Raw genomic sequence first — 64,572 nt, forward strand, 5'->3', positions numbered from 1 at the left:
CCACGCAAGATTTGGTCTCTAACTGATTTGGTTTGTGCCACGTAGAAGCAATCCCTACTAGCACGACTAAACCCTAAACCCTAAACCCTGAACCCTAAATCCTAAACCCTGTTGGGGACGAAACTTCACACGCCTGTTAGGCTACCCTAGACGTACATCCACGCAAGATTTGGTCTCCAACTGATCTAGTTTGCGCCACGTGGAAGGTATAATGCATACATTTTTGCAAGCACCTTTTCAATGCTTAATGTTTACAATTACGACACACGACATTATTTTTAAAATACATTATGTATTAGATGTGTGAATTGAGATATTTGAAATTCAAAATCATACTCTTAATTTTAAATATGCACATGGGGATGAAACTTCGCACGGCTCTTAGGTTTGGTGTACATTTTTGCAATCCCTAGTAGCATGACTACATGTAAAAAATGGCACACGTACTAACAAAATATGCATGTGGACTTGTCTATTAGAGATTAAACTTTGCACGGCTCTTAGGCTGTTGTAGACGTACATTCACGCAAGATTTGGTCTCCAACTGATTTGGTATGCGCCATGTGAAAGGACAGCTGCATACATTTTTACAATCCCTACTAGCACGACTACGTATGAAAAATGGCGCACGTACTAATGAAATACGCACGTGGACTTATCTGTTGGGGACGAAACTTCACACGCCTCTTAGGCTACCCTAGACATACATCCACGCAAGATTTGGTCACCAACTGATTTGGTATGCGCCATGTGGAAGGACAAATGCATACATTTTTACAATCCCTACTAGCAAGACTAAACCCTAAACCCTAAACCCTAAACCCTAGATCCTAAACCCTCTTGGGGACGAAACTTCACATGCCTCTTAGGCTACCCTAGACGTACATCCATGCAAGATTTGGTCTCCAACTGATTTGGTTTGCGCCATGTAGAAGCAATCCCTACTAGCACGACTAAACCCTGAACCCTAAACCCTAAACCCTAAACCCTAAATCCTAAACCCTGTTGGGGACGAAACTTCACACGCCTCTTAGGCTACCCTAGACGTACATCCATGCAAGATTTGGTCTCCAACTGATTTGGTTTGCGCCACGTTGAAGCAATCCCTACTAGCACGACTAAACCCTAAACCCTAAACCCTAAACCCTGAACCCTAAATCCTAAACCTTGTTGGGGACGAAATTCCACATGCCTCTTAGGCTACCCTAGACATACATCCATGCAAGATTTGGTCTCCAACTGATTTGGTTTGCGCCACATAGAAGTAATCCCTACTAGCACGACTAAACCCTAAACCCTAAACCCTGAACCCTAAATCCTAAAACCTGTTGGGGACGAAACTTCACACGCCTCTTAGGCTACCCTAGACGTACATCCACGCAAGATTTGGTCTCCAACTGATCTGGTTTGCGCCATGTGGAAGGTATAATGCATACATTTTTGCAAGCACCTTTTCAATGCTTAATGTTTACAATTATGACACACGGCATTATTTTTAAAATACATTATGTATTAGATGTGTGAATTGAGATATTTGAAATTCAAAATCATACTCTTAATTTTAAATACGCACATGGGGATGAAACTTCGCACGGCTCTTAGGTTTAGTGTACATTTTTACAATCCCTACTAGCACGACTACGTGTGAAAAATGGCGCACGTACTAACGAAATATGCATGTGGACTTATCTGTTAGAGATTAAACTTTTCCCAGCTCTTAGGTTGCCATAGACGTACATCCATGCAAGATTTGGTCTCCAACTGATTTGGTATGCACCACGTGGAAGGACAGCTGCATACATTTTTACAATCCCTACTAGCACGACTACGTATGAAAAATGGCGCACGTACTAATGAAATACGCACGTGGACTTATCTGTTGGGGACGAAACTTCACACGCCTCTTAGGCTACCCTAGACGTACATCCACGCAAGATTTGGTCTCCAACTGATTTGGTATGCGCCACGTGGAAGGACAAATGAGTACATTTTTATAATCCCTACTAGGACGACTAAACCCTAAACCCTAAACCCTGAACCCTAAATCCTAAACCCTGTTGGGGACGAAACTTCACATGCCTCGTAGGCTAGCCTAGACGTACATCCACGCAAGATTTGGTCTCCAACTGATTTGGTTTGCGCCACGTAGAAGCAATCCCTACTAGCAGACTAAACCCTAAACCCTAAACCCTAAACCCTAAACCCTGTTGGGGACAAAACTTCACACGCCTCTTAGGCTACCCTGGACGTACATCCACGCAAGATTTGGTCTCCAACTGATTTGGTTTGTGCCACGTAGAAGCAATCCCTACTAGCACGACTAAATCCTAAACCCTAAACCCTAAACCATGAACCCTAAATCCTAAACCCTGTTGGGGACGAAACTTCACATGCCTCTTAGGCTACCCTAGACGTACATCCACGCAAGATTTGGTCTCCAACTGATCTGGTTTGCGCCATGTGGAAGGTATAATGCATACATTTTTGCAAGCACCTTTTCAATGCTTAATGTTTACAATTACAACACACGGCATTATTTTTAAAATACATTATGTATTAGATGTGTGAATTGAGATATTTGAAATTCAAAATCATACTCTTAATTTTAAATATGCACATGGGGATGAAACTTCGCACGGCTCTTAGGTTTAGTGTAATAATTGCAAGCATTGATATAAATGATAAAGTTAGAACTTGAACACTTTTTCAATGCTTAATGTTTACAATTACTTCACATGGCATTCTTTTTTAAATACCTTATGTATTAGATGTGTGAATTGAGATATTCGAAATTCAAAATCATACTCCTAATTTTAAATGTTTATGTTACATTTAAACAAACTATAAACTGAGATAAACTGAGATAAACAAAGTGTGAAGAACATCATGAAAGTACGAAAATGCTCATACATCATAAAAGTGGGAACAATATCATGAAAGTACCAAAATGAATCTGTACATCATCATCATCATGTTGCAGAAGTGCATCCCTATACAAGAAACGTGTGAAGCCTAAACAATCAATCTGAATCCGAATCTGATAGCTCTATATATGATCCTCTAGTGGAACGCTGATGTGGCTCCTGTATGACCCGCTACCCAACCGTCCGCTGTGTGCCCTCAGGCAAAGCCGGCTCAGATGGGCCAGCCTCATCACCTACATGAGATGGGCCAGCCTCATCCTGATGAAGAGGAGGGCATGCTGCATGCGCCACTGCTGCCATCTCTGCCTCCCTCGCCTCCTTTGAAATAAAAATAGCTCTAATTTAAAAAAATAACTTTAATCTCTTTTTTTCCAAAGATGATTTTTAAAAACCTAATTTTTACATTTTCACATTTTAAATAAAAATTTAAAATGCATTTGAAATTTGAAATATTTTATAATTATTCCTATGAACTAAAATTTAAACGTTTTTTTTTAAAATAACTTAAATCACTTTTTTTTCAAAGATGATTTTAAAAAACATAATTTTTACATTTTCACATTTTGAATTAAAAATGTCGTAATTCAAAAATTTAAAAAAAACTTTTAAATGCATTTTAAATTTAAAAATATTTTATAATTATTCCTGTGAACTAAAATTTAAATGTTTTTTAATTTAATTAAAAATAGCTCTAATTAAAAAAATAACTTTAATCTCTTTTTTTTCAAAGATGATTTTAAAAAACAGAATTTTTACATTTTCACATTTTGAATAAAAAATGCCTCATTAAACGTTTTTTAAATTTAAAATTTTCACATTTTAAATTATAAATGTCGTAATTTAAAATTTTAAAAAAATTTTACAAATGCATTTCAAATTTATAAATATTTTATAATTATTCCTATGAGCGTTTTTTTATTTAATAAAAATAGCTCTATTAAATTTTTTTTTTTTTTCATTTTCACATTTTAAATAAAAAATGTCGTAATTCATAAATTTTAAAAAAACATTAAAATGCATTTGAAATTTAGAAATTTTTTATAATTTTTCTTATAAACTAAAATTTAATTAAATTTTACCAAAAAGAAAATACTACATTAAAAAAATAGAATTTTTACATTTTCACATTTTGAATAAAAAATGCCTCATTAAACGTTTTTTATTTCACATTTTAAATTATAAATGTCGTAATTTAAAAATTTTAAAAAAATTTACAAATTCATTTCAAATTTATAAATATTTTATAATTATTCCTATGAACGTTTTTTTATTTGATAAAAATAGCTCTATTTAAATTTTTTTTTTTCCATTTTCACATTTTAAATAAAAAATGTCGTTATTCATAAATTTCAAAAAAACGTTAAAATGCATTTGAAATTTAGAAAATTTTTATAATTTTTCTTATAAACTAAAATTTAATTAAATTTTACCAAAAAGAAAATGCTACATAAAAAAAACCCTACCTGGACTCTCCCGCTCCGGCTCCGTCCATCTCCGTCGATGTCCGTTGGTGGCTCTCCGTCGCTCGCGCAATTCTGTCGACGTCCTGCAAATCCGAAATCGATGGATGAGGAGAAGCTCGATTGAGGTATGCGGAATGAGGGGGGTCGCTCTCCTTTTATAAGAAAAATTAGGGTTTAGCTACCTCGATCGAGGTATTCTGCATGCATGCCACGATACCTCGATCGAGGTATTGTGACATGCCCATACATCTCGGTACATCTACCTCGATCGAGGTATGCTGGACATGCCACGATACCTCGATCGAGGTATTGTGACATGCCCATACATCTCGGTACATCCACGTCGATGGAGGTATCGACATGCCACGATACCTCAATCGAGGTATTGTGACATGCCCATACATCTCGGTACATCCACGTCGATGGAGGTATTAACATGCCACGATACCTCGATCGAGGTATGTCGACAGCAGCCGGATGCCAAGTCATCGGTCCACCATACCTCGATCGAGGTATGTCATCTGCCCTGTCGGCTACCCTGTCGGATGGCACATACCTCGATCGAGGTATGCTGGACATGCCACCTTACCTCGATCGAGGTTGAGCTAGATTGCCAGGATACCTCGAACGAGGTAGATGTGGCATGTATAGGTGGCTTGCCAGCAAACCTCGATCGAGGTAGAGGCTCGATCCGGTGAAAAAAACCTAGTACCTCGATCGAGGTATTGGCTTGGCTCGGTTGTCCTCGTGTGTGATTTTCATTGGAGCTAATACCTCGATCGAGGTATTGGAGACCGAAGCAAAACCTTTGTATTTTCACTCGTGCGGGTGTCACACTCACCCGAAAGTGGTCCGGAAGTGGACACCCTTAGCTTGCTACCACCCTACAAGTCTCTAGAAAATTAGGAAATCTTAAAAATAAAGTGTCCATGGGGGGCTCAAAGGCAAGAAGGTTTTTGTCGAATCATGGAATAAAATGATCAAATATGCATTGAAATTATTGGAAAGATTTGTGTGAGTGCAGCACTAATTTGGAAGTTGACCCTCATGTGAGAACCTTGAGAGTACATGTTTTGAAAGCATTGGATAACATGGTAAAGATATTTATAAAGACTTCCAAAAATGATGAGGATGTGTAGCTATATAAAATTGTCATGAAAGAGTTCATTGAAGCCATGATGGATGGCTAGTGTGAATCACACATTACTCATTACATGGTATGTTTAGTCTTCACTTTAAAAAAAAATTTAATTACAATTAAATTTATTTCTTTAGTTTTTACCTCATGTAACTTTCGTATGGATGCAGCAAACTCTTAATGCTCGCGGTCCATGGTTCATTCAAAAATATGGTTCATTGAATGTTTGGAGTGCCCAAGGGATGGAGAAGTCACATTATAGGCCTTGAGATGCTTACTTTGAAAGTACACGGGGTTGTACATAACACTTGGTGAAAAATGGGATTTATAGCAACTTCAACCATCCAAAGCATATTCTATGGGCACCATACTTTTCCATGTGATTCAGCATAAGTAGGAATGATGCGTATACAAACTATCTCTCCCATCGGGTATGTGCGCGTTCAAATAACACACCTCAGAGCGTGTTTTTTGACATGTGACTTCGTAAGAAACGGGGTCTGTAGCGACTTCTACCATCCAAACCATATTGGACGGGCATGATAATTTGCACACGCATCCATGTAGGTGGGATTTCCATGCGTACAAAGTATGGTTCCCATCGGGTATGTGCAAGTTTGAATAACACACCTTAGATACTATTTTTTAACAGTTGTGCATAACACTTGGTGAAAAATGGGGTTTGTGGGGTGACTTAGACTATCCAAAGCATATCCGACAGGCATGATACTTTGCACACACCTCAACATAGATGGTATTTATGTGCATGCAAAATATTGTCCCATCGAGTATGTGCGAGTTCGAATAACACACCCCAGAGTGTATTTTTGATGGCTGTGAATGAAAAATGGAATTTGTGGTGACTTCGACCATCCAAAGCATATCAGGTGGGCACAATAATTTGTATGCAACCCACCATAGGTGGGATTCATGATTTTGCAAATTATCATGCCCATCGGACATGTGCACGTTCGAATGACACACCTCATAGCATGTTTTTTGACGGTGTGCATAACACTTGATGGAAAATGGTGTTTGTGGCGATTTTGACCATCCAAAGCATATCCGATGCGCATGATACTTTTCATGTGCCTTATAATAGGTGGTAGTGATGTGCATGCCAAGGATCGTGCCCATCAGGTATGTGTGCATTCGAATGACACATCTCATATACTATTTTTTCATGGTTGTGCATAACACTTGGTGAAAAAAGGGTTTGTGGCAGCTTTGGCCATCCAATGGGCATGATACTTTGCACAAACCTCAACTTAGGTGGTATTGATGTGTAGGAAAAGTATCATGCCCATTGGATAATTGCACGTTTGAATAACACCTCTCAAATACTATCATTTGATGGTTGTGCACAACACTTGGTGAAAAATGGGGTTTGTGGTGACTTAGACCATCCAAAGCATATGTGATGGGGGCATGATACTTTTAATGCACCTGAAAATAGGTTGTATTGATGTGTGTGAAAAGCATTATTCCCATCGGTTATGTGCGCGTTCAAACAACACACCTCAGAGCATGTTTTTTTACAAGTTTAGATAACACTTGGGGAGAAACGGGATTGGTAACGACTTCAACCATCCAAATCATATCAGATGGGCATGATACTTTGCACGCACCTCAATGTAGGTGGGATTGATTTGATAGAAAATTAAAATTGCTATAGGGTATGTGTGCATTCGAACAACACACCTCATAGTGTATTTTTTACAGTTGTGCACAACATTTGATGAAAAACGGGATTTGTGGCGGCTTTGACCATCCAAATCTTATCTGTTGGGCATAATACTTTGCACACACCTCAACATAGGTGGAATTCATATGTATGCAAAGAATGTTTCCCATCGGGTATGTGCACGTTCGGATAACACACCTCAGAGTGTGTGTTTTGATGGTTGTGCTTGAAACTTTGTGAAAAATGGGATTTGTGGTGACTTCGACCATTCAAAGAATATCCGATGGGCATGATAATTTTCATTCATTCAAAAATAGGTGGTATTCATGCCTATGTGAAGTATCATTCCCATCAAGTATGTGTGCATTCGAATAACACACCTCATATACTATTTTTTGATAGTTGTGGATAACACTTGGTGAAAAACAGTGTTTGTCGTGATTTTGACGATCCAAAGAATATCTGATGGGAACGCTACCTTGTGCAAACCTCAAAATGGGTTGTATTGAAACGTGTGAGAAGAATTGATCCCATCGAGTATGTGCATGTTCGGATAACACACCTCAAAGTGTGTTTATTGACCAATGTGCATAACACTTGGAGAGAAAATGAGATTTGTGGCAACTTTGACCATCCAAAGCATATCGTATGGTCATGATACTTTGTATGCATCTAAATATACTCTCAATTTATGTGACATTGATGTGCATGCAAAATATCATTCCCATCGGCTATGTGTGCATTCCAATAACACACCTAAGAGACTATTTTTTGACGGTTGACGTGAAAAATAGGATTTGTCGTGACTTCAACCATCCAAATCATATCCGATGGGCATGATAATTTGCACATATACCAGTGTAGGTGTTATTCATGTGTGTGCAAAGTATCGTGCCCATCGGGTATGTTTGCATTGGAATAACACACCTCAGAGCATGTTTCTTAATGGTGTGCATAACACTTGGTGGAAAACGGGGTTTATGGCGACTTCAACCATCCAAGGCATATCCAATGTGCAAGACAATTTGTACATACCTTAAAATAGGTGGTTTTTATTTGCGTGCAAATTAAACTGTCCATCCGGTGTGGGCACATTCGAATAACATACCCGAGATACTATTTTTTTACGGTTGTGCATAACACTTGGTGAGAAATGGAGTTTGTGGCAACTTCAATCATCCAAAGCATATCTAATGGGCATGATAATGTGGATATGTTTTAAAATAGGTGGGATTCATGTGCATGAAAATTATCATGCTCATTGGGTATGTGCACATTCATATAACACACCTCAGAGCATGTTTTTCATAGTTGTACATAACACCTGGTGAAAAATGGGATTTTTGGCGACTTCAACCATCCAAAGCATATATGATGGGCACGTACCTTTGCATGCATCCTAACATAGACTGGGATTCACATGTGTGCAAAGTATCACTCCTATTGGTTATGTGCGTGTTCGGATAACACACCCCAGATACTCTTTTTTTATGGTTATGCATAACACTTGGTGAAAAATGGGATTTGTGGTTACTTTGACCATCCAAATCATATACGATGGTCACGATACGTTGCACGAGTCTCAAAACAGGTGGTATTGATGCACATGCAAAATATCATGCTGATCGAGTGTGTGTGTGTGTGTTCAAATAACACACCTCAGAGTGTAGTTTTTTACCATTGTGCATAAATCTTGGTTAAAATAGGATTTGTGGCGACTTCGATCATCCAAAGAATATCTGATGGGCACACTACCTTTCACATATCCCAACATAGATGGTATTCATGGGTGTGCGAAGTATCATTCCCATTGGGGTATGCGCACATTCGAATAACACACCTCAGAGTGTGTTTTTTGATGGTGTGCATAACACTTGGTGGCAAATGGGATTAATGGTGACTTCGACCATCCAAAGCATATCTGATGCACATGATACTTTGTGCTAACCTTAATATAGGTGGTACTAATGTGTGTGCAAATTATCATTCCCATCGGATATGTATGCATTCGAATGACATGCCTCATATACTGTTTTTTTACCGCTGTGCATAACACTTGGTGAAGAATGGGGATTGTGGCGACTTCGACCACCCAAAGAATATCCAATGTGCATGATACTTTGCACGTGCTTCAATATAGGTGGGATGGATGCATGTTAAAATTATAATTCCCATCAAGTATGTGCGCATTCAAATAATGGATCTCACATATGTTTTTTGATCGGTGTGCATAATACTTGATGCAAAATAGGCTTTATGGCAATTACGATGATCCAAAGCATATCTGATGGACACGATACTTTCCACTTGCCTCAACATAGGTTAGATTGATGCACATGAAAAGTATCATAACCATCGGGTGTGTGTCCGTCCGAATAATAGACCTCAAAGCGCATTTTTGACGGTTTTGCATAACACGATGAAAAACGGGATTTATGGTGACTTCGACCATCCAAAGCATATCCGATTCACATGACACTTTGCGCACACACCAATGTAGGTGGGATTCGCGAGTGTGCAAAGTATGCTTCCATCGAGTATGTGTGCATTCGAATAACACACCTAAGATACTATTTTTAAATGGTGGTTGTGTATAACACTTGGTGAAAAACGAGGTTCGTGGTGACTTCAACTATTCAGAGCATATCCAATGGGCATGATACTTTTCACACACCTCAAAATACGTGGTATTGACACATGTACAGAGTATCATTCCCATCAGGTATGTGCACATTTGAAGAACACACCTCAAATACTATTGTTTGACGGTTGTACATAACACTTGGTGCAAAATAGGATTTGTGGCAACTTCGACCATCCAAAGCATATCTTCAACATGTTCGAATAACACACCTCACATATGTTTTTTGATGGGTGTGCATAACACATGGTGCAAAATGGGGTTTATGGCAATGTCAAACATCCAAAGCATATCCAATGTGCACGACACTCTGCATGCACCTTAGATACTATTTTTCTATGGTTATGCATAACACTTCAGACATCTAAAGCATATCCGATGGGCACAATACTTTTCGCATGCCCCAATATAAGTGGGATTAATGCATGTGCAAAGCTAATTCCCATCGGGTATGTGCGCATTCAAATAACACACCTCAGATACTATTTCTTAACTATTGTGGATAACACTTGGTTAAAAAAAGGAATTTCTAGCAACATTGACCATCCTGAGCATATCCTGATGGGCATGATACTTTTCACATGCTACAACATAGGTGCGATTAATGTGTGTATGAAGTATAGTTTCCATCCGGTATGTGTGCATTTGAATAACACACCTCAGAGTGTGTTTCTTGACGGTTATGCGTAACACTTGGTGAGAAATGGGATTTGTGAAAACTTCGACCATATGAAGCGTCTATGCTGGGCATGATAATTTTCACACACCTCAATGTAGATGAGATTCATGTGTGTGCAAAGTATTGTGCCGATTGTATGTGTGTGCACTCGAATAATATGCTTCAGAGTGTGTTTTTTCATGGTGTGCAATTGGTGGAAAATGGGATTTATGGTGACTTTGACCATCCAAAGCATATCCAATGCACACGATACTCTGCATGGTCCATAACATAGGAGGGATTAATGTGCATGCAAAGTATCATTCCCATTGGGTATGTGCGTGTTCGAATAACACACCTTAGATACTATTTTTTAACGGTTGTGCATAACAGTTGGTGGCAAACGGTATTTGTGGCGACTTCGATCATCCAAAGCACATCCAATGGGCATGATACTTTAAATCTATCTCAATATAGGTGGGATTCATGCATGTGCAAAGTATCCTACCCATAGAGTATGTGCGCCTTCAAATAACACATCTCAAAGCGTGTTTTTTGACGATTTTGCATAACAGCTGGTTCAAAACCAAATTTGTGGCGACTTCGATCATACAAAGCATATCCATATGCAAGATACCTTGCATACCCATTAACATAGGTGGGGATCACACATTTGCAAAGTATAGTTCCCATCGGGTATGTGCACGTTCGAATAACGTACCTCAGATACTATTTTTGATAGTTGTGCATAACACTTAGTGAAAAATGGGGTTTGTGGCGACTTCGACCATCCAAAGCATATCCTTTGGGTACAATACTTTTCACACGCTCCAACATAGGTCAGAGTCGCACATGTGCATATTATCGTTCCCATGAGAGATTTGTGTGCTTGAATAACACACCTCAAATACTAATTTCTGATGGTTGTGCATAACACTTGATGAAAAATGGGGTTTGTGGTGACTTTGACACTCCAAATCATATCCAATGGGCATGATACTTTGCACACACCTCAAAACAAGTTGGATTGACACATGTGCAAACTATCATTCCTATCAAGTATGTACAAATTCAAATAACACACCACAAAGAGTGTTTTTGGATGGGTGTGCAAAACAATTGGGGAGAAATGGAGTTTTGGCTACTTTGCCCATTTGAAGCATATCAGATGGGCATAGTACTTTGCACACACCTTAATGTAGGTGGGATTGCATTGTGTGCACATTATCATTTCCATTGGGTATGTGTGCATTCGAATCACACCCCTCAGATTCTATTTTTTGACAATTGTGCTGCATAACACTTGGTGAAAAATGGGCTTTGTGGTGACTTCGACTATGGTGACTTCAACTATACAAAGCATATCCAATGGGCACGATGTGTATATCCCAATTGCACACACATGAATCCCAACTTAAGCATATCAGATGGGCACAATACTTTGCACACACGAAGTGTATATCCCAACTGCACACACATGAATCCCAATTAAAGCATATCGGATGGGCACAATACTTTGGACACACCTCAATGTAGGTGGTATTAAACTGTGTGCAAAATATGATTCCCATTGGGTATGTGCGCATTCAAATAACATACCTCAGATACTATTTTTTAACGGTTGTGCATAACACTTGCTAAAAAATGGGGTTTGTGGCAACTTTAATCATTCAAAGCATATCCAATGGGCACGAAGTGTATATCCCAACTATACATAACTCAAAATAGTTGGAATTTATGCAGATACAAAGTATCATGCCAATCAGGTATGTGTGTGTTTGAATAACACACCTTAGAGCATATTTTTTACGGTTGTGCATAACACTTGGTGAAAAATAGGATTTGTGGCAATTGCCACCATACGAAGTCTATTTGTTGGAAAGAGTACTTTGCATGCACCCCAATGTAGGTGGTATTCATGCGTGTGCAAAGTAGCATGCCCATCCCATATGTGCGCATTCGAACAACACACCTCAAAGCATGTTTTTTGATGGTGTGCATCACACTTGGTGGAAAACGACGACTTCAACTATCGAAAGCATATTTGATGTGCACACTATTTTGCATTAACCTTAACATACACTAGATTGACATACCTACAAACTATCGTGCTCATCAGGTATGTGCATGTTCACCTCAAATACTATTTTTTGACAATTTTGCATAACACTTGGTGAGAAAAACGGAGTTTGTGGTGATGTTGACCATGCAAAGCATATATGATGGGAACCATAATTTTCACTTTCCTCAAAATAGTGGTATTCAAGTGTGTGCAAAGTATCGTGGCCATCGTGCATGTGCACATTCAAATAACACATCTTAGAGCGTGTTTTTGATGGTTGTACATAACACTTGGTAAAAAATAGGATTTGTTGCGACTTCGACCATCGAAAGCATATCTGATGGGAATGATGCTTTTCATGCACCTCAATGTAGGTGGGATTGACCCATGTGCAAATTATCATGCCATCAATATGTGTGCGTTCCATAACACAGATACTATTTTTTGAATGTATTGCATAACACTTGGTGAAAAATAGGGTTTTTGGCCACTTTGACCATCCAAAGCATATCTGAAGGGCATGATACTTTGTACGTTCTTCAATGTAGGTGGGATTGACACACGTACAAAGTATCATTCTCATCAAGTATGTGCATGTTTGAATAACACACCTCTAATATGTTTTTGAACGTGTGTGCGTAACACTTGGTGCAAAATCGTTCTTCAATGTACGTTCTGCAATGTAGGTGGGATTAACAAACGTACAAAGTATCGTTATCATCAAGTATGTGTGCATTTGAATAACACGCCTCCAATCCGTTATCGAACCTATGTGCATGACACTTGGTGCAAAATTAGGTTTCGACCATTTGATGCATATCCACCAATGGAAATGATACTTTTGAGATGCTGCAATTTAGGTTGGATTCATCATGCATGTGGACCCATCAGAAGTTGTCCATGCATATGATGCTACTAGCATTAGTAGGAAATGTTACTTAGTTGTATATTTAATATCTTTGTAAATGTAATTCGAGGTCAAGATGTTAAGAATGCTTTGTTTGTTGAGACCACTACATCTTAGAAATGCGCAAGGAAAAACACAAATTCAGTATACCGCCCAAGATTTCTTGTCCCTCCCTCCCTCTCCTCTCCCTTCCTCTCCTCTCCTCTCCTTTTTTTGTCCCTTCCTCCCTCTCTCTCATCTCCTTTCCTCTCTTCTCCTCTCCTTTTTTGTGCATCCCTCCCTTGCCTCTCCTTTCGTCTCCTCTCCTCTCCTTTCTTGTCCCTCCCTCCCTTCTCCATCACTTTCCTTTTTTGTCTGTCCCTCCCTCTCTGTTGTTAGTAGTTACTTGTCCCTCCTTCCCTCTTCTCTATCTCAATATGTTTTGTCCTCCACTTGGGTCCTATTCCAAGTAACATTTTGACTCATCCCTCCATCTTTCTCTTTCTCAATTTGCATCATGGCCGCCACTATAATGTTGTGCTCTCGAACTAGATCCTCTTTGTTGTCTCTCTAGACAATGGGAAAGCCATTGTGAGTAATTCATACTTGCAAAAATTAGTAGGAGCAGAAGCCACATTCACAACATTGGTGGCGGTGCAAGGCAATGGGCCAAATCAATGCACGGTGAAGGTAACCCTATACCGTGATGTGGAAGGTAGGGATTCTTACATTCTTGAAGAGAGTATTTCATTGTAGTAGTACAAGGTAATGTCCATGTGCCTCCGTACGTTGTTCTCTATTCTCCCTTTCATCTTAAGTAGATCATTTCAACATTCTAGTAAGGTACATTGTTGAATGTATCTGAGATTGCTTACTCTATAAAATGCAGGCCATCACATAGTGAAAAGGATGCATATGGGAGTGCCCATGAGTTCACAATAGGCATTAATAGTGGGACTTTGTCTCCAAAAAAGCAAGCATCTGCTTCGAAGGAAGATCCAGCTTTCAAGGCTGCTTGCAACTTCTCAAAGCCTAACACATCTTGTTGCAACAATGTTTGGGTGTCAAGGATGTTATGTAATGGTTGCCTATGGAGATGATGACAGGTTCATTGCAATGTTCCTTCCAAGTTGAACACAGTAAGATTCCAATCTTCAAGCACTAGTGCTAGGGGTTCCCTTGGTGCAAACGAGGAATTCACAACCCATTGGGCACTCCCATGGAGCCAATCAATCTTAATGGCCCTGAACATAGTCTAATGGAGAGATCGCAAAGGAGCCTAACAATTATTTTGTTGGCCACGAAGCAATCAAACACATTGACAAGGCTCTTGCAATAATCACATCGGATAAAAAGAGTTGTGGAGCTTCCAATGATGTACAATGGAGACATCGTCTTTGAGTTTCCACCAACATTTGGAAAGTTGGCCCAATGGATGCCAATGGAGCACAAGTATGATGGGCACCTTTGGACAAAAGCACACACAAGCAATACAAAATTTGTAGGGGTTGTGTGCATAATCTATTGTCTGGGTGTTCTTGAGTGCCAAAGGTTGATGTGCCCATGTTACAAGGCATCAGGGAGGCATAATCGGGCATACTTCAAGAAGGTAGGGAGCGGTATTTCCTTTTCCATTGGGAGCAAAGCTTACAACTACACATCGTCAAGTACGTGAGGCAAATAGATCAACAAGAGCACAAAGAAATTTGTGAGAGGTAGAGGACAACCACCACAAAGGAAGAAGAATTATTGCAAAGACACTTGATTAGACAATGGTGGAGGGTAGGTCCAGTGCGAGACAGTGACATCCTTGCAATGGACTCATGGTTGAGCTGGTGGGAAGTGTGGGTAGCACAGGAAAACAATATGAAAGCAGTAAGCAATCATCTTGTGCGCATCCATATGGGAGGGATTTTCCTTAGGAGCGAGGATAAGGTGAACACCCCACATACAAACATGGCAAAGTCAAAGCACGGAAGTTGGCTAGCAAGGGAGGGATTTCGAAGTCATATATCTTTATATGACACCTCCGTCTCAGACATGGAAAATGCAGTGCTCCAAAATGGAAAGCAATATGCTTACAGTAGAGGAAAACATATTGGAGAAGGACCTTCCTTGGAGGATTTCAACAGGAGGTGAGAGGCATGTGAGGCACCAACACCTGCACAGGTAGCACGAACACTGCAACATGCTGTGTCTAGAACTCCAATGTTTAGAGTTCCATCCATGCTAGAGGGGGATAGGGAGATGACACGACGTAAACAGAAACCAAATGTTGTTAGAGAAATTCCCTACCACATGCTCATAGAGAGAAAATTTTCTTACCGCAGGCTCAGATAGAGGGAGGAATTCACATGCTCATCATAGAGAGATGAATCATCCACAGACCAAAGTTTGTTGTGCACACTATCAGTCAAAGAATAAAGGGCTGCGCCAAGCAAATACAATTAGAAGGGGAGGTGGATCCTACACAAGGGACAATGATTATGCACAAGACATTTTGGGCACTAAGGAGGACCCAGATGAGAAGCCATGTGAAGTGCATGGGTGGGTGGATGGGAAGAGATGCAACACATGTATTGGGAGCTCATCAAATAATGTAGTTGCACCTTCCTTCTATGCAACAAGGGCACACCCCAATGAAATTCATGCACAGTTCATGTGGTTTGTAGCAGCGATTTGACACACTTAGGAGTTCAGATCGGAGCATTAGCCCCATACACTCAAAATGGCTGGTTGCAAGTGGAACGAACATCACACAGCTAGAGGCTAACCTATTGATGGTTGGAGGATTCACATTGGAGACATCAAATAATGGTGGGGCACAGGCCTCTACTCTTTTTTTTTTTTTCCGAAAAAACAGTTCTAATTATATTACTTCGAGAACAAGATACAAGAGGTCAGCTTATAGCTGACGGGCTGCGTTCACAAACCGGACGCAGCCCAAAAGGTAGCGTAATAAATCATACTCTCAAGGAGGAATATGCTGAGTGTGAATGAACAGCCATCGGGGTGGTGAGTAGTGCCACCGAAGGCCCTGCGTAGTCTGCTCGAAGAAGAGGCTCTGTGAATCCCAAGCCTGGAGGAAGCGTCTCCGCTTCTCCTGACCAGCCCGGGAGTCTCCCTGAATCTGGTCCCACTGGCCTCTGAGGGTATGAATAATCTCACTCCAAATCTCCGCCATGATCTGGGCAGTCGATAAGGAGGTGCCACCGAGGATCTGCGCGCAGCGCGAGGTCCAGATGTGCCATCCTGTAATGCTGCTGATAATCTCCCAGACTGGCTGCCTCTCCCGAACTCCTGTATCAGCCTCTGCTAGGTGCTGTGGGATACCCTCGAGCGGCCCCCACGTCCCCTGTGTGATAAGGAAAGTGGGGTCCTGCTGGCATGCCTCGAACAAGTGATGAAGACCAGGTGCGGTGCTGCACCAACAGAACGCGCCCCAAGTGATCACTCCTAGCTCTGGTGCTGCACGAGTAAGAAGCCCGAAAGTCCCCCTCCACACTTCCTGGGCGCGCATGCAGCTCCACAGGCAGTGTTTTGGTGACTCCTCATCCGCCTGGCAAATCTGACAGCAACCGTCCTGGCCTATCTGCCTCAACCAGCTCCCCACTGGAAGACCTTTGTGGGTAAGAAGCCACAGGAAGTATGAGATCTTCCGCGGCCTCCAGCTCTCCCACAAGGCCTTCCAGAAAGCCTGCAAAAAGAACCTGGAAATACCCTGTGCGTACCAGCTAGGACGCTGGGTGGGGGGGCGGCTCTGCATCCTCCCGAGAACTCGCCTGCCCAGAGTCGTGCTGTAAGCGAAGAAGGAAGTCTGCCCCTGTCCTGTCACAATCTCTGGCCACCACCACTCTCCTGGGTCCCACTCAAGCTCTGACAAGGCCCGCCCCTCCCAGAGCCAAAGACGCCAAAGCTGCAACTGGTCCTGCTCGATACTAGGGTCGGTATGCCAGACCTTCCCCAGAAGGCCTACGACCCTAACCCTCTGCCACGGTAGTAGGGGGTCAATGAGCGCATCCTCTCTCCTGAGTCGTCCGTCCCCTGAAACCGCGAAGAAGGCGATAGAGGAGTCGTCCAAACGTCCTGCGACCACCAGTGGGATGCCACGGGGGGTGAACTGTCCCAGCCAATGGGTGTCTCCAGGCATGAGGACCTGAGGCTCAGGTGGAGCCAACCAAGCGGCTGGGATCGCACCGTCGATCTCCGTGCGTCTCGCCTGGACTCCGCGTGCACCTCCCGCTGCGTCTGCCAGATCGGCCATCTCCAGATGTCTGTACGTATCCCTCCAAACTCGAAGGGACCGGGCTGGCCCCCTCATCCAGCCGTCCCACCTGATATGTGATCTCTCCCCCAACTGAAGGCCCTCGGCGTCCCTGACCTGCCCATTCCAGACGAGCGGCTGGCGATCGATCTCCTCCTGACAGCTGGGCTGGGACTGAATGAGACTGAGACGGAGCCGCCTCCAAACCATGAGGAGGCTACGAACGAGTGGGGAGCGGGGCTGAGTGAGCGGGGCGGAAGTGAAGATCCACCTGAAGGACGGTAGCCACTCTCCACCTCGGCGCGGGACACAAGAGCCGACTCCCTGCTGAAGTAACATCTTCCACGTCTGCCCCCCTGGGGTCAAACCGCGGATGATAAGCTTGCCTAACAAGGCCTGACTCTGAAGCTCTGGATCAATGACCCCCAGACCCCCCTCCGCCTGCGGAAGAATGACTGTCTGCCAAGCAACCCTGGCTCTGGTATCTCTCTGCCCATCCTCCCCAGACCAAAGAAAGTTCCGAACCAACCTCCTGAGCTGTGCCACGCTGGATCTCGAGAAGCACCAACAGGAAGCCACATACCAAGCCGTGGCTAGAAGGACCTGGTTAACTACTAAAGCACGACCTGCAAGGGACAGCTTAGCAGTGCTCCAGAAAGCCAGCTTCCGTCGGATGGAATCTAGCACCGGGAGAAACTGCTGAGCTGGCGTAATGTCTAGGCCAACCTGGAAGCCAAGGTATCTAGCTGTCTGTCCACGTGGAATCCATCTGAAGCCCAGGAATCGCCCCCACTGAGAACACGCCCCCGGGTCTGTGAGAAAACCAACTGATTTGTTCCAGTTGATTTTCGCACCAGCGGCCGAGCAGAAAACCTCCAGGGCCATCCGCACCCTCTCTAGCATCCTCTCATCGTCCTGGACATAAAGGGCTGTATCATCTGCGTACTCTGAGTCCAGAAGCTCCGTGTCCTCCCGGAGTGGAAGGCGAACACCCCTGAGCCCTGTGGACCTCGCCCGAAGGTAGTAAGTCATGGCCTCGGCGAAGAAGAGAAACAGATAAGGAGCCAGGGGACAGCCCTGACGTACTGATCTCTCCAAGCTGAAACGCTCACCCATCCTGCCTCCAATGATGACTCTGCTAGACGCTGTCCTGTACAAAGCTGAGATACCCTGAATCCAGCCTGCCGGGAAACCTAGCCGCTCCAGAGTCCCCTCCAAAAAGGACCAATCCACGCGATCGTAGGCCTTCTCGAAGTCGAGAATTAAAATGGCAAGGTGTGAACCGCTGTACTGAGCCCACTCCGCCGCCTCTGAAAAGGTGAAGACATTATCCAGGATACTGCGATCCTGGACAAAGCCTGTCTGAGTGTCATGGACAAGGTCTGGGAGTAGAGATCGAACTCTGGCACTGATCATCTTGGCGAGGATTTTGTAGGCAGTGGTAAGGAGAGTGATCGGACGCCACTGGCGGATCTCCTGTCTATCTCCTCCCTTCGGGATGAGGCAAATCAGTCCCGAGGAGAGGCTCTCTGGCATCTGACCGCTGCTGAAAATCCCCTGCAGAGCTGCAAGGAGGGGCTGATGGATCTGGTCCCAGAAGGAGGTGAAGAAAGCTCGGGATAGCCCATCCTCACCTGGGCATTTCTGCCCATCAATAGCCATCAAGGCCTCCAACATCTCATCCGCGGTGAACGGCGCCAACAACGTCGCCTGCATGCTGGGCTGGACCAGGGATGGAATGTGCCTCCACACCTCCTCACGGTCACGACTAGCACGAGGGGCAAGTGGCTCCTGCTGGAAGAGGGTCCTGTAGAAGTCAGTGGCCAACCCCAGGACCTCCCCCGGGTCCGTAGCAATGTGACCATCCGCTGTCCTGAGACTCCGTAGCTGATCACCTGCAGCTCTCTGGCCGTGTGTCCTGAAGAACTCCCTGCACATCCGGTCACCCTTCCGGGCCCAGAAGGAGAGAGAGGCGTGATAGGAGAACTCGGAGCGACGCTGGAGGGTCTCCTCCAAGAGGGCTCTGGCTCGAAGGGCCTGGATCCGAAGCTCCTCCGAGCCCGGGGAAGACTGCTGAAGTCGCTGAATGGAGGCAAGGTCCCTCCGAAGAGCTCTCTCTCTGCCCCACCAATCCTGTCGAACCTGTAGGGCTGCGAGCTGGCAGATCTGGCTGGACTCCTGCAGAGCCTGCGCGACCGAGTCTACCAGATCCATGCCCTCCCCCCAGTCTCTGTCCCAAAGACTGCAAATGCTGCTACGGACGTCCACCCTCGAGAAGATGGAATCGGGAATCCTGCATGATCGGGGGGGGAGAGTCTGGGCTGCCGAATCTAATGAGAGGAGCACAGGCGCATGGTCGGATAGTGTCGTCCCTGGAACAATACCCGCCTGGCCACCTCTGCTGATGGCCCAATCACTGACATAAAACCTATCAAGCCGCTCCAGGAGTCTGCCTCCTTCCCTGCGGAAGCCCCAAGAGAAGTCCAGGCTCCCGTGCCAACGCCGGAAGGACGGGTCTCTCCAACTGTCCCTCCCTCCTGTCGCGAAGATGAAAGAGTCCCAAGCTGACTGCTCTGCCTGAGCCATACCTGTGAACTCCGGATCTCTACCCTGCTGGTCCTCCAAGGTCTCCAGGTTGTTGAAGTCTCCTCCAACAATCCAGGAATCCATGTCTGGAAGAATCCCTGTAAGTGTCCTCCAGAAAGTGGCTCTGCATCTGAGGTCTGTGGGAGCATAAATGTTGAGGATTCCTATCTTGGATCCCTCCAAATTCAGGCCTACCCAAAGGGCTCGGCCTGGGATCAACGTGCCGTGACCGAAAACTGACTGAGCTAACTGCTCGCACACGGAGGTACAGACCCCCCCGCTCCTCCCCTGTGCGCCGATCGAAGGCTCCCAATAAGTGTAGGAGCGTCCAGGGAGAACCTTCCCGCAGCTACAGGCAAGAGCCGCAGAAAGCTTGTGCTCCTGGAGCAGCAGTACATCCAATCGACCAATCACTGCAGGCTGAAGTTCCTGACGCAAAATGAGCTTCCTGGGACCACGGGTACTCGAAGAGTGAAACCCGTTCACATTCCAGGATACGAGGTGTAGGCTCATGGAGAGGGATGGGGGGCTGCGAACAGCTGTCTGCTCGCAGAAGAAGTCGAAGAAGAATCAGACAGATCGGAGTGGAGGCGCTGCCGCTTGTGAGAAGGTTTGGAGGGGGAGACGGGGTCGTCCTGCCCGTTCTTCAAAACCTTCAGCAAAGGCGAGAGGCCTCTAGTGCCATGAACAAATGCTTTCTCGAGCCAGCTCGAGATCTCTGAAGCAGTCATCCCGTAGAAGGTTCGGAGTTTCTGTTGGGACCAAGCTCTGACATCCTGGGGAAGAGGCCATGCCAGGGGGGGTCTGAGGATCACGATCAATCGGAAACGTTTGGCAGCGCAACGCCACCGCAAGCGCACATCGCCCTCGGACCACTGAGTCTCGAGGAGCTGCCCACCGGACGGGCCTATCCAGGAGCAAATCTGGGCGTGTGTCTGCTCTCTGAGAGCCTCCCACACCGAGTCGTCTGTCCAGGTCTCGGTGCCATCGCTGAGGAACGTGAAGGCGAAGCTAGGGCCATCCCTGGGAGCCAAGGCACCAATCCTCCCATCCGCCCCTTTACGGAGCATGAAGATACTAATGTCGAGACAAGCCGGGAAGGTCCCAAGGTCGGCCACATCCAGGTAGTCCCAGGGGCCAGATCTGTAAAAGTCTCGAGGGAGCTCTCTCTCCTGGAGCTGAGACCCAGCTGAGTCTGCCACTGAGGGGCTAGCGGGAAGGGAAACCTGCTCCACTGGTGGTACAGACACCGGGTGTCCTGCAAGCGGGGGAGGAGGGGGAGGAGGCTGCGGGATAGGCGACTCGGGCTCCACGGAGGCGACTGGCGGAGAAGGTGGAGGAGGTGGAGCGGAGGCTGCACTCGGCTGGGAAGGCGACGGTGCAGCTAACTCTGTAGGAGGGGCGAGGGGAGCAGGGGGGGGAGGGGGATGGGGATGCATCTGGAACTGGGGCTGAGAGGGAGGGGGAGGGGGAGAGGACTGAGGAAAAGGAGGCGGGGGCTGAAACTGCGGGGCGGGCGAAGGGGGGGGAAACTGGGGAAACCGGGGAGAAGGCGGGGGGGTGGGAGAGAGGAGGATCTGAGGCTGTGGAGGGCGGGCTGCCGTCGAAGAAGAGGCTCTCCCAGGTCCCTGGGGCATCTGCCTGTCAGGCCTGTGGAGTGCTGCTGCAGGAATGGTGACCTCTGCCTCCTTGCCTTTATCCGAAATCTTCTTATTCTTTCCTCTTTTCCTTCGAACCTCGGTCCTACCGCCCACTACCTCTGGCCCAGGCTCCGACTGCCTCGGCTCCTCCTGACGTGGCTGTCCGGGGGGGGGAGGTGGGGGCGGAGGGGGCGGGGGCGGGGAGGGTCGAGACGAGCTGGCAAAGCGTGGACAAGCAGCCGCCAAGTGCCCAAAGCCATGGCACCGCAGGCACTGACCTGGCTGTCCGGTGACTATCATGCTCTGGGTGATACTGCCGGCACCTGTAACGATCTCGATCACTGCAGGGAGAGTCGCAGGATCCGCCACAGCCACACGGACTCGGGGAGCTCCTGCCGTGGTCACCGCGTCGGCAAAGGTGTCGTGCATAACCCAGCCAAAATGGGAGCCCAAGTCCCTGACAATCGGCCGCAGCTCAGTAGCAAGCCCTGGAAAAACGAGTGTCACTGGGTGGCGAGGTATACGGAACCGAGTGTCGAAATCCGCTGCGCTGAAACCACGGTACCACGGGACTATCATGATGATCTTCCCATCCACCGATGTGGGGGAACCGGCAACCAGATTGCTCGCAGCTTTCTCACTGGAGAGTTTGAGCCAGAAGATGCCCCTTCCCATAAGGGCCACCTCCTCGATATGGCCATCCTCTAGCAAGAGAGTGGACTGGAGCCAGTCCCTGATGGTAGACCTGGAGGGGGAGTGTCCAATGACTCTACCGTAAACAGAGGTACGAGCAAAGTCACTGGCTACCTCCTGAACACGAGATGATTGTTGCTCTGTCAGGATAACGCGGTAGGCATCTGGAGAGGGAGGGTCCGACTGGGCCTCCGGATCCGGGCTGGGGGCCGCCATACCGCCAAGACTAACTGCAAGCTTCCGATGAAGAAAAACAGGCTGCCACCCAAGAAGAGATGAAGCGGCGGTGGAGCCTGGGGGTGAGGCGGGATGGAGCGGAGGGGGCGGCTGGAGCGGAGGGGGCGGCTGGAGCGGCGTCGAGGCGAGGATGGAGCGGAGACGGGCGAGGCGAGGCGAGGTGGGATGGAGCGGAGGGGGCGAGGCGAGGCGGGATGGAGCGGAGGCGGGCGAGGATGGAGCGGAGGCGGGCGAGGCGAGGTGGGATGGAGCGGAGGCGGGCGAGGCGAGGCGAGGCGAGGCGGGCTGGAGCGGAGGCGGGCGAGGCGGGGCGGGATGGAGCGGAGGGGGCGGCTGGAGCGGCGGCGAGGGGGGGGGGGGTTGGAGCGGGGGCGAGGGGCGGGTTGGAGCGAGGGGGCGGGATGGAGCGGAGGTAAGGGGCGGGGATGGAGCGAGGGGGCGGCCTGGAGCGAGGGGCGGCTGGAGCGGAGGTGAGGCGAGGGGTAGCGGGGTGCCGGCGGGGGGGGGAGGAGAGGGGACGGGGGTCGAGGGCGGACGGGAGGGGTGGAGGTGGACGCGGCGAGGGGGGGGGGGGGAGCGAAGGGGAGGTAGGGGCTAACGGCGAGGGGGGGAGGGGAAGCTCGCAGGAGCGCGAGTCACCCATACACAATTACTCCAGTCCCCCAGGCCTCTACTCTTGAAGCACATGTAAACAACATTCATATGGCCTCCACTTCCAACAACAATAATGACCGCGAGGGACGTTGAGCAAAATATAAAAGTGGTATATCACAAGCAGCACATGAGCACATTCTTTGTGTGTTATCCTTACGAGGCAAGTCTTCACCGAGAGAGTGGTTGAGGAGACAAAGCACGAGGTGTTTCAAATTGAGTCTGTGGATGACTCATCCCATGCAATGGAATATGACATGCACATATTTACATGGCCTATGTGTACATGCTCAGACTTTCAAAAACGACTACAAGCCCAAAAACCATACCTACCATGCAAGCATATATGCTTTGTGTTTTAAGAGTGATGGGTCTCTAGCAAATGAGCACATGTTCATCCATTAGCCTATGCTCTTAATGACAGAGATGGCTGTGGCACTATCTTGTGTGAGGACTTACCCATGACTATGTGTGAATGAAAATGCAAAATCAAAATGTGATCAAGGAGAGTCTTTGGGTTGTGAAGGTGTGACTTGAAATTTAGGCAAGACTCCATAGTCTAATATCTCAAAAAATTATAAGTTCTTTGAAGTTTCAATTTCTTCTACTCAAGAGTCGTTCATGTATGTAGGTTTCTTATTGTGCTGCTTTCTTTAGTGATATGGTTATTTGATGCAAGACTCCATAATCCAATCTCAAAAAATCTCAAGTTTCAATCTCAAAGAGGACGAGAGACTAAGAGAATACCATAGTGCAATAACATTGACGAGGTATAGTAATAATTTCTTTCCATGGGATGAGAGAGAGAGAGAGAGAATATCATAGTGCAATAAAAATGAAAAGAAAAACTAATAATCTATTTCAATGGAAATGTTACACACACACCTATTTCGTGTGTGTGTGTGTGAGAGAGAGAGAGAGAGAGAGAGGAGAGAGAGGGAGAGTCATTATGATAGCACAATAACAATGACAATAAATCGTAATAATTTTACACACAAACACAGAGACACAGAGAGAGAGAGAGAGAGAGAGAGAGAGAGAGAGAGAGAGAGAGAGAGAATGTCATAGCGCAATAAAAATGAAAAGAAAAACTAATAATCTACTTCAATGGGAATGTTACACACACACACACACACACACATCTATTTCATGTGTGTGTGTGTGTGTGTGTGTGTGTGTGTGTGTGTGTACGTGCGCATGAGAGAGAGAGAGAGAGAGAGAGAGTCTCATTATGATAGTGCAATAACAATGACGATAAAATGTAATAATTTTATTCAATGGGATTGGCACACGCACACACAATGTCATAGTGCAAAAAAAATAAAAAGAAAAGCTAATAATCTATTTCAATGGAAATGTTACACACATCTATTTCATGTGTGTGTGTGTGTGTGTGTGTGTGTGTGTGTGTGTGTGTGTGTGTGAGAGAGAGAGAGAGAGAGAGAGATTATGATATGCAATAACAATGACAATAAAATGTAATAATTTTATTCAATGGGAATGTGTGTGCATGTGTGTATGAGAGAGAGAGAGAGAGAGAGAGAGGTATGGAGGAGATGAGAGAGGAGAGAGGAGAGAGTGTGCGTTCACCAAAAGATCCCGCCCCTTAGAATGGTGCTAAAACAGGAATTCAAAGTCGCATAAACACAAGCATGTTGCATAATAGACAATTCAGATTCAAGTTATGTATATCTTGATATGACAATTGAGTTCATACATCTTGATATGACAATTGATTTCAAGTACTCGTAAGCACTGCCTTAGGTCATGCGAGATGCAAACGATTGTCAAGATGAATGGATGATTAATTTGCAACACCTATGATGGAAGCTCATGAGTAGACCCATTGGAAAGTTTGAATGCTATAATGCAACCTCTTGCAAATGCAAAGCCATTTGCAAACTGTGTGAGAAAGAGAGAGATGAGTGTGTGTGAGAGAGAGTTAAAATCAAAGGGCGCCACTTCGCAAGAAATGGTGGGGGATACTTTTTTAACAGAAGTGTTAGTATAGCGCTGCTTGAAAGGTAGTGCTAAAACTTGTAGAACAGACAAGATAGAAGACAAATAAACATTATTCTGTATTCAGATCTGTTGCAAAAAAGGACAAAGCCCATACATATAGCTAAAAGAGTCAGTTCTTGAAACACCATCTTGAAACTGTCAATCAAGAGTTGGGACTGTTCAAATTCTGCCAGTGACTGATTCTATATTCCAAATTTTGAATTACAAAATATGGAGTTTAGGCTGACGCCTAAAACCTAGCACATCCCATGGGCAACTTTGACAAAGGAGAAAAAGCTAGGGACAATATACAAAATCAAAGCATCAAATAAAGGAACTTATGGCATCATAAGTTGTGTTCCAGCAGAAACATTTTGTTGATTCTGATCTATCACCTCATGCTGAGGTTCAACTACACAATCATTTGCTTGAGTTGGAATACCAGCCGCAGATGGATTCAGATCTAACAAAGGCACAGATTCATCTGTTTGAATGTTTTCACAATTCTGCTACAGTTCCTGCAAGGTTCTCTCAATAATCACTGTTCATTATTGTTTGCTGAGCCACATGTTCATCATTCTAGTAAGAAGCAAGAGCTTGTTTGAATTGTAATAATTCAGTCTGAAGGGATTCAACCTTTAGCATTAAACTTATTTCACTTTTATGTTTAACATAAGTCTCAAATGGCCGGCTCACAACATGTAATTTGTTTTTTATGTTTAGATGTCTCAAATGGTCAGCTGGCCACAACCTGTAATCTGTTTTTCATGTTAGATTGAGCTACTATCCATGCTAGACCAGCTCTTCCTACAATTTTTGCTTGGTGATAAAGATACTGTCAAACACCATATCCATCATTTGTTATGACTTCAGAAGGGCAGTCAATTGCTCTGTCAGCAACATTGTTTCTGTTTGGAGGGCTATATTTTTCTTAGCAATAATATCCAGATTATTAAAAAAATTAATTTTCATCTCATGCAACCATAATTGGATCAAGCCAAAATAATTGAACTTTGTTTTTAGCTAGGTTCAGCTCAGCTACTCGTTAATTCTGTAGCTCTGCTTGCTTGGCCATTTTGTATTCTAACTGTTTCACTTTGTTATTGCAGCTGGTCCATTTTCTGCTGCTACTGCTACACATCTTTCCGTGTGATTTCTGTCTGTGTAGGCTCTGCTGCACAAAACTATATAATGTCCTAAGACATCAGTGCTTCCCTATTGTCACGTCACCATGTATGATGTCATTCATTGATAACTTTGTTGGGAGGGATGAAGGAGACTGGCTTTACAAATCCTGTAAAAGCTATAGGAGTGAGTGGTAGTGCACCCCTCATCTGAAGTTTAGTGATCTTTTTAGCACTGTCTTGAAGAGGGCAGGGTTTTAGCAGACCTTTTTAAGTCCTTCTGTGAATATCCAACTCATATTTGATTTTTAGACGAATGCTATTTCGTTCCTCCACGAGTCAATATTCTCCTCGGGAGTGACAAGTCTGAGTTCCGTGAGAGCTTGCATGGAAAGGTATGGCCTTCCTAATCTGTTACTCTCCCTCGTCGCATTTCTTCTCCTCCTGCTGCTGATCCTTGTGTGGTCGTGTTGCTCTTGGAGACTCATCAAAAAGCAGCTTCACAGCTTCTGCCTGGGCTTGGCATCCCTCAATTGCAACACCCTAACAGAAGGGTGCTGGCATGCAGCTTGATTAGATCATAAAAAATTCATTTCATCTACACTCACTTTAAACAAATAATACTTTAGGACCTCCAACTTGTGCCCATGCATGTAACCTTCCAAGCAATGAGCTACAGCATTTATTTCGGAACTCTTGCCATCCTGTAAAGCATTTCCATAAAATAAGGCTGCTCCTATACAACTTCATTCAACAGGAACATCCATTACAAATATTCCCTTTAGTATAGGCACAGCTTGCGCAGCTTGTGTTCAATACTAAGCCTTCATGCATTTAAACCTTTTAAAGGTGGCCAACACAACGCTGCAAAGCTCTAGGCGCAAACCAGACTACCTGGTACAAAAGCTTACTAACACACAATTTGTTGGCTTTACGTCCATTGACTCTCCCAGTCTGCCCTGTCTATTGTACACATGGGCTGTGAAAAACATATGAACGTTTTCTTGTTCACTATACAATTTGGAATACTGGCTTTTATTTGAGGTTAAAAGTTTCAATAATGGCTTCAAAAGTTTGCAGATACAGCATATCCTCCTCACATGGGCATTTATCTCCTTCTTCAAGCGCTAGATGAAACCATCGTCTCTGATAAATTCTCGTCTTACTAACACGATGCCAATGTCATGTCCTGCCTTTAACGCGATATTAAAAATCCAAACAAGAAAATATTATTTTGTGATAAAAACGTAAAACAAACCGTGAAAAGGATCGCAATGGAAAGCCTCTTTTGTTACTGAAAGTGTACAAATTTGACAGCTGTGCCGGTCCCTTTTTGATTGAGGAAGTTCATGTTTAAAACCCCAAATTGCTTTTTCGTTTTAAAAAAACCCCAAATTGCTCTGCTCAGAGACAATCAGTCAATCCTCATCCCTGCCAGCAAACCTCCTGCTTGCTCTCCTCGCTCTCCAGCGTGCCCACAGCCACCGTATCAACAAAAACCCTCCCAAAGCATACACCTACAAGTAAGACTCCCAAGAAACTTCAAGAGTTGCACGTACTAAGTGGAAAACATAGATTTTTCTAAAAGCCTCCAGTTGAGGGCAGGAGAAGACACAAGATTCATTGCATACATAGAATAAAAAAGTCCAAGTCTGAAGAGCGGAAAACAAAGAGAAAAAGTGATGACCTGCCAAAGGTTTTTGACGCCCTGCTCGTCAGGCTCCTCGGCTGTAAGCGAGACTGCGGCATGGTGGGTCGAAGAGCGAGGGAATTGTACTCGGGATGGCGTTTCGATGGTGTCTCCCGTTCCTCCATCGCTCTTGCTAGAATCACTCTCTGTAGCAGCCATACCTTCAAAAACCCTAAACCATGGCCTACGATAAGAAGAAGAGAAGAATGTTTTCAATGTTCGGATGAACTCAACAACAAGAGTTACTGGCCAATAGCGTTTACACCAAGCGGCTAAAACTTGTGGGTATGTATGTGCCGGTCCTAAGTTCAAGCCCCAGGGGCAGCTCAGGATTTTATCTTGGTCATCCTGTATGGGGGCGCTATTGGCACTTTCAATTTCAGTACAACGCAAAATTTTTATTTTAAAAAACAAGAGTTACTTGACAAGAGCATTTAGACCAAGCGGCTAAAACCTGTGGGTGTGTATGTGCCAGTCTTGAGTTTAAGCCCTACGAGCAGCTAGCTTGGTCACCCCGTACGAGGGTGCTCTTGGCACTTTCAATTTCACTACAACGCAAAAGGCAAAAGGGTTCAGATCGGCCATAAATGCAACGTGAGGAATCCCAACGTTCTGGGTTCCACACTTGATAATTGCACGACCGCAAACCTTTTGACTCGTGGAAGGATGTTGGCTGGTGCTTGGGTAGGGATGGTGTTGGACAAACCTCCGCACCACCTGACATCTCTTCTCTCCTCACACAAATCGCGACAAGTCATACGACACACCTTCTACATCCTTGGCCGCTGCTCGATGTAGAGAACCCACCCATAGCTTATGAATCCATCATGATACTAAAGGCCATATGACAACAGTATCGTAGTTTTGTCCAAGGTGGCATGTGGTCCCCCCAATTCCCCAAAAACCAGCGAGCTCTTGTGGTCATGGGAAATCGGTTTTTCCCATAAAAACCCTTTTCCTACCATGTCATTAGGGCTTAAGGTTTGTGGTTGAATAGACAAACGATGAAATTGCAAGGCCCATTAAATTTTGGTCATTTGCTAGTAGGGGAAGTCCCATGGTCAAGTTTCCTTAGAGCTTGCCACTTCTCTCCCAAGAAAGCTCGATTGTGGGATTTTCTCGGCGATCAAGGTCCGACAAGAGCCAAGTGGGACATGCGGCAGTAAGCAATTGATAATTGGACGTTGAGGTTAGATTTGGTAAGCGGATAAAATGTGGAGCTAATAGTTGGGATGTAAGGCAAAATAGGAGTTTGTTGCTATTATTAGAGAAGCTCCCCACGTTTGCCACAGTGAGGCTATCACAGCCCTACTAATAGCCAACTTGAAGTGCCCCACAGTATTGCTACATCGTCTTTTTTCTAAGCTCTTCTAGCTGCCACCATGAATGGATCTTCTTGGATAATCCAATGGCCATGATCTTTTTGTTCAGGTGTCAAATTCCCCTTTATGGTGCTAAAATCATCAATAAAGGGGGGAAATGCTAGTTGATCCTTCTCCTCTCCTTCTCTCCACCAATGAGGAGCAAGTTTCTTCCCTTGAAATATTCAATGTGAGAGCCTCCTCATTGTCCTAGAGCCTAAACAAAGGATTAAACCCATGCTTACATGCCTAGTCCAAGAGGCCCTTTTTGAGTCCAAATATCCCCTAATGTGATTCATTGTTGCTCTAGTAGCAACAACTTTGCTTTGGCAACTTGTCTTTATTATTGGCCCCCACCTTGGCATGTTCTTGTGCTTGTGCTCTTTTGGTGGGGATGGACTTAATTGATGATGTCGTTCACTGGCGTTCACTATAAATGCCCCTCCTCCTCCTTCTTTGGGGTCATCCTATCATTGGGGATTTAGTTTAGCAAGTTCTATTAGTCTTGTTAATAGTTGCAAGAGCTCTTCAAACTCTACCTATAGTTCAAATCATTGGTGCCTTACCTCCTATAAAGATGGTGGTCCCTTTGCTTCTGAGTCTTGCCTAGACTTTGATCAACTTGCATCTCAATACTAGGACCTTGCCCAAGGTGAGGTCAAATTGAGCTTTGAGGATTTTGGACTCGGGACATCAGTTCTATATTTTCCTTTTTAATCTGGTTACTATTTGTTATTGATGTTTTGGCTCTGTGTTTTTGGTGTTGATGGCGTCTTGTTGCTTCTTAAGCTCATTCTTTAATGCCTTGAACTTCTCTTCAACTATTGGATCTCATTCCTCCACTACCCATGCCATCTCTAGCTCCCATTTCTTTTGATCCTCTTGAAATTCTCCAGGACCTAGCAATGAATGTTAAGGGCATATTGCCAACAACTTGATGTGTGGAAATTCTTTGTGGTGGATCCGTGCACTGAGGGTGCCCCAACCTTCAGCCATCTAGACACACCATGGACCTTGTCCCTTAAAATGGATTCATAGTATTGATATCCCTCTCACTCATGGATTTATATGCCTTGATATTTAGACTACCACTTTGTATGTGGAATTAGTCCTTGCATATTTTTGCCACGTGTCGCTACTAGATAAGGTTCCATTTAGCCCTGTCCTTGTTAACCAAATGTATTATCATCCTAGATTAGGTTTGGAATATGTAAGTTAAAACACACCCCGAGATGTGAAAGGATACCTTTGAAGTGATGTACCTTTTTGTAACTAACTTTTATCAAATTTTGAAAGAAGGATGTGAATGTTGAATTATTGTTGATTTAGTGTCCAATCTCTATTTTCCATTGATGTTCTATTATTTCCTAGTGTCATTTTGAGTTTTGAAATGAGAGAGAAGAACTGAATATGTGTTAAGTGCATGCTTGAGTGATCCGTGAGAGTGGTTTGAGAGAAGAGCATGAACGATTGAGACTTGCATTGCACCCTACCCAAATTTTACAAAGCAAAGTTAGTCTAAACAGAATGTCAAAGTCTTGAATGCCAATAACAATTGGTGATCCTATGGGTCTGAGGGCTCAATTCAAGTTCGATGATCATGGAATCCAAGCACATGCATAGAATAAAAATGACATGAGTGGCTTTTGCTAATTGCATGGGCTTTTGGAGTCTTAGAACAAAGGAAGTTGTGAGATGGAGACAACTATCATGTCGTCTTCTCACTTTAGTGTCATTATAATCAAAAGAAAGCACTATTGATTCCAGTTCAGATTCAAATAACCCCAATCTGGCGAATCTGGAAAGAGGCGGGTTTTGACGGTTTTGAACATTTGGAAACTCAGGTATGGTTTTAGATCACTTTGGTCTAGAGCCTAAAATTAAAAGGAATTACGATTGCAGAAGGCAGCATGTCTAAGTGCAGTGATGGGGAAGACTCCATAGCCCAAAGAACATGCTTACAAGTATAAAGCAACTACAACAACAAAATGGTGAAAGAATAGTTAGTGTTAGGATTGAACCCGATGATCCACCCCTGGGGTGCCAACTCAATATGTAATATGTTACTACCCTTGTCCAAAATCTAGGGTATGGGGGGACAAGGTCCATATATAATATGCATGGATTTCCTTAAAATTTTCCAAATATGCAAGGGAAAAATATGAAAATTTCATGTCACCCCTCCCACAAAATATAAGGTATATACCCTGACAAATATACAAGATTTTAAGATTTGTGCATATTTTTCATAATATGTGAGGCCCAAGGGGGGGGTCTTTTGGATGAGGGGGGTAAAACAAAAAATACACTAAAATATGAAAACCTATTTCCTTTTTAATTGATGTAACTTTTTCATGTATTACCCAAATTTCAAGGTCTAAATACATATTTAAAGCTCTTTTAGTGTAGAATACAACCATGTTAATTTGAATAATTTCCACTTATGGCATATTGTTAAATTCATCTCATACTCAAGATTTTTATAGGTTTTCTTATGAAAGGGAGTTGGCGCCCCAAGGATCCACCAAGGGTGGAAGAAGCATTTCAAACGATGTCCTATGATGAATCAAAATTGGAAATCCCAAAAGATCAATTAAGACAAAATTTGAAGATAATTTCCATTGGCAAAATGAGCATATTGTATCTAAGAAAGATCAGTCACAGATTGTCATTTGACCCCTCTCAAATAACAAAGGAGTACTAAGGAATACCACTAGACCTGCGAGGCCTGGAAGGTCCAGTAAACATGACTACAGATTGAACCTGATGATCCCCCAAGGGTGGAAGAAGCATTTCAAATGATCTCCTTGGATGACTCAAAAGCAAAAAGCCCAAAAGGTCAATTAAGAGGAAATTTGAAGATCGTTTCCATTGGCAAAATGAGAATATAAGAAGGATCAGTCACCAATTGTCATTTGACCCCTTTCAAATAACAAAGGAGTACGAAGGAATACCACTAGACCTACCAATCCTAGAAGATCTGGTCAACGTGATTATAGAGGATTTTGAGGAGGAAGCATAGAAATCAGATGAAAGAGCCATTGAAAAATAAGAAAATTTGGATGAAAGATCAGACAAAGAAGAAGAAAATTCAAAAAGTTCTGATGAAGAAGAGAAAAAACCAAAAATTCGAATAGAGAATCCAAATAGGAAGAAGATGGGTCAGCTTTTCATACCATGCCTAACAACCCACCACCACCACCACTACCACCTCCACCATTGCCACCACTAGTGCCACCACCTACATCACCAATGGTAGCACACCCATAGGTGGTGAGTTTAAAATGCAAGTATTTGGAATTCCATGGCAAAGACAAGGAAGATCCAGATGCACATGTGGCCCAACTTGAGACTCATTGGCAAGCCAACAGCATGGTAATCAAGATTAGGTTGGTAAAATTTTGGAGTGGCACATTTGAATCTTTAGCCTTTGCAGGCACTTAAATTGTGCCACTTCAAAAATTTACCAACTTGATCTTGATTATGAGGGTGGTGAATTAATCTGCCTAGTTCAAGATGACTGTGATGATATGCCTCAATAGATCTATGAGCACAAGTAATGGTTCTCCTTGTTCTATCCTTACATGATGACCCTAAGATACATGCATCAATGCCAAAAGAAAATCAAATCAAGTTGCTATTTAATGGCCCATATAACGGATTAAACATCATTAGAAAAGATAGGTGGGCAAGATTTCTAACCACACAAGTTGTAACATGAGCCACCTTAAATGTCATGTACCCCATGTCTAGCTAATTCTTTAGAAGCTTGATCACTAGTTTGACATGCACATGCAATTTATGCACTCTGATGTGTGTTTTTGGACTCTCATGCATGGCTTTTGGAAAGAAACAAGAAAAAATGTGTGCCCAACCATGCAAATGAGATCCAATGGGCATATTAATTTGTTTGCCTTAAAGCGGATGAGATTAGGGTCATCAAAATACTATGCCCATTAGAGACACACGCATATTATATATGCACCTGGATGCATGTTTTTTTTGCACTCAAGAAATAAGGAAAAATGTGTGCCTAATCACAAAAATGAGATCTGATGGGAGCTTTTCAAGGATGTTAAAGTGGATGAGATAAAGACCCATGCAAAGTATTGGTCTTGTTAAATTACACGATGCAGCGGAATAGAAACTGAACAAAGAATAAAGAGTACACAGCAAACTGGAGAGGAACAAACTTTTCCTTCAATACTGATATAGTACAGATGATGGCTCCATCCACCCGTGCGCTCCCACAGTGGAGCTTAGATGGCAATCTAGACAAAGACTAGGTGAAGAGCTACTAGCTGAAAGATCTCTACTGGAAGATCTGATCTGGTACAATGGACTGGGGAGGTCACCTCTTTATAGCTATGAGGGCGGTAGTCGGATCAACATAGTCGGTGGAACCGACCAATCAACCTAGTCGGTGAAGCCGACCAGTCAACCTAGTCGGTGGAACCGACTAGTCGTCCATGGAATATTCAAGGAATATTCCCTATACCATCGTCGCGGCGGCTCTCGCCCCCAAACCCCCACGAGGGGGGTCGTTGGCCCCCCTAGGACCCCCCAGGCCTCAGCAAGAATAAGGGGCTCCCACACAATCACCTTTCTACCATCAACGATCTCATTGATAGACCTCATCTGACATGCAAGTCAGGATCCATCCAGTGTCCCGAGCTCACACATGCTTCTCCTCATATGGGGGCCTTAGAACTTGAGCACCTTGGACCATCAAGGCATGTGCAACATGGAAATTCTGAGATCAAAACAAAGTATGTCGGGCCCTTGGAAATTGAACCAGGTGTACAAACATGAAACACATGTACCTCCTCTCTAACAACCTCCCCTTTCTCTGTAAGTGCCTTGTCAATCCTTTGAATAAACTCTTTATTTATTTTACTTCTCCATGACACGATCTTACCATCACGTCGAGGAAGAACATGGCTTGGTGTGTGGGTTTTTTCCAAGCGAGACGTGGGTCCCATGTTACTGACTACATCATCTACCTCAAACACAAGCCCTGCCTTCATGAGGTCCTCCCTCTCTTCCATAGTAATAGATGTCCTGCTTGCAACCTTCCAAACATCTAGCGCATTCCCACTAGGAACACCTTGAATGGACATATCCACCTTCCAAGTGTGGGTCACAGAAGTGTTGCAAAAACAAGCAAACTGCTCGGTCGCTCCATTAGGATGCTGCCTTCTTCCCTTGAAGCATGGAGCTGGCACACCATGACTTGCACTTTTTCCAAGTGCATTAATCATTGGTCCACATTGTTGGCGAGTTTCTTGCAGGTATCCAAAGCACATGACAACACTGTGTGGCTTAGTTCTCCTAATTTCCCAATTGGCATCATGCATCTCTGTCTCGTTACAAACCTCCTTCTTGGAAGGACTCACAAACTCAAGTTGTCATTTTTTTCCAACCACTCTCCTTGTTGTGATTGTAATGTATTCGGGCCGATGACTATCAAGTGCATCTATCACAGATGAACATGTGGAACTCCTCTTTCTTTGCACACTCATAGGCTCTGTCATTAGTTTAATCATGTCGGGGGAGTGTATCCCAACCTCCTTAAGCAATGTGTGTGTTAAATCAACAAGCTTATTCCTATCCCCCTTACTAGATCCACTCCCATCAACAATGCACTTTCAGAGGGTTTCCAAATTTGGTCCTATTCCTAGATGTTTGCCAGACATGAAAGCATTGTAATGAACACATTGAAGCATGCTCATAGCCAAGTCTGCTACACAAGCTTCATACGACAAGATATGTTTTGCATAGCCAAGTGCTGCTCTCATGCTTGAGTGTTTTGTCTCTGAAAGATTTATAGTTTGAACAAAAGGTGAATGTTCATCTTGTTACAAGAACATTCCCCCCCACTGGGAGACTCTAACATCCCACCAAGCTAACTATGTTTGTAGTGTTGGCAACTCCCCCTCTTTGACATGTACTGGAGACCAAAATAATGACAATTGTCTCTTGTAGTGGTCAGCAGAAGTTGTGGTTGTTGCTGCCCTCCATTTCCGACACAATAGTTTATTATCTTTATGAAACTGAGGCTTTATGCACCTTTTTGTATGCTCAATTATGATCATCTCCAAGTGGAAACCACATGTCCTTTCTTTACCCTCCATCACATTCTCGGGGCCCCCATTGTACACTATGCAGACAACAAGCCAATTTGCACCTGCACCATCTGCCATGAAGCCCCGAAATTCAGGTGGTTCAAATCCACTTTTCTCCATCTGGTTGTTCAAAAGCTTCCAGAATTGAACTTGTGCATTTGTATCTTGTACCTTAAATTCACATATTGCTATTGTCCAAAGTTCTCTTATGTAGGGGTCATATACATGAGCTCTCATTGTCGACCATCCTTTTACTCGATGGATATGGTCAAAGTGAACCCATTGTGACCCAAGGCTCCCCCTTGGGCGCATGCAATTCACCAAGTCCATGCCAAATCTTGGACCTATGGTGGACATTTTAAAAATATGTGGCTACATATCATCTTGTAATTATCTAGGAAATAGAATGCTTTGCACATATGGTACTTGCATCTCCATTTTAGATCCATTATTGAATCCAATCCACTATCTCCTCCTCGAGCTTTAGTTCTTGCACTCTACACCACTCTTTGAAGCCGCCTCCTCTGTGTCATTGGTGTGATGGTATCCAAAACCTCTTGAAACTGATTGTCATCAAGTATTTCAACATCAACCCCATCCCTTGCAAGCAACGTATCCATCATCACATATTTTGTCACCACTGACACCTCTTTGTTTTTGCAAGAAGCATTTGTATTCATCATGGCATGCCTCAAAACAAGATCTTCTACCTCAATTTCTTTTGCACGGTTTCTGCCCTTCTTTATAGGATGGTCATGTAAACCAACATGTATTGCACACCTAGTTGTTCTTTCTCTTTCATGTGGGATGCAGTAATATATGGAAGCATTACATTCATAAACACACTCTGGGATTGCCAAGCAGTGCTTGCACAAAATGGACACCAATGCAGGACCAATAGGAGGTCTCCTAAGCTTTCCCCTCCACTGTGTATCATTCAACACTCCCATACATTCAAGATAAGGGCAATCAACATTAAAGCATCTTAGGTATCTAGAACATCTACTCATTCTAACAACACCATGGAAAAAGTCTTGTGAGCAAGTGGAATATTTTGTCCAAACATGCCCATCTACATTTTGTTCCATGCCAGTCATTGGTGAACCATTGGGACATGGAGGAAGTTCAAAGACAATGTACCCATCATAAGTTTGTGGCATTTCTGTAACCTTTTCAATATGAAGTGCAAATGTAAGTGCAACGTGCAATGAGCTATGAAAAGGCATCCTCTCAGTCAAGGAGAGAACACTAGTCACCTCTGTAGTTTCAAAATTAGTATGAGTACCTTTCCTTGTAATAACCTCCACTCAAAAGCTTGAATGTTGCTGCCCATTGATCTAGAAACCCTTTTCACTGTCCTCCAAGTCCATGACTAGAAGAACTATTGCAATCTCATCCACTCCCATTTCATGATGCAAACTAATCTCTTCGGCCTCAATGTGAAAGTGCTCTTTGAAGTCTGCCAGTGAGATCTCCAATATGGGAGTGTCATAATGGATGGATAATGTTGCAGCCTCTCCATATCGAATGTCCATGGATGAAGGCATGTCTGTGGGGTGGGAGCTGAGGACCAATGATTGCCTTTACGAGAAAGATGAATAGCGGGCGACTAGCAAGGACCTAAGGATGAGAAATGTTACCAAGTATGGGAAGCCACAATGCAGAGATTAGATAGCTTGCAATATTCAAAAGAGATGTTTAATGTATTCGAGATAACTGGACAGCCAAGGAGAGTTGTTCAAACTCTTGGAAGTGGCAATGCAAGTTGTGGTCGATGTTGAGATATGGTGCCATGAGCACATAGATTAAAGGGCTAAGGTATGATATAGGAAAGAATTAAAGTAGCCACCCTAGGATGTGGACTACATGATGTGGAGATGTGGATTGAGGATATCCACAAGGAGAGATATGGATGAGAGGATCCCACATGGTTGACTATTCAAAGGGCACTCTCTATATAAGAGGCCTGTCATGTATTGTTGAGAACACACATTGCAAGAGATATAGATTTGCTATCTCCCTCTCATGTCTTATTTAGTGTGCTTTGAGCCTCCTTAGTTCTTTCGCTGATCTTGTGTGCACTAGGCTTAGTGGCGATCACATGTTGGCCTTTTAACATGGTATCAGAGCATAGGTTGTCCACTAAGTTTAGGTAGTTTAGTATGTGTTTTCATGCTTTGAGTGTAGAGAAGATTATGGCACACTCATGTTATTAGAGCTTATGCCCTTGCTGCTGTCTAGGAAGAAACGAGTTGATGATGCATAGAAGGAAAAGCCTGCTGCAGTGAAGAAGATAGGAAGAGAGACTAGTGCTGCAACAAGCGGATGCAAAGCTGTGCAAATGACTCGCTTGGCTACAGACTCTTTGTTTGTTGTTTATGGTTCAGCCTCCAAGGAACTCTATAGATGAGTTTCAAGCTCGGCCTACAAAGGCGACTCTCAAGAGCAACAAGCACGTTTGGCTATCTATATCAAGCTCTTGCATCGCCAACGGAGAGCTGCAAGCTGGAGCCAGAATATCCAAATTTTGCGTGTTGCTGCATGTTGTTAATCCATGCTCATGTTTTGTTCTAAAACTCAGAATTTGTTCTCCACGGATAGCACGTGCACTCAACACAGCAACAATGAGCAGCCTACACTACAGAACAGACAACCAACAACTTCGACGAAGGCCAATGCGCAATGAACCATCCAAAGCCTATAGACCAGCGACCTCTCCAACGGCAAAGCATCCTTGAAGGCAAGAAAGCTCATCAGCCTCTGCACGGTATCAAGCCTTCCTCCTCAACAACGCGACAACTCTCAAGCTCCCACAGCGACCCTTCTCCATTAGCAAGCTTCACGGGCTGCTCCAAATGACAAGCAGCAACTCGGAGCTCTTCTACGACTCCACGGATCTCTCCATCCATAACAACTCAGCGTCCTAGCTCCAAGCGCATCCAGTAGCCCCGAACCTTCAAGGCGGCTTCTATAAGCCTCCAAGGGCAAGAAGCAACGATTCGACCCCAACGCATCTGCTCCAAGCCCATATTATCCCCATTGCGATGCCCGCGACAAACCGCCAGTAGCAGGAAGGAAACGGCGAGCCGCAGTAGTAGGAGGCACCATAGCCGTAGTGACAAGGTAGCCGAGCAATCCAACAGGCCAGCCACCTTCGAACCATTGACAATGCCCCGCTCCAAAACGGTGACACTCCAAGACGAGGAGAAAGAGTCAGAAAAGAGCCACACATCATTCCCGTCTCGGTGTCTCGCATCGACATCGCCATAGGTCTCCTAAGGTTCTCAAAAATTGCCACGTGGTAGATAATAACTAACCAGGGTTAGTTAGAAATACCCCTGGTTGAGTTGGTGGTCACACTAGAGTTAGTTCACCCTTGGTCAAATGGGCAACCATGGTTAAGTCAGAGTTAGGGTTAGTTAAGCCACATCAACATGCACAGTCAGCAGTGCCTTCTAAGCACACAGCCTCTTGTTAAGCATAGTATGGAATTCAGCATGTGAATCCCTGTGCCACATCATCAAGGCCCCCTCTTCTTCACAAAACCTTCAACAAGGCGTAACTTGCAATCCAGAAAGAATTCGGACATGCTCTAAAAAGGAAAAGTGATCCCTTTTCGAGCTCTACGCACCTATCAGATCAGAATCATTGTATGGAATTAGACATTGCCAATATTGAAAGAAATCAATTGGTAAGACCTTTGCAACAATTGGAAAAGCAAAGCATGAATGCAAACATCGATGAAAAAAAAAAAAAAGCAAGCCGAAAGCACAAGTGTACGAGATGACCATAGCTCAAAACATGGCATCCACACATAAAGCATTAAGGCACATAGAAGAACAAATCATCATGCATGAAGCTACACCAAGCAAAGAAGCAAATGCCATCGTCATCAAGCCATGAGCCAAAAGGTGACATCAATGGAATGTATTGAGAAATAAAAACCTTGCCAACCTTGCCTATGTTTTGTAAATCAAGCCTGACCACCTGAGAGTAGCTATGAAAGCACCCAGGGGAGGTATTGATATGTAAAAACCACACTTTACCACCTTAAGTAGCAATGCATGCACTAAGGGGAGGTGATGGAATGTAACTCACATCTGACCACCTTGTAGTAGCCAAAGGATCATGGCACCAAGGGGAGGTGTTGAGATATGGTGCCATGAGCACATAGATTAAAGGGCTAAGGTATGGTATAGGAAAGAATTAAAGTAGCCACCCTAGGATGTGGACTACATGATGTGGAGATGTGGATTGAGGATATCCACAAGGAGAGATGTGGATGAGAGGATCCCACATGGTTGACTATTCAAAGGGCACTCTCTATATAAGAGGCTTGTCATGTATTGTTGAGAACACACATTGCAAGAGATATAGATTTGCTATCTCCCTCTCATGTTTTATTTAGTGTGCTTTGAGCCTCCTTAGTTTTTTCGCTGAGATCTTGTGTGCACTAGGCTTAGTGGCGACCACATGTTGGCCTTTTAACAGTCAAAGAGGAGAGGAGAGGAGCTCATGGAATGCAGGCAGTAGTAGAAGACGAGGTCTGATGCAATGGAGGTGGCAGTACATTAAGAGAGCTCAGGGAATGGAGGTGATAGTACAAAATGATATGGTAAGGGAATGGAGGTGGAAGAGTTAGTTGGCTTTCTACTGAATCATTGGTCGCGGTAGTAGGCTGTTCATAGGCAGAGTCATTAATTAATTATTGTTTTCCTTAATTTCATTTTTTTTCCTTAAAGAAATGATCATCCTTCCAAAGTATGACATTGAATGTAAGGATAGGCAAACCCAATGCTATCATAAACTGGCAATCTAAGAATGTGACACTACTGGTAGGCCAAGAACGTGTCTGCAAATGAGTGTTATTGTCATAACTCCCTTTCCTATAAACAATGCTTCTATAAAATTTAGGCAACATGTATATGTAATGATCCTTGACGTCCCTTAACCGCGCATGATGCCCCTAAACCTTGACAACTTCCACTCTTCATGACGGCCCCTCCATTCATGATTTTTAATTTTCAACAGTGGAGAGACAACCAGCGGAAGAGATAGGAGCTAAAAAAACCTACAAAATTGGCGATGGCACTGATACGTCTACAAAGGGTGATGGCATTGTATGGAGTTCGATAGGCTCTTGTTATTCCCTCAAAAAGTGGCAAAGGATCCATACAAAGCAAAATATGCAAACCTATGCAAAATATGCGAACCATATGCTTGAAAGGATCCATACAAAGGATCCATACCATAGTCAAAATATGTGAACCTATGCTTGAAAGCTCAAACGTCTATCTCTTAACGAAATGTATTTGTGCAAACTCTTCTTCTTCACAAAAACAGTGCCTCCATCTACAATGCCTCCTTCTGTGAGATCTACAATGCCTCCTGCATGACGGCTCCTATTGGTTGAACTCCTCCTCGTGCTTGACAGCTTGACGAACTCCTCCTCCTGCTTGACGGCTTGGTCATTTCTTCTTGGTTGGCTATCCTCCTTCTGGTCAAACTCCTTGAGGAACGTTTCTTCTTTATTGTGTCGACGGGTAAGTAAAACCTATATTCTTTGCTTCTATAACTCATTCAGGAACGTTTCACTTGCCCATAAGCCTCTTGTTTCAAAGGCTTATAGGCTAGAAATAGGCAGCGCATTAACGTGATGCCTATTTCTAGCCTACAAGCCTTTGAAACAAGAGGCTTATGGGAAGAAGATGATTTTAGCTTGCATTTAAACATTTCTTTCTACTGAGTTTCTTTCCAAACGAACTTCTCTTATGGTAGCTTGAATGTAAACCTTGAGCTGCATCCATAGGCTTAGTTGCTGCTCTAAACATTACATTGTTCAAACAAGGGGAAGAACAAACGTTTTTGCTCTGAATTTCTCCATGAGTGTCATATCTACAAACAAAGGCTCACTATCCTTGTCCACCATATTCCACCTCCTCCTATTTGAAGTTACTAACAATTGTAATGCGGCCTCTCAAGTTTCCAAATAATGTGGCCTCCTTTTGCACTTCTTCTGGGCGAACCACGAAGTCCCATACATCCTTTTGACAATGCCACAAGGCTCTTATTTCTAAGCCTTGTGGGCATGAAAGAGGCAGTGTGTTAATGTGATGCCTCTTTCATGCCCACAAAGCTCAAAAACAAGAGTCTGAAGGGTTTGGCAAAAGGAGATAGAAGTCAAGATGTTTTCTGGTCAAGTTCACTGCCTCAAGGCTTGCATAAGAATAAAGCAATTAAGTACAATCATAAGTAGAGATTAGCCAAAAATATAGATCGACATATGCATGTGTTCAAGCGTGAAGGGGATAAGTCAATACTGATTTTACAATTGGGTTTTGTAGAAGTGATGTTTTGTTAGAGGCTAGCACAATGAAGCTAAGTCTATATCCCCAAAGGCTTCTAGCTCATAGTTAAAAACTGTAGCCTGGATATTGGAAGGTTGGGTGTTCTTGCCTTTTGAGGAACACCATGGTAATTGGGTAATGATTCTCACACGAAAATTTGGAGGATACTTATCTTCTATTCGTGTGGACCCATAAGAGGATGCTAGTAACATGAAACGGTAGGTGTGTCCAGTAAATGGTGTATGGGTGGGAAAACAATAAGGAATGGCTCATGTGTCGGCTAACACTTGGTCTCTATGTCTTGGGAGTTTGCTTGTAGGGACTGATGGGAGGTGAGAATGGTCTTTTTCACTTTGGAGAATAAATCCCAAGCTATTATTAGTTAAATAGAATACTTATGATCACCTTTCAATAAAAGCATCATTAAAGAAAGTATGTGAGCATTGTAAATGTGTGTGCATGTGGTCCTCAATTGCTTCAATATGAAGATTCCTTTAGGAAGTGTTAACTTTTGTGTTGAGCTATCATCATATGCCATGGGATAGCATATAGCCTAGGTTTTGTTAGGGCATTAGTTCTTTTGGTACCTATGGTACCATAAGCCAAGAAAGGTTCATGCCCATAAGCGTCATGTCTTTTAGGCTTATAAGCATATAATAGGTAGTGCGTTAACACGCTGCATGTTTCATGCCAACAAGCACAAAAAACATGAGGCTTATTGGCATTACCTATCATGCTAATAAGCCTCATGTTCTTTGGGCTTGTTTGCATGAAATAGGCAGCGCGTTAACACACTGCCTATTTCATGCAAACAAGCCCAAAGAAAATGAGGCTTATTGGCATGATAGGTAATGCCAATAAGCCTGTTAACGCGCTGCCTATTTCTTGCAAACAAGCCCAAAGAACATGAGGCTTATGGGCATGAACCCTTGCTCCTCTATTGGGATCTTCAAGTTGAATCCATGCTCTATTGATGACCAATTTTCTCTTTGTGAATCTACTCTAGATAGTGAAACAAAACTCCATACTTTCAATGAATGGTGTACAGTGCTTTTGGAATGGCCTTGTTTGCTAAGAGCTGTTCGTGCATGTGTTTTTGATATTTTCTTAGATCATTTATGGCAAATTTTGCAACTAGAGGATGGGAATTGGGATCTTCTAAAGTAGGGTTGCCTATTTTGGATTGATAGACCTGCTTTTCAAACTCCTTTTTCCCATTTTCATAGCTTCCTATACTCCATTTTAAGCTCGTGTTTTAGAGGCATGAATGAATGAAATAGGCAGTGTGTTAACACGCTACCTATTTCATGCATTCATTCCTGTAAAACAAGAGCCTAATGGGAGAGCATTGAGAGCATGAAATATTGGTCTGCCAAACCAAAATGTTGTACTGCCAATTCTATCATGACCATATATTTGCTATTCTCTTTGCTTTCTTTACAACTATGTTTGAGAATGTCTCTGTTGGCCCATGTCAATCAAGTTAGCACTGAACTGTTGTTTCAATTCTTGTTACTCCAGATGTCAATGTTTTCTTTGATGCTTCAAATTGTTGCTTGAAATATTCAACACTTTTTAATGTGATCTACCTCCTTCAACAATACATGCAATTTGTGATACATATGGAGGTCATTTCATTCACTTCTTTTGTATTCTTTTGGAAGTGCAATTGTTTTTTAGACAGGACCCATAGATGGGAGTTTTAGTTTGGATGTATAACATGGTTGCTCATATAGGTTTGCTTTCACAAAGTGGATTGGTATTTATTTTCTAATTTCTTCTCCAACAGAAAACTATAGTTTTGGCATTTCAAGATGATAGGAAGAAGGGGAAGAAAGAGTCAGGAAGGTAAGCAAAAAAATGCAACAAGAGGAAAGAAGACAACTCCCCTTGCTGAGACTTCAATAGGTGGGACTAGAGAACAAGTGAATAATGTCACTGAAGAACAAGTGAATATTGTTGGCACATCATCTCCTCCAAGGGAAGAAGAAGGAAAAGATGGGGTGGAGATGGAGGAAACAGAGGTGCAGGTGGAGTATGGAGGTGATGTTATTGGGAGATGCCAAATAGTCGATTCTGATCAGTGTCCATGAATCCCTCTTTGTAGATTGATCCCATATGCAAGGGTTAGAGGGCTTCGTGATGATGTTTCATCTCTGAAGAGTACTTTCCAGGTGGAGGGTTACCTTCCCGAAAAAGGATCCTTTATTGTTTCAATATGCAAGAGTGGTGGAGAAGAGCAGTTAGTAACTCATGAGATTAGAGAGAGTTGGGATAAGACCTGGAGGGAGTGGATGCTGAGTTTGAGAAGGAACTTCTTGTAGGTAATGCATTCAGGTTGATGTATGGGAAGATGTTCTTTGTGTGGGAGGGAAATCACAAGACCACAACATGGATGAATGTTATCAAGGAAATTTTTCCCACTAACAAGAAGAGGCATATCAAAGTTATACGTACAATTATTGATCCAAGAAGAATAAGTGAGATTTCTCTATTGGCGGGATCATAGAAAATGAATTCGTAAGTATTTTTTTGTCAAGCATATCATTTTGTGTATTCACATAGTACATTGTCTCCCATAATATCTTTTCAAACATATGACTTGAGTTTGAATTTGTCCTTTCAGCATGAATGAGCATGCCATGATAAAGCCAAGTCTTAGGGACATACTCATAAATGCTCACAACATTTGTGAGTGTGATCCCAGTGTATTATTGAAATCTTTGTCCCCTGCAGAAGTAAAATCTATAGAGCATCGGAGGGCTCAAGAAAGTAAGGGGAAGAAACCATGGTTTCCACTAATGAGGGGATATCTTGCAAGACTTGTATTTCAGGTATGGTTATTCTCTTCTTTGGTGTTTCATTCACTTTCATTTCTTTGGTTGCTCTAACACTCCAAGCTTGTGTAGGTTAATATAGTACAGATCTAAAGAAGGCACTTGATAAGATATCCACAACAAATTACCTGTGGAACAAAGGAATGAGGCAAAGGCAAAGCATAGGGTGCAGATACAAAAAAGAGTAGCTGATAGGGTGGGAAAGGTTACATTTGTTTTTTAACACTTAGAAATATTTATTTCCAACTTTTATGACTGGAATGCAATGCTGCAATATTAGTGCATTCATTCTAAAGTTCTTTTCATGTTTGGAATGCTTGCATAGGTGCTTAACTGTATAGATCTAGGTTTGGGTGAGAGATGGTTAGATAAGATGTTTGGCCTATGGTTTGAAGGAGCAGATTCGTGTGTGATATTGGAAAAATTGTAGCTCATTGCAAAGTCTCTAGGAAAGAAGACAATTTTCCTTTCCTTGTTGGAGGCTACTAAACCTACACGAGAAATGTATTTCATGCCAGTTGGAGATTTGGAATACAAGAACGTGAGTTATAGTTATACATTTTCTTGATTTATTGAGAGTGCTTCGAAGGTAGAAGAGGAACAAATTTCTATTGTGAAAGTAATTATTCTCTAAATTCATGAACAGATGGATTAGTAGAGAGATTTTCTTGGAGAGAGTTGAAATAATGGCCATCAAAGTAATTTCTGACTTGAGCAATGTCACCACCATAGGAGTCCCATTGGAGACCCCAAAGGATTATACTATACAACAGTATATGGAAGACATTAAACTAGAAGGGAGAAAACACATGTTCATGGCATTGAGATCAAAAGAGGTGAAGAATGATGCTAAGAGTGGAAATAAGGGAGAAGGACTTTCTAAACTCAACATGGCTGCACGTAGGGTTGTTTTTAGGTATGCTACTCTCTTGTGATTATGTGTACTTCTGATTTGTTTCTTGGGTTGTTTGCTTCATTGTGAACTTGTTGGTTATCAATTTGATATATCTTTATGCAACTTTGTGAATGTATTTTTTGCATGTTGGTTGAAAGGTCTTGCATATTTGGTAAAAGAGAAGAAGATACCTGAAATTTGAATTTGTGCAAGAATTGGCTAGAAGTTGGACACAATGCATGTGTTTATCCACCTACCATGCATAGTCTCTCTCAGTGGGAACTAGAAAACTGTCCTTGGTGGATTGACTTTCCTAAAGGACAAGTACTAGTGAGGGAGAGGGATTTGTTCAAAACATATGGTTTAGGAAAAGGCAAAGAAGAAGTTGTCGATAAAGGAGAGGAAAGATCCAGGAGGCTGAGAAAAGACAAAGAGAAACAAGAACCATCGAAAAAGAAAGGTAAGGAGAAAAAATGCATGTTAATTCTTTTTGTTCATTGAATGGATTTGGTATTGTTTGGTTTTGTGAATATTTTTTGTTTGTTTAGATACGGAGCCACTTAGCCCCTCCAAACATGATAGAGATGACATAGAGGTTGCAGGTGATCAACTAGCTTTCTCGTATGTATGTTTTTGTTGCTTGAAATAAAGGCTTGAATGTGGCTGAAATAGTTTTTTGTCTCAGGCACAAAGTCTTCTGAAAAGGTTGTACATAAATATGTGTTTCACAAACCACAATCTCCTGATGTTACGTTTGTCAATGGTATCACTCCCTTATATGCATGCATGGTTGTATGGTTGGTGATTATATAACCATGGGAATGGACTTTACATAGGGAAAGAAAAATGACAGATATGCTATCCTCCATGACTTTTTTGTGACCTTGGTTAGTCCAGACAGGGATCACTTGAGGATGGGTAAGAAGGTAAAGTGGGCTGCAGATTTTATTTTGCTTGATCTTCCCAATGGATGCCCACTAGAGGACAGAGGTCCCACCCCAGTGTGGAATGTTTTGTTAGAGGAGCATGTTCGTCATGGGCTAGCAGTTGTAGCCACATCTTTGTCTGACAATGGCTGGTTGGCATGCATATGTCCTATGGCAGGTAAGATGTATAGCTTAACTTGAATGGTATGTAATCTTTTTTATTTCAATTGGCTCAAGATTTTGGCTTCTTTTACTATAGGTCATTGTGTGTCTTGGATGGAGAGATTTTCTTATGTTCAAGGATTAGAAGTTGTTAGACGTATCATCATACATGATAAACTTCCATATGGATATTGGAAAGAATGGGGTAGAACTCATAAGGTAAGCAATACGTTCAATCTTTACAGTCCTTTCAAACTGATTTTTTCATGTGTCTTGCTATATATTATACAAATAGTATGTTATAAACTTGAAATAAGTGTTTTCATTTGAGTTATGTTTGGTTTGTTTTAAATCATGCTGTGTTTCAATGCTATCATGCTTCCAAGACTAATCTTTAATTTTGTATTGTTGATTTGTAGATGCATGTATCGTTGTTGGCTCTACTTTGTAGAGCCAAGAAGAATCCACATGTGTTTTGGGAAGAGAGTGCAACTTTGTTTCATATGCTTTTCATTGATCCTCTGGATGACATGTGAATGCACTATGTACCTGTAGCTGAGAGGACAACCTTGCCAATGTCCTCTCAAGTGGTCCGAGGTGGGCTAGAGAGGAGTAGCTTTTTAATTGGGTGCCTTTTATCTATGTTGTGTGTTCCTGGTGGACTTGTATTGGAGATGGGTTGTGGCACATCTCCTCTAATGCGTGCATGCTAGTGGTAGGCCTTGCTTCTCTTTTGATTCTAAGAGCAGTATTGTGGCTAACATTGTTGAGCCACTTGCAGCGGATCATTCTGGGAAAAGGGTGAGGTTAGAGCATGATGGAGATGGACAGGATGATAGAGTGGACCCTATTCCAAATCCTTTTGATGAGTAGTATGTAGCTGACCTCACTTCTTTTTTGACAAACAATTTGGATTTTTCATATGGATAACTTTTATGCTCTATTTATGTGCATGTATAATCTGATGACATTCATGGGTACCTTCAAATATTAAAACTCCAATTTGTGATATGTTTCTTAGTGTTAATCAAATGTTTTGCAAAAACATCATTTATTTGTTGTAATAATCAAGCACTTTTTTCAATAGAAGTTCATCTTGTGAGTGCCATGAATGACTTTTCCATTTTGACTTACTATGGTTTGAAATGTATTTTTGGTTGTAGTACATTGCCATGCTATGCAGAAGAAATGGCAAGGCTCATGGCAGGCAATCAGAGATGTGATAAGAGGCCTCCAGATAGGCAAAAACTGCATAACTTCTTAGTTGATGATGAATGTGAGGAAGAGTAGAAAATTGTTGAGAAAAACTTTTTGTTTATAGTCTGCAGATAACCATTTGGTTGAGAAAAGCTATTTCTTAATATTCAAATTTCAAGAGGTACTGTTATTGTTCTCTATATGATGCAAAAGATGGCTCGCAAATCACACTTGACTTTTAATTAAGATATTGGTGGTGTATTTTTTAAGCATTCGATTGAATCATATTGAATGTCATGATATATTTATGGAAGTGATACAATCCCATGCTATGAAGTGTTTAGGCAATTTGTTCATCACACTTATTTTTTAAGTGATACCTATCTTAGTAAGTGTTGAGAAAAACTTTTTGTTTGTAGTTTGCAGATAACCATTTGGTTGAGAAAATCTATTTCTTAATATTCAAATTTCAAGAGGTACTGTTATTGTTCTCTGTATGATGCAAAAGATGGCTTGCAAATCACACCTGAGTTTTAATTAAGATATTGGTGGAGTATTTTTTAAGCATTCAATTGCTTCATGGTTTAGTAACAATTTCAGTAAGAAGAATCATATTGAATGTCATGATATATTTATGGAAGTGATACAATCCCATGCTATGAAGTGTTTAGGCAATTTGTTCATCACACTTATTTTTTAAGTGATACTTATCTTAGTAAGTGAAAAATATCATGCAATGCGGAGTATTGTAATCGTAGTTGTTCGTATCAAAAGGGTCATTTGAAATGCGAAATAATGTTGGGTTCAATAATGGAATCCCTTGTTTTAGAGAAGAAGATTGGTTTCTGTCAAGCACATGTACTATCATTGCATAATGTGAGTATAGTGTCAATTGGAAGTTATGGTAGGCTAAAATCCGCAATTGAAGTGTGGTTAGCATAGTAAAGTACGTTCTTATGAATGATGCAAAACCATGCTATGAAATTTGCAATTTTACTGTAGTAAACATAGGAAGGTAAGTTTTATCTTTGAGATACTTCCCAATTAGGGGTTTCCACAAAGCTATGTTTAGAGTACTTTCAAAGGAAATTGTGCAAAAGCTCGCTCGCTTTTTTCAGCCCGCTCACTTTTTCTCGCTCGCTCTATCGACTGCCTCCCCCTTGGGGGGTCATCTCAACTACGCGGTAAGGACCCATACCTCGGTACTTAAGCTTACATTTGGTGTTGCGGACACTATACCAGAGTGCTAAGTCTCCTTCTGCTAGGTCCTTGTTCTTGAGGTTGCGGTCCGAACCATTTCTTATGTCAGCTCTTTTCTACTCGGAGAGCGTAGGCTACTCGCAACCTTGTCTGTTCTAGCTTTTTGAGGCCGACTAGCCATTTGGCTAGTGCATTTTCCATGAGGCTTTCCCTTACGGTGGCAAGACCGAGGCTAGGCACTACATACTCCATTGGCATAATGACCTCTACCTCAAAGGCTAACTTGAAGGGGGTACAATGTGTTGCCACCTTGTAGGAGGTCCTGTAAGCCCATAACGTTGCTATGAGCTTATGTGCCCAATTAGTATGACTGGCTTCTATCGTACATGTGATAATCTTGTAGCAAGTTTTGTTGGAGCTTTTGGCCAAGCCATTTGCTCTACTAAGTTGCATTAATTCGCTCGAATTTTTTTCCCGAATCGAAAAATGCGAGAAATCGCGATTTTCCCGAATTAAAATGAATCCAACGATTTTTCCTAATTTATTCATATGAATAAACGAGGTTATTCGTATGAATAAACGTATTATAAATATGAAACAATTGTTATTTTTGGTATTTGTACGAATACATCTAGCTATATTCTTGAGCCACCTGCTTGCCTGCCTGCCACCTCTTGGTTGCCTACCTGCTACCTCTTGCTTACTTCCATACCTACCAACTCTCGTCATAGGTACCTTACTGCTCCTTACTTTTATTATAGTCTTTCATTAGTTATCAATGTTTCTCTCTCTCTTGTTTTATTTAAGACTGGCACTCATCTCTCTTAGGAGAGTTGTGTGTTGCAGTCTTTTTAAATTGTTTAGGGAGGTAGCAAGCTAAGGGTGTCCACTTCCGGACCACTTTCGGGTGAGCGTGACACCCGCTCGAGTGAAAATACAAAGGTTTTGCTTCGGTCTCCAATACCTCGATCGAGGTATAAGCTCCAATGAAAATCACACACGAGCACAACCGAGCCTAGCCAATACCTCGATCGAGGTACGTAGCTTTTTCACCGGACCGAGCCTCTACCTCGATCGAGGCTTGCTGGCAAGCCAGCTATACATGCCACATCTACCTCGTTCAAGGTATCGTGGCAATCCAGCTCAACCTCGATCGAGGTCAGGTGGCATGTCCAGCAAACCTGGATCGAGGTATGTGCCATCCGACAGGGCGGATGACATACCTCGATCGAGGTATGCTGGACACATGACTTGGCATCCCGCTTCTGCCAACACACCACGATCGAGGTATCGTGGCATGTCAAAACCTCCATCGACGTGGATGTACCGAGATGTATGGGCATGTCACAATACCTCGATCGAGGTATCGTGGCATGGTAATACCTCGATCGAGGTAGATGTACAGAGATGTATGGGCATGTCCAGAATACCTCGATCGAGGTATCGTGGCATGCCAACGAGATGTATGGGCATCTGAAGAATACCTCGATCGAGGTATCGTGGCATGCCAATACCTCGATCGAGGTAGATGTGCCGAGATGTATGGGCATGTAAAGAATACCTCGATCGAGGTAGCTAAACCCTAATTTTTCTTATAAAAGGAGAGCGACCCCCCTCATTCTGCATACCTCGATCGAGCTCTGCCTCATCCACTGATTTCGGATTTGCCGGACTTCGACGGAAAAGCGCGAGCGACGGAGAGCCACGAACGGACATCGATGGAGATGGACGGAGCAGGAGCGGGAGAGTCCAGGTAGGGTTTTTTTTAATGTAGCATTTTCTTTTATGTAGCATTTTCTTTTATGTAGAATTTGATTAAATTTTAGTTTATAAGAAAAATTATAAAATGCATTTTAATGTTTTTCTGAAATTTATGAATTACGAGATTTTTTATTTAAAATGTGAAAATTAATTTTTTTTTTAAATAGAGCTTTTTTTAGTAAATAAAAAAACGTTCATATTATTAATTATAAAATATTTATAAATTTGAAATGTATTTGTAAAATTTTTTTTTTAATTTTTAAATTACGATATTTATAATTTAAAATGTGAAAATTTTAATTTTAAAAAACGTAATTTAAAATTTTAGTTTATAAGAAAAATTATAAAATGCATTTTAATGTTTTTCTTAAATTTATGAATTACGAGATTTTTTATTTAAAATGTGAAAATTATTATTTTTTTTTAATAGAGCTTTTTTTAGTAAATAAAAAAAGTTCATATTAATAATTATAAAATATTTATAAATTTGAAATGCATTTGTAAATTTTTTTTTTAAATTTTTAAATTACGACATTTATAATTTAAAATGTGAAAATTTTAAATTTAAAAAACGTTTAATGAGGCATTTTTTATTAAAAATGTGAAAATGTTAAATATTTCTATTTTTTTTATGTAGCATTTTCTTTTTGGTAGAATTTAATTAAATTTTAGGTTAAAAGAGAAATAATAAAAAATTTCTAAATTTGAAATGCAATATAATGTTTTTTTGAAATTTATGAATTACGACATTTTTTATTTAAAATGTGAAAATGAAATTTTATTTTCAAAATAGAGCTTTTTTAGTAAATAAAAAAACGTTCATATTAATAATTATAAAATATTTATAAATTTGAAATGCATTTGTAAATTTTTTTAAAATTTTTGAATTAGGACATTTATAATTTAAAATGTGAAAATTTTAAATTTAAAAAACGTTTAATGAGGCATTTTTTATTCAAAATGTGAAGATGTTCTATATTTCTGTTTTTTTTATGTAGCATTTTCTTTTTGGTAGAATTTAATTAAATTTTAGTTTATAAGGAAAATTATAAAAAATTTCTAAATTTATAATGCATTTTAATGTTTTTTTGAAATTTATAAATTACGACATTTTTTATTTAAAATGTGAAAATGAGATTTTTTTTTTTAATAGAGCTATTTTTATTAAATAAAAAAAAGTTCATAGGAATAATTATAAAGTATTTATAAATTTGAAATGCATTTGTAAAATTTTTTTTTATTTTTGAATTACGACATTTAAAATTTAAAATTAATAAGACTCGCTCGACTTATCAAATTAATAAGACATTTTGTATAAGACTCGCTCGACTTATCGAATTAATACACAAACATAAACCTACTAGTCAACTATTGGAGTTGGACATTAAAGATTGACTAGTGACATGGTTGGTGACCAAAGCTTGAAGTTGACTAGACACTTTGGGACAAGCAAGTCCTTTAGAAGGAAACTAGGTTTAAGCTTGGGTAATCATCCCTAATATATTGGGAAATTACTAATGATAAATCATCCTTTAACTATTTGGCAATTAGTAAGGATCGATTCTACTAGGAAATATGTTGAAGGCATGTGTCCCCTATTAGTCAATAGATTGATTAGACTAAGCATGCATGATAAGGCTATAGCTTGGAAATGCCTAGATAGTGGCTTAGTCCAAATCTTCAATATCCCTTAAGAAGACATGAAATAGTGGCTTAGACCTTAAGAAGACATGGAATAGTTTGCAAATGTCTAATTCTTCTAAGTTATGCATAGACTCTAGCATAACTGAAAAAAGAATATTACAAGATTGAGAATATTTGGATGGGTCTTCAAGAACTCGAATATTATGGTCTGTGCCTATAAACTATTTGAGATTCTTATGCTATCACTATGGCATGCTTTAGATCTAGCACTTTGATCATGTTTGTTGTCTAGTTCCATAATTCATCTACTTCTCTTATATGTATAAGAAGAAAGAAATACGCCATAGAGAAACTGAAAGTTTAACTAGAATACCTAACATTCATTGCACATGGGACTCTAGTGGATCTATATTCATTCCACATTCATGCTAATATATGCAAGTGTTTTGATCAACTATAGACCTAAGTTCAAATAGAGCCTGTTAATGACTGAATCTCCCCTAATCATCCCTTAATGATCATAGATAAGAGACTTAAGAGAGAGAGAACTCCATAACCTTCAAGAGTCGACATTTGAAGCATCCCATTCCATGTTGTTTGCTACATGGCAGCTCGCCATGTGGCACACATACATCCCTTTTTGCACCGTAGGGAAACCTATGACTAATGTTAACAACATTTATCTTGTCTTTTACAAATGACTAAGATGTTTTCCCAAAAAGACTTTGTATCAATAATCACGTGAACCACCTCATAACCAAAATAGTGCGGATGCTACATATCTCCTTTCCCTCGTTGAAACTATGTCACACATGGAATGTCAACCACATGCTCAAGGAATTATATGCTAGTTTCATTGTAAGCAAGGGTGGTCTCTTTCTTGCTAGTCCAACCATAGGCAACGGTGACGCTTATTACTTGAGCTCAACCAAAATTAACATTAGTTATCGTATGCAACCCTTCCCATTGCATAGGGACATCCAAGGATTTAATTTTCAAAGTTTTTGAATCCTCTTCTAGGGATCTTGTGCCCTTTGTTGTTGCTACGTATGTGGATGATCTCATTCCAAAACTATTTTTACAACTAGAAGTCGAGTGAGTCTTATACAAAATGTCTTGAACCAAGTGATGATCTATAGGAATGGCCACTAATTGAGGTGGATTGCCCAACCAAAATAGATAATATTGAAAAGGCTTAATTATTTTCTCAAAGTTCTCGCTTTAAAAGGTCTGTAGTATGAACCCGCTCTCTTTTTTAATGTGTAGTCCAAGAAATACTAGATGCGCCTTGCTTGTGTATCATTCAAAGTAATGTATTAGGTATCCTTCTATCTCCTCCATATCTATTGCAAACCCAAGGCAGTAAAGCATTCAAAGAAGGTCTTATTAACCAAACCTCTCCACTATCTATCCTTAGTATAGGGGCCATTAGTGGACAATGTGGTCCTTACACCACATGTGGAAAAGTTTCATATTGGATAAAAAGTGAAAAAAGGGAAACATATAAGGAGAAAATATTTGAGACATCTAAGTTTTAAAATGCAACGACTAGAGTGAAAAAATTCTAATCAAAATTAAGAATTATTAATAATATTGATTAATATTGAGCCACACATTTGGCCCATCTACCGGTAGGTGCATAGGATCTACCTCATCAAGGAGTACGTACAAATAGTTTTCATTACGTAAATAGATTATAAGTCATATTGAATAGAATATTATTTTCATTACCCAAATAGAATATTAATTTCCATGTGTTTTTTTTGTGCATGCGCCAGCCAGCGCACAGGTTCTAGCACCACTATTCGTATGTAGATAGAGATGCTGAGAGCTGAGATGAGGGCACTGCAGGATGCCAGGGCACCCCCTCACTTGGTTGCGAGCCTGGATTCAGTTATTGAGGCTCTGAGTCGATTGGAGACAGTTGAGGACGTTGTGGATAGCTTTCAGGCACAGGCCGAGGCGGAGATCACTGGTGGTGGCTTGGATTGGAGAGCCATTCGACAGTTGTTTGAGCGGGAGTCACATCACAGGGAGGCCTTGGATGACATGTTTTGGGATGGTCACACCGAGGGCCAGCGACCACGATCAGGGCTCCCCTTGCATATTTTACGGTGTAGGCACCCCATCATAGCAGCACACATTTATCCGAGATATCTTGCTGCGAATGGTGGTCGATTGCCTCACAACCGCCAGATAGCCAGGTCGTTTGCCATGCAGCTTTACACTGAGTTTGTCCTTGGTCATCGGGTGGACTACCTCAGTACCCGTCCAGGATCAGGAGTGGGACGTGGTAGGATGGGGCGTCAGGAGCGTCAGATTGTAGGTGTTCGGCATCGACGCGAGGGACCAAAGTTGCACACCATCCCTGCACCGGCATTGCGAGCGGTGGGAGGACAGATTAGGGGGGATGTTCATTCAGTGGCATCATCCTTGTAGCACATGGTCTCTGCCCTATTGAGATCTATTGCGATTCCACCTCCCCCACCTTGATCATCGATGGAGCATCCCACATCTACACCACCTCCCACATCTACGGCACCTCAGCACGAGTTGGAGGCTCGAGACAAACGGATTGCAGAGTTGGAGGCCGTGTTGGCCGAGTCTAGGGACGAGGTTAGTTATTTTGATTATGTTAGTTTATTTTTTTGTAGTGTATTTTGAACTGAAGTTTTTTGGTTAATTCTCACCATGTACGCGACATGTTTGCATTGCAGGCACATCTATTGCATCAGGAGATGGAGTCTCGCGTACGACTGTTGTAGACAGATTTGGAGGAGTAGAGGATTCGGACACGCATAGCATACCATCGCGCAGAGCACTATATTTTGCAGTTGAGGCATATTAGTCGTGATCCGTCGTGCCATAGGATCGACCCCAATGTGGCCCTATACCCTGCTCCTCCACCCTGCTCCTCCTGTAGATGTGCCGACTAGGACACCCATAGACGCAACAGTCGTAGCGAGGCTTCCTACTGCCACTTGTGTCCTCTGCCATGAGGACTTTGACACCGTAGGGTGGTTTGGACTAGGGTGCGGCCACATCGCACATCTCCACTGCATGACCCGCCACATGGTGGCACGTTCAGTGTGCCCTGTATGCTTTGCCGACATTGATGTGGTGACATACAGAGGACTGGGCATGGATGATCTATATCCTGGTCATCGTCAGGCTATTGATCCATTCGCCCGTGTAGTCTTGACAGAGCACTACAGGGAGGAGGCACAGAGAGCATTGCTGATGCAGGAGGGTGCGGATACATCGGTGGTTGCATCATGCATTCCATGACGCTTTTCGTACGGTGATTTCATGCCAGGTGACGAGGCACGAGCAGAGGAGGCACGCCGAATTAAGCGAGAGGCAGAGCTGCAGACATCATTGCAGCAGTGGGTGGAGTAGCAGCTAGGGCGGGGCCGAGACCAGCGTCTTTCACATGTAGAGACGATTACTCGCGCTGGATTTGAGGCACGAGTATTCGCAGATGCACGGCTATGGGAGCTAAGATGCGCATACATAGAGGAGGCGAGGGAGGCAGAGATGGCAACAGTGGCGCGTGCAGCATGCCCTCCTCTTCATCAGGATGAGGCTGGCCCATCTCATGCAGGTGATGAGGCTGGCCCATCTGAGCTGGCATTGCCTGAGGGCACACAGCGGACGGCAAGTCATACAGGAGCCACGTCAGCATTCCACTAGAGGATCATATGTAGAGTTATCAGATTCAGATTCAGATTGATTGTTTAGGCTTCACACGTTTCTTGTATAGGGATGCACTTTTGCAGCATGATGACGATGATGTACAGATTCATTTTGGTACTTTCATGATATTGTTCCAACTTTTATGATGTATGAGCATTTTCGTACTTTCATGATGTTCTTCACACTTTGTTTATCTCAGTTTATCTCAGTTTATAGTTTGTTTAATACATAAGGTATTTAAAAAAGAATGCCATGTGAAGTAATTGTAAACATTAAACATTAATTGCAAACATTAAACATTAAACATATCAAAATTCATCTTTTTTTGGATGAAAATTTTATTTTGCTGATAAAAGTTTTTCATTTTTTAAACAAAAATTTTATTCTATTCATGTTTGTCAATAAAGTCTGTTTCAAAATCCAAATTTTCATCAATTTTTCAAAAAGACAACTATTGTCATATTCATGCTTCCAAATCTAGCCTTCCGATCTTAATATCAAAATATGTTGAAATTCAACCATTTGATAAACTAATTTGTATAAAAAGAAAATTACTTTTTTTAGACAATGCCATAGCCCAATGTAAAATTGTTTCATCAAATGAAATTAGATATTAAAGTAACATCAATTTTACCAACTTTCAATTTATGCTATTTACAAAAAGTATTCTAGAAATGTATATTGGTACAAAACTTATCCATGACTCCGAGGGCAATGTTGTTACCTATGTGTAAATCAATTGATAAAAAATTCTTTCAACACCAATGAACTTGAGGGAATGTGTGATCTAGAGATACTTAAACAACATAACAAAAGGAAAAAATTCGAGAAATCACCAATGTGTGGACATGCTTAGTTTGTAGGGTGTAGAAATTCTTTTATATGGATTTGATATGGGCACTTGCATAGAAAACGATTGGTATTTCAAAGAAAAAGCTCTCTTAGTTGAATGAAGCAGTTTCTTCTCCTTTGCAATCTGTCATGTTTTTTAAATTAAAGGAGAGAATACTTTTTGCAAATGGTAATACTAGACATTTTTAGGTTCTGCAATAAAATATAAGTAATATTTTATGCATTCTTTTTTCACAATTCTAGTTTTTTAATATTATTGACATGAAGCGTATATTTTGTCCCTACAATTTTTAAAAAATATAAATTTTTTGGGGATTTGTTTCAAAAATGGAGTTAGACTTGTCCTTTGCATGATTTTGCTGTTATTTATTATGACTCAGTGTTTAATTTGTCTCTTATTGTTAACAATACTTGTGCTAATTGGTGATCAAAGAAAACAAGACCTAATTATTTGTCATATTCGAACCACAATCACATGTGCCTTCCAAATCACAATCGCATATGCCTTCCAAGTTTCTAAGGACTATTTCAATTTCCTTAATATGACATTTGCCAATGCACCAATCTAATTATTATGCATGTATAAAAGATAATGAACATAAAGAAGAGAAATCAACACAATTGGCAATTAATGCATGTATACGGGAATACAAGGAAGGTGTGGCATGCTAGCCCACCATTTTATTTCACTATTTTCTTTTGCATTTAGTGGTTTATGTACAAGAGAAAGGATTGGCAGTTGGTATAAGGAAAAGTGTTGGTATTTGGTTTATGTAAAAAGAAAGGGTTGTTGTGGCTATGCACCAAAAAAATATACACATATTAACAATCCCACTTCTCCCTTTTAAACTCTACTCATGTATGGGAGTACAAGGAAGGTGTGACATGTTAGGCCACAATTTAATTTTACTATTTTCTTTTGACTTTGGTGGTACGCTAACGTGTAGTCGTGCTAGTAGGGATTGCTTCTACGTCGCGCAAACCAAATTAGTTGGAGACCAAATCTTGCGTGGATGTACGTCTAGGGTAGCCTAAGAGGCATGTGAAGTTTCGTCCCCAACAGGGTTTAGGATTTAGGGTCCAGGGTTTAGGGTTTAGGGTTTAGGGTTTAGCCGTGCTAGTAGGGATTGCTTCTACATGGCGCAAACCAAATCAGTTGGAGACCAAATCTTGCGTGAATGTACATCTAGGGTAGCCTAAGAGGCGTGTGAAGTTTTGTCCCCAACAGGGTTTAGGATTTAGGGTCCAGGGTTTAGGGTTTAGGGTTTAGGGTTTAGTCGTGCTAGTAGGGGTTGCTTCTACATGGCGCAAACCAAATCAGTTGGAGACCAAATCTTGTGTGGATGTACATCTAGGGTAGACTAAGAGGCGTGTGAAGTTTCGTCCCCAACAGGGTTTAGGATTTAGGGTCCAGGGTTTAGGGTTTAGGGTTTAGGGTTTAGCCGTGCTAGTAGGGATTGCTTCTACGTGGCGCAAACCAAATCAGTTGGAGACCAAATCTTGCATGGATGTGCGTCTAGGGTAGCCTAAGAGGCGTGTGAAGTTTCGTCCCCAACAGGGTTCAGGATTTAGGGTCCAGGGTTTAGGGTTTAGGGTTTAGGGTTTAGCTGTGCTAGTAGGGATTGCTTCTACGTGGCGCAAACCAAATCAGGTGGAGACCAAATCTTGCGTGGATGTACGTCAAGAGTAGCCTAAGAGGTGTGTGAAGTTTTGTCCCCAACAGGGTTTAGGATTTAGGGTCCCGGGTTTAGGGTTTAGGGTTTAGCCGTGCTAGTAGGGATTGCTTGTACGTGGCACAAACCAAATCAGTTGGAGACCAAATCTTGCGTGGATGTACGTCTAGGGTAGCCTAAGAGGCATGTAAAGTTTCGTCCCCAACAGGGTTTAGGATTTAGGGTCCAGGGTTTAGGGTTTAGGGTTTAGGGTTTAGCCGTGCTAGTAGGGATTGCTTCTACGTTGCGCAAACCAAATCAGTTGGAGACCAAATCTTGCATGGATGTACATCTAGGGTAGCCTAAGAGGCGTGTGAAGTTTCGTGCCCAACAGGGTTTAGGATTTAGGGTCCAGGGTTTAGGGTTTAGGGTTTAGTCGTGCTAGTAGAAATTGTAAAAATGTATGCATTTGTCCTTCCACGTGGCGCATACCAAATCAGTTGGAGACCAAATCTTGCATGGATGTACGTCTAGGGTAGCCTAAGAGGCGTGTGAAGTTTCGTGCCCAACAGGGTTTAGGATTTAGGGTCCAGGGTTTAGGGTTTAGGGTTTAGTCGTGCTAGTAGAAATTGTAAAAATGTATGCATTTGTCCTTCCACGTGGTGCATACCAAATCAGTTGGAGACCAAATCTTGCGTGGATGTACGTCTAGGGTAGCCTAAGAGGCGTGTGAAGTTTCGTCCCCAATAGATAAGTCCACGTGCGTATTTCATTAGTACGTGTGCCATTTTTCATACGTAGTCACGAGTGCTAGTAGGGATTGTAAAAATGTATGCAACTGTCCTTCCATGTGGCGCATACCAAATCAGTTGGGCACCAAATCTTGCGTGGATGTACGTCTATGGTAGCCTAAGAGTCGTGCGAAGTTTCATTTCCAACAGATAAGTCCACACGCGTATTTCGTTAGTACATGCGCCATAGCTCATACGTAGTCGTGCTAGTAGGGGTTGTAAAAATGTACGCATTGTACCTTCCACGTGGCGCATACCAAATCAGTTGGGCACCAAATCTTGCGTGGATGTACGTCTACGGTAACCTAAGAGCCGTGCAAAGTTTAATCTCCAACAGATAAGTCCACATGCATATTTGGTTAGTACGTGCGCCATTTCTCACACGTAGTCGTGCTAGTAGGGATTGTAAAAATGTACGCATTATACCTTCCACGTGGCACATACCAAATAAGTTGGAGACCAAATCTTGCGTGGATGTATGTCTAGGGTGGCCTAAGAGTCGTGCGAAGTTTCATTCCCAACAGATAAGTCCACACGTGCATTTCGTTAGTACATGCGCCATAGCTCATATGTAGTCACGAGTGCTAGTAGGGATTGTAAAAATATACGCATTGTACCTTCCACGTGGCGCACACCAAATCAATTCAGACCAAATCTCGCGTGGATGTATGTCTAGGGTGGCCTAAGAGTCGTGCAAAGTTTCATCCCCAACAAGCAAGTCCACACATATATTTCGTTAGTACGTGCGCGAATTTTCTTAGTCACATTTTTAAAATGTCCTAATGCACAAAACAAATTACAACATTACTACTAATAAACAATTTTTTGTATTACAAACACAACAAATCCCATTGAGAAGACATCGGACATCATGTTAAAAATAGAATCTAATACAATGATGTGTATGAACGTGTATACAGCCATCATAGTGAAATACAAAATATGAGTCCATGAAAATTACAATGGTACGGTCACACAGTGAGCCTATACATATCGAATACAAAAAAGTGTAATCAACTAGTGATACCCAATAAAAATCAATCTGATCAACCGATGATCCCAAAAAATATGATATGTAATGTGCTACTCCTCAGGATCAGCTCTCATGCCAATAGTTGCAAGTATGCTCTCGTGATCCGCCACTGCAAGGCGCCATCGTGGAGTGGACGTCGCCTTGTGAGTGCGAACACGACTCAAAGTAATCTTGATCCCAACAACAAGATGAGAATACATGTATGCCTCCCGATCCGCCATGTACTCCTGGAACTCAATATAGCGACCACGCCTCTGCTGAAAATAGTGGCCACCTACGATCATGCTATGAGCATTGAAGTGCATCCCATGCCCATCCACTGTATCCTCATTCAGCACACTCTTCAGCATAGAGCATCGCAACAAGTAATAATCCACACCCTCCTCATTGCCCTCCGAAGCAATAACCGCGAAGATATCACCAATACGCAAAATATCTGTAAGCTGGTCATAATCTCTAGAGGAACTGAATCCCGCACCCTGATCATCATGTATCTCCTCCCAAGGCTGGAAGGGAGAAAGCACTCGCCGTACCCATGGATCGGCCCATGGTATCATGGAGCACCCTCCCCAATCATCATCAATGCATGCAGAGCAAAAACATGCAAACCGTCGAGAAAAGATCGCGGGGTGAGACTCACCTACGCTCCTGATGGAATGGAAATCAAGAGTGCCAGGCACAGAACGACAATCAAAAGGCCTCGACCGATCAAGACTCCCAATGTCCACACACCAAAAATACCGGCTCACCACCCTATCATCACGTGACTGAAACGAGGACGTAGCACTAGTGGATAAGTGCTGGCTGCACCACCGCACCACATCATGTGCATCCTTGAAGCGATTGGCACTGTGACGCAACTGGTATCGACGCAAAGCACGCTTCACGCAAGCACCTGCACCATCGTGCTCTCCCTTACCGTGCCCTATCTTGAAGTATCTCCATGTGATCGGAATGCCTGTCTCACAGTGCCATCTGCAGAACCAATAAAACTGTCTAGCGGATTTGAACTGACCACCGCAACCGTCTGACCAGATCCAGCGCCGCTGCCATGTGACACCATGATCCCTCAAGAAACTATCATGCAAAGTGAAGCAATGCTGCACAAAATGGGCATCATGCGATCGATCATCACTAATGTAGAAGTGATACTCTCGCACAATGATGCGTGAGTCCATGGTGCTATCAATGCCATCCACATGAGCCTGTGCATGACGATAGCTAATGTGCACAAATATAGCAACCTGCAATATGGCATTGGAAAAAAAATATGACTATTGAAATAATTCAATATAATGAGGCGGGGAAAAAATCAATACTCAATCACACGTCACCTGTTCGGAGAAATAATACTCCGATTGGATCTCATGCTGTGGTGCAAAGGTGTAATTCTCTGCAAAGTCCACCACTGAGACAACCATCCCTATAGGAAATGTCCTCAAACATGCACGAAACTGACGATCCTCCCATTTCGCAGTGTGCGAGTGGCGTATGTAGCGGTACAGCTTCCCTCGAAAACAGTCAATGAATACAACACGTGGTGTCTCCTTCCCCACAAGCTGCAACCTCCTCGACTGTGCACCACCATCTAATGTCAAGGTACAGTACTCATACTACTGCCAACGAACCATCTGCACATCACAAGTATCTAGTGCAACTCGTGGCACTCTAGCAAAGTCACCACACAAAGTACACGTGCCTTCCACACAATCAAGGGAGTGGACTAAAGCATCACCATCTCGTGTACACAATATGGAATGAATGAAGTCGCGAGGGCTAGTAGGAACCACTCCCCTATGACCATCAAGGGAACGGAATACGTCATACATCATTCCCAAATCCACATGGTAGCGACAACAGCATGTGTCACGCTCCTGAGAGCATCGCACAAACCATGGCCTGCATCGCTCAAATGACCTCTGCCCAATCTTGAACTCCGGGTGCGCCTCTACAAGATGAGTGTACAACTCAGTCTGGGTACACTCCAAAAAACATGCACCATGCTCAATGTACACACCGCGTGACACCCTCTTCCGCAATGCCTTCTTGAACACCGGGGATGCTCTGCAATGCTCCTCCCAAAACTATTGTATGAAGGACCTAGTGGAATCATCCAACAATCGATCGCTGCGAGGTGCATGACCACTCGAAGCCCAAAGAGCATCAGTCTCACTATCCTCTAGACTCTGCCTCCTAATGATGCCTGCTCGCAATGTGCGCGGTGCAATCTGAAGAAGACGTGAAGCGGTACGCACATGGCCTATCATATGAGGTCTACTAATGGCAGCCACAATAGCACGACGTGCTGCCAAGGCATCACTAGAGTTCCTATGCTTAATAGAAGCATAGGAACGTCGAACACTACTAAGGACCTCGCTAGATACAACCCTATCTCTACGTGCACCAAGACCAACAAGCCTCCTACACTCTACCAAGTCAGGGTGATCAATCAGGGATGTAAGAAGAGAAGACTGCGAAGCTAGCGTGAGGTCACAAAAAAAAGACTGCACAATCTTGCTAGTACGACGACGGATAGTGGACTTCGGCAAGTCACGTCGTGAAGCAACACTGCTGCTGCAAGGTGGGGCAAGGGGATCAATGGGAGATGGTAGGGTGGACGGGGGAAGGGAGGCGCCAAGCGGAGCAGGGGGAGGGGGAGGGGGAGGGGGAGGGGGGAGGGTGGAGGGGGAAGAGGTAGAGGTGGAGGCCAAAATGTAGGTGGCTAGGGGAAGGGCGGAGGCTAGAGGTAGGGGAGCGGATGAGCATGGGGGGACAATGGAGGTGGGGGTGGGGGTGGAGGTGGGATGTAGAGGTAGAGCTGGAGGTGGATCAGTGGTGGCAGCACGAGCTCGAGCTCTAGAGGCTCTCTTGCGCTCACGAGCCTTCCGCTTGCGCTCCTCGACAATGAGATTTGGGGGGGGGTTCCTACATCTTTCACGTCTACTAGCTCTATGGCTTTGAGAACCCATTCTCAATGAAAGTAGGATGGAAGGTGTGACAAAGTGATGAGGAGGCAAGAATGGCTGAGAATGGGTGAAATGAACCAAAACGTGGTGTCTTATAGAGAGCCTCAACTCATCCACTAGATTGCTCTTAGATTGCTCTTCATTATTATTGGTGGAGAGGTGCTAAGATTGATACTAATTGGCTTAGTTTTGGTGGAGAGGTCTGCTATGCCCAGAGCCGCGATCAGACCTTATACCTCGATCGAGGTATTGAGTGCATTGCGCATGTATGTGTGAATCTCGATCGAGGTATCCCTAGGTGTCCTCGGTCACATACCTCGAACGAGGTATTGTATGCCTCACCCAGCATATGTACCTCGATCGAGGTATTGTATGCATCGCACATCGTCATGTGTATACATCTGGCTGATGTGGCACCATGCATGGTCATGATGTGGTAATATACTCTCTTCCTGCATGGTCATGATGTGGTACTGGGCATGATGTGGCATGATGAGATGGCATTCATGAGGTGGTAGATTGACATGGCAAATTGAGGTGGAGGGATTGGTGACGTGGCAAGGTTGAGGAGGTATGCCAAGGTGGCATTGTGTGATCACATGGCTGATGATGTGGAATGATGAGGTGGCACATGTGGCAGCACGTGTGGCAATGTAAGGTGACATGGCAAGGAGTGATGTCACATCTGCTTGATGAGATGGCACCACGTGGTCTAACAACGTGGCATGGTTTTGATGACTCAGCCTTCCACATGGGCAGCATGCAGACTCCAAAGGCTTGCCACT

General features: G+C 42.7%; 2 protein-coding genes across 4 annotated transcripts; one reads left to right on the forward strand and one right to left on the reverse strand.

Moving 5' to 3' along the window:
* Positions 1-27,858: 27,858 nt before the first annotated feature.
* On the reverse strand, positions 27,859-28,701 carry LOC147888791 (uncharacterized). Of its 2 annotated transcripts, XM_087393031.1 has the most exons (3): positions 28,593-28,701; positions 28,340-28,514; positions 27,859-28,169 (listed from the first exon to the last, which is right to left on the reverse strand). In XM_087393031.1, the coding sequence occupies exons 2-3, from the start codon at positions 28,499-28,501 to the stop codon at positions 28,071-28,073; spliced, it is 261 nt and encodes an 86-aa protein (XP_087249157.1). In that variant the 5' UTR covers positions 28,502-28,514; positions 28,593-28,701; the 3' UTR covers positions 27,859-28,070. The 2 variants fall into 2 exon arrangements, with proteins under 2 accessions (XP_087249157.1, XP_087249156.1); XM_087393030.1 differs by lacking the exon at positions 28,593-28,701 and having other exon boundaries at positions 28,340-28,586.
* Positions 28,702-45,854: 17,153 nt separating this feature from the next.
* On the forward strand, positions 45,855-47,974 carry LOC147888792 (uncharacterized). Of its 2 annotated transcripts, XM_087392156.1 has the most exons (6): positions 45,855-45,928; positions 46,227-46,367; positions 46,456-46,509; positions 47,093-47,214; positions 47,415-47,597; positions 47,898-47,974. In XM_087392156.1, exons 1-5 carry the CDS (start codon positions 45,856-45,858, stop codon positions 47,529-47,531), a joined length of 507 nt encoding a protein of 168 aa, XP_087248282.1. In that variant the 5' UTR covers position 45,855; the 3' UTR covers positions 47,532-47,597; positions 47,898-47,974. The 2 variants fall into 2 exon arrangements, with proteins under 2 accessions (XP_087248282.1, XP_087248283.1); XM_087392157.1 differs by lacking the exons at positions 45,855-45,928; positions 46,227-46,367; positions 46,456-46,509 and adding an exon at positions 46,628-47,011.
* Positions 47,975-64,572: the final 16,598 nt, after the last annotated feature.

Source organism: Dipteris shenzhenensis, chromosome 21 (assembly GCF_047967505.1).
Source record: "Dipteris shenzhenensis isolate YYH24624 ecotype China chromosome 21, Dip_SZ_1.0, whole genome shotgun sequence".
Taxonomy (NCBI): domain Eukaryota; kingdom Viridiplantae; phylum Streptophyta; class Polypodiopsida; order Gleicheniales; family Dipteridaceae; genus Dipteris; species Dipteris shenzhenensis.

Excerpts from the sequence above, each read along its gene's own strand:
- LOC147888791 (XM_087393031.1), bottom strand. The coding sequence starts at position 28,501 with ATGGCTGCTACAGAGAGTGATTCTAGCAAGAGCGATGGAGGAACGGGA. Across the intron at positions 28,170-28,339 it reads GCGTCAAAAACCTTTGGCAG|GTGTATGCTTTGGGAGGGTT; the intron begins GTCATCACTTTT and ends TCTTACTTGTAG.
- LOC147888792 (XM_087392156.1), top strand. The coding sequence starts at position 45,856 with ATGATGCTAAGAGTGGAAATAAGGGAGAAGGACTTTCTAAACTCAACA. Across the intron at positions 46,368-46,455 it reads AGAACCATCGAAAAAGAAAG|ATACGGAGCCACTTAGCCCC; the intron begins GTAAGGAGAAAA and ends TTGTTTGTTTAG. Across the intron at positions 46,510-47,092 it reads AGATGACATAGAGGTTGCAG|GTCATTGTGTGTCTTGGATG; the intron begins GTGATCAACTAG and ends CTTTTACTATAG.